Raw genomic sequence first — 72089 nt, 5'->3', positions numbered from 1 at the left:
AGCAATGTCGTAATCAACCGGCAATGAGGTATACTCTTCCTCTCCCCATTATTCTTGCTCAACCATATGTTATTCAATACTAGGAATCGAAATGGGACCTTAGGAGAACCACGCATCAACATATATAGGATCGGTACCTCTTGGTGCCGCACTTCCATCTTGTCACCCCGCCTTGGAACAACATTGTACATGCATAATGTCAACAATAACTTTGCTTCCATTCTCAAATAGCTTCTATATAACTTCCATGTGTTGTACCCGGAAGGAAAAGGTAATCAAGCATATTTTGCCATTGCGGATGCTGATTGGGCTCGTGATAGAGGTCTTTGAGACTCGGGTAAATGTACTCATTGGCTGGCCCGTCATCAAACTTTGCTATCCGGCGCAAGGAGTCATAAGACATTTCTACTTTCACTCCATTACACCGTCCAACAAGTCTCATCTTGCTTGGGGCCTTAAACGGGGAACATTCAAGTGATGCCACCCATTCTTGAATCTGCTTGTCATACATCTTCTTTACTTCACCATCATAACACTTCATAGCAGCCCCCCAACCCAATGCGTTAAACTTAGCCGTGATCCCGAATGGCCCGAAATCGACCTCCCGTATCTCCTTTTCACAAATAAATGCTTCACCTCTTTGTTTCAAGTTGTTCATTTGTTCATGAAATAGATCTTCTCTCCATTCTACGGGTTGGTCTAACAATGAACCGGATGTCCAATCCGGCTTCGGACCCCTTGGAGGTGCATCCTCCTCCGAGTCCGGGTCACCAACCCGGGTCAATCTCCTCCTCTTTTGTTGCGCATCATCCCCTTGAGGTGCATTAGAAGAACTTGCAATTCCTTTCCCCTTTTTCGTCACCATGCCTACACACATTCAAAACCACACAAACAATTCAAGTTAGTATTTTTACCCAATCTTCCCCACACTTGCTTCATGTTATGGACATAAATGTGCAAAAACCAAAAATTTCATTCTTTCAAACAAAATTTCGGCATGATGTCCCTATAAGTAAGAATTTTTCCAAAAAATTTTCACTAAACATCAACACATTTATATCCATACTTTCAAAGGTTTACAATTTTATATCATCTATTATGTACAAGCAAGTGTGTAAGCAAAAATGGTAATGGAAACTTACAACTCAAAATGTAATTCAAAGAATGAAAAGAAAACGTATACCTTAGGGTTGCAGAAGATGAGAATCACCAAAAACTTGAAGTTCACACAAAAACCCACAAAAAGCCCCAAATTTTCGGTCCTTAGGGTTCACGAATCGACCAAGAAAAAGTACTTTTCTTCCAAATCTTTACCCAAAATCAGGATGCTCGTGAGATTTTAGTCAAAATCAACCCAAGAACCACTTGATTTGGTTGAGAGATGAAAGAACAATGGAGGTTTTGTGGTTATGGATTTTAGGGTTCTTAATGTAGAAGAAGAAGAGAGAGAATTGTGGTTGGGGATAAAGGGTCGAAATATGTGGTTGGGGAGAAGAGTTATATTTTATTATTACTTTTTTTGTGATTTTCGGATTTTTTTTTTAAAAACGATGACATAAGGGCCCCTTTAATTTCAGCTCGATGCTGTAACCTACGGCCCCCAGCCGTAGGTTACGGTGATATCTGGGTGACAAAATGGAGCCGTAAAACAGGAGCCAAGAGCCGTAAGGCTCTTTTTTTACTCATGGAGCCGTAAGCTACGCCTCCCAGCCGTAGGTTACGGCTAGAGCTGAGCAATTTCAAAAAGTAATTATTATTTTTATTTTTTTTATTTTTATTTTTTATGTGTTTTTATAATTTATGAAAACATGAAAATTATTACCCTACCCCCCGTTAAAAACCCGTGTTGTCCTCAACACTATGTTCGGGAAATCCGTAAAAATTTCCGCACACTTGTTTCGAACACCGGTTTAAAGGGAACTTATTCAAAACGAAATAAACTAAACTAAATATTTACAAATACCAAACCTGGGCCTCTTTCACGTTTCTTCGTCATCCACCGGGCGTAAAATGTAACCCGCTTTGTCGAGCTCAAGATTGTTGATATCATTACCTTCCAAGTACGGTTTGAGCCGATGCCCGTTCACCGTTTGTTGCTTATTTGTTTGTTCATCTTGAATATCAATATCACCGAACCTTCCCACTCGTCGGACAACATAAGGGCCCATCCACTTGCTTTTGAGTTTCCCCGCGAACATCTTCAATCTTGAATTGTACAACCACACTTTTTGACCCACTTCAAAGTTCTTTTTCCTTATCTTCGCGTCATGAACTTTTTTCAGTTTGTCTTTATATCCGGATGCATAGTCATAAGCTTGATCTCTTATCTCCTCAATTTCATTCATTTGAAGCTTTCTTGCCCGACCCGCTTCGTTATAGTTTGTGTTCACCGTTTTAATTGCCCAATACGCCCGATGTGCTAACTCCATAGGCAAATGACATCCTTTCCCATACACCATTCGATAAGGAGTAGTGTCAAGTGGAGTTTTGTAAGCCGTGCGATAAGCCCACAATGCATCATCAAGCTTGCTTGACCAATCTTTCTGATCCGTTCTTACCGTCTTCATTAAAATTTCTTTAATTTGCCGGTTAGATACTTCCACTTGACCACTCGTTTGCGGGTGGTACGGTGTAGCAACGCGGTGGTTCACATTATATCTCTTTAGCAACTTCCCGAAATTGAAATTTTTGAAATGCGAACCACCATCGCTTATTATCACCCGAGGCACACTGAATCGAGCAAAAATATTGGATTGCATAAACTTACATACAACGGAGTGATCATTGGTCCTCGTAGCGATAGGTTCAATCCATTTCGAAACGTAGTCAACCGCAACCAATATGTACAAAAACCCATTTGAGTTCGGAAAAGGACCCATGAAGTCTATTCCCCAAACATCAAATACCTCCACTACCAAGATCGGTTGCAATGGCATTTCATCCCGTTTCGAAATGCTTCCCACTCTTTGACAATTGATGCAATTTCAGGCATATTCACAAGAATCCTTAAAAATAGTGGGCCAATAAAACCCACTAGATAACACCCGATAACCCGTTTTGTTCCCACTAAAATGCCCTCCACATGCCGATGAATGAGCATGGGTCAAAATCTCTAAAACTTAAGTTTCGGGAACACATCTTCGTATCACTTGATCGGGGCCGATTTTGAACAAGTCCGGTTCATCCTATATATATTGCTTCACTTGATTAAGAAACTGTTGTCGTCTCTTCTTAGTCCAATGATTTGGAATTGCACCCTTGGCCAAATAGTTCATATAATGGGCATACCAAGGTGCAACAAAAGTAGAGACGACCAACAAATGTTCATCGGGGAACCGTTCATTGATTTCACTTGGGTCATCAACACCTTCCAAAGGAATTCGGGACAAATGATCCGCAACAACATTTTCACATCCCTTTTTGTCCCGAATCTCAAGATCAAATTCTTGCAACAAAAGCACCTAACGAATCAACCGGGGCTTTGCATCCTTCTTTTCCATTAGATATCGAACCGCACTATGATCCGAATACACTATCACCTTGCTCCCCCAAAGATAAGATCTAAACTTGTCCAAGGCATACACCACCGCTAATAATTCTTTTTCGGTTGTGGTGTAATTGAGTTGCGCCTCGGACAAAGTTTTGCTTGCATAGTATATCACCACCGGTTTCTTGTCAACCCTTTGACCCAAAACCGCTCCAATGGTCGTGTCGCTAGCATCGCACATAATCTCAAACGGCTTTGACCAATCCGGTGGTTGCAAGATAGGAGCCTTCACCAACTGTTCCTTCAAAACATGAAACGCTTGCAAACATTTGTCAGTAAAATCAAATGGAACATCTTTTAATAACAAGTTACATAAAGGTTTTGTAATTACACTAAAACCTTTAATAAACCTTCGATATAACCCCGCATGTCCCAAAAAAGATCTCACCCCCTTAACATTCTTTGGTGGGGGTAGAGATGAAATTACCCGAATCTTTGCTTTGTCTACCTCCATTCCCCGGTCCGAAATCACATGCCCCAACACAATACCCTCTTGAACCATAAAATGGCTCTTTTCCCAACTTAGCACCAAGTTTGTCTCAACACACCTTTTTAAAACTTTCTCCAATTCATCAAGACAAGAGTCAAAACTTGGGCCAAAAATGGAAAAATCATCCATAAACACTTCAAGAGATTCCCCGACCATGTCCGAAAATATACTCATCATACATCTTTGGAACGTGGCAGGGGCGTTACATAGTCCAAATGGCACCCGCCGAAAAGCGAATGTACCATATGGACATGTAAACGTGGTTTTGTGTTGGTCGTCCGGGTGAATAGTAATTTGGTTATAACCCGAGTACCCATCCAAAAAACAATAATATTTTTGACCGGAAAGTTTTTCAATTATTTGGTCAATGAAGGGTAACGGGAAATGGTCTTTTGAGGTAGCGGCATTTAGTTTTCTATAATCAATACACACTCGTCACCCGGTTACCGGGCGGGTGGCGATTTGCTCACCTTGCTCATCTTTCACTACCTGGATGCCGGATTTTTTAGGCACTACCTGAGTCGGACTTACCCATGCACTATCCGAGATGGGATAAATGATCCCCGCATCCAACCACTTGATAACCTCTTTCTTTACTACCTCTCTCAAATTTGGGTTCAACCTTCTTTGGGTTTCACGGGTCGGCTTCGCATCCTCACTTGTGATAATTTTATGCATCACAATGGATGGACTAATACCTTTTAAATCGGCTATCGTCCACCCAATTGCTGCCTTGTGAGCCTTCAACACCCGTATCAACTCTTCCTCTTGAGCTACCTCCAAGTTGGAAGCAATGATCACCGGTAGAGTGTCATTCTCCCCCAAAAATGCATACTTAAGATGTTTTGGTAGCTCCTTCAATTCCACACTTGGTGGACTTTCCAAGGAAGGCTTTGTACCCGAATCGATTTCTACCGGTAAGGAGTCCGTTTGATGGGTCCATGGCGGTCTTCCTTCTTTCACCGCAAGAGCCTCTTGCTCTTTCTCTTCCATCTCCAACTCACATGCGTGCACCTGCAAAGACACATCACAAACACAAGAACCCAAAATTTCTTCTTTGAACTCCTTCGGCTCATAACCATCTATGAAATCTGCTAAGAAACACTCATCACCATACACATTAGTACCGTTAGTAAAAACATTTAATCTCATCTTTCTATTACCGAATGTCATGTCGACCGTACCATATCGACAATCAATAATAGAATGTGTGGTGTTCAAAAATGGCCGACCCAAAATAACATTTTGTTGTTGAATTGGGTCCGCGGATGAGTAATCTAGCACAAGGAAATCAACAGGATAATAAAATTCATCAACTTTAATTATCACATCCCGTACGATACCCCGGGGAAATTTATGAGACAAGTCGGCTAATACAACCGTTGTCTCAACTCGCTTCAATGGACCAAAATCGTATTGGTCGTATAACCCCCCCCCCCCCGGTAGGATACTTACTCCGGCTCCAAGATCCAATAACGCCCTTGTGGTTTGAAAATTTCCAACTTGGATGTTTATTAGGGGCGTTTTCGGATCTTGTAACTTAGGAGGAAGGTGTCCTTTCAATACCGCACTTACCCGCTCCGTTAAGTCTACCAATTTAGGCACTTTTTGTTGCCTCTTTTGAGTACACAATTCTTTTAGAAACTTAGCGTAAGCGGGTACCTGTTTGATAGCTTCAAGTAAAGGAAGATTAATTTTAACTTGTTTAAAAACCTCCCACATTTCCTCTTTTTGAGGACCCCGTTTTGGAATAAAATTTTTTCTACCCGGATCTAATAAAGCCGAGGGAAATGGTACTTCACTAGATCCCTCACGCTCATTTACTTTTTCTTTATCTTTATCTTTATTAACTTCGGGTTTTTCAAAATTGGGTTTTTTAGAAGAAACAATAGGTGGTTCATTTTCTTCCTCATTTTCTTGACACGTTATATCCTCGACCACCCCATCAACCAAATCCGGTGAAGGATTGGTTTTGTACTCTTTCCCACTTCTCAAAACACTTACATGGTGAATATTAACATTATTACCTCTTGACGTACCATGAGATGGGTTTACCTTAGAGTCGCTTGGTAATTGACCTTTGTTTTTCTTCAATTCGGACACTTCGGTTGCAAGTTGACCCATTTGGGTGGTCAAAGTTTGAATCGCTTTGTCTCGGGCCTCATCCTTTTGAATTCGAGCATCATCCATTTGGTTCCTCTTTTGCATTTCCGCTTGCATGCTCTTTAACATTTCCATCATTTCATTTCCACCCGAAGACCCCCCTTGTTCTTGACCCGTTTGGTATTGCCTTTGGTATCCTTGGTTATTCCCACCTCGATATCCACTTTGATTATTGTAAGGTTGGCGCGAACCATAGTTTCCTTGGCTACCTTGAAAATTCGGGTTTGATTGATTCGAAGGGTTCCCATAACGAAAATTCGGGTGGTTTCTCAACCCGGGGTGGTAAGTGTTAGAATTCATGTTGAAGTTTCTACCACCCCCTCCTTGACCTTGAACGGCATGAACTTCTTCATATTGCCCTTCCACCATTCCTTGGCAATTTTCAGCCGCATGACCTATTCCATTACACAATGCACAAGCATCATAAATTTGGTTAGAAGTTTGAACATTACCGTCATCTATTGCGTGCACTTGAGGTCGGGCAATGGCTGGTCGTGCTCTCCTTGGTGCTTGAGCTTTTCTCTTTGATGTATTTCCCATGCTCTCCAAAAACTCCCAATCATCGTTCTCGTAATTTGTACCAAAAGTCCCACCGGTGATGGACATTAAATCACGAGCATCTTCGGCACTCAACCCCTCGTGAAGGCCATTCATTAATTCCCACAATTCGATTCCATGGTGAGGGCAATTTTTGATCATCATATTGAAACGCTCAAAAGCCTCATGAAACATCTCACCATGTTGTTGTTGGAAGCTTCTCAACCCCTTTCTTGCATCGTTGGTCTTTTGGGCGGTGTAAAACTCATCCAAGAAGGTTTGTTGCATTTCTCCCCATGTATATATGGATGCTGAAGGTAATGTGTAGAACCATTTTTTCGCCTTATCTTCCAAAGAAAATTGGAATAATATCAATTTAATATCGTCGGCTGAGAACCCTTGACTCCCAAGAGTGTTACAAATCGAGTCATAAGCCTCCAAATGAAAGTAAGGCTCTTCCGTTGCTAACCCCTTATATTTTGGCAAACTTTGCAAAGAGTTGGTCCTCACTTCAAATGTCCTCCCTTGATCATTGTGAGGAATGACTACCGGTGAAGGGTTATGAGTGATTACCGGCCTAAAATGCGCTTCGATGCCCCTCACATTTTCTCTAAGGTGCCTCCTTGGTACACCCAACCTACCTCTTGGAGGAATAGGACCCATTGGCCTTGGTACTTGCCCTTGTGGTGCAATTGGTTGTTGAAACTGTTGTTGTGGCATCGGTGGGCGTTGAGGTGGTCTTTGGAATTGTGGTTGCACGTTTTGCGGCCGGACTTGTTGCAATGGTATAGGGCGTTGCATTTGTGGCCCTTGTGGTCTTGGCCGAATGTTTTGTGGTATGAGTTGTTGTTGTTGTGGCATTCCACCGACACTTGCCATCCCTTGAGATTGACTTTGCACATAACCGAATTCTCCTTGATCACCATAACCCCCATAAGCATACCCATCTTCATCATAACCCTCGAACTCCTCAAATCCTTCATCATACCCATCTCCTTGAATTCCCGATGATTGCCCAAATGGAAGAGTCGTGTATTTGAAACCCGACTGGTTTGATGGTCGAAACGGTGTAGCATGGACAATGGGCGAAATTGGTGCTATGGTATGGCTTGAATATGACGGACCGCACCTGGGAAGAAATGGGATAATGGTGGTATAGTAGTGGAAGGGTTAAATGTGATGGTTGGTTCTTCTTGGGTAGTAATGGGTTGTGTGGTGTTGGTTGGTGTGACATTTTGAATTATGGTGGGTTCGGTAGTATTTGGTGGAATGGTGGTATTTGGTGAAGGTTGAGTGGATGTCGGTATAAATGATGAGGTGGATTCACCCGTAGTGGGTAGTGGTGGTGGTGGATCCATGTATCGAAGTGGTGTAATCGGTGTAATTGGTGTTGTTGGTGAACCGCTGATTGTGATTTCCCTTAACAAAATTCTGTTTGCTCGCAAAGTTCGTTCAATTTCCGGATCAAATGCCAATGGTGAAAGCTTGTGAGAGCTTCTAGTACGCATGCACCTGTAAATACCTGCACACTTACACACCCAGCGTAAACTAGAAAAATAACAAACTTAAGAAAAGCAAAAATAACACATGTCGAACACAGGGAGTTTGTGGAAAATGTGCTATTTCAATTGTTTCTCTAAATTAACTAAGTTAACTAATTGTAATAAAAAAATAAATTTAAGAGTTGCTTTGATTGGATTGGTTTTTAAAACTAAGAATGCTAATTAAATTGCGAAATGAAAGTTTGAGTTTGTAAACAATTTGGGGACGAATGACCCTCCTAAGTTTCCGGTTTGCCTCAACGTTTGTGCTATCATCCACTAGAAAGAACCACATAGACATGATTCATGTGTAATTACTTATTGTGATAAAAGGGAAAGAAGTACTCAGATTCCTAGAACGTGAGGTTGTTACCCGATGACCAATCAACCCTTACCCAATCCTAATTCTACCCATGATATCTCGATTACCAACGGTGTAACAACTGTCACGAAAATCCATAATTAGGATGGGAATTAGTTATTAAGAAAACCCTAATTGAGAAGCGATTCCGCATAAACCCTAAAATTTTCGTAACAATCGGAATCAGGATCAGGGCCCCTAAAACTCAGGGGGGTTAAACCCTAGTAGATGTTTATCCTCTAAATTTGCTGTAGAAACAAAATTTGTTCGTTTAACTTACTCAGCAAGGCTATCTAGGACACGAAACAACCAAGGCTAAGAAATAGACCCGTCGCGCCACGCGACGGGTATGCATGTCTTCTTCGCGTGGCGCGAGGAAGCACATTTTTCAGATATAAATAGGGGACGTTGGCACTTGAATTTTGGTGTTCATTCGACGTCCAAATTCTCTGTAACCATCGAGTTATAGCGAATATCGTTCACAACACACACCGATCACGAAGTACTGCCGCAATCAGGGTAATAACTCGATCGCTATTACGATTCAACGTCCGATCGATTATAACTATCCAACGATAGTCCCGGTGCTGCTCAATTGAGCTTGTACTTTGATTATTCGTCGTGATTTCGACTTGAATATTAGAGGGCTGTTCGAATTCGGACTATGCTCTGTTATTCGTTGTGAATCCGATTGAATTATCGAGTATTGCACTGATTAATCGTTGTGAAGGTTTAATCTCGTGAATTGACGTAATTGCTGTATTAGTTACTAACCTGCCTGTGTGTGCATTGTGCTAAATTAGGTTTAATCAAGGCTAATAAGTAGGCTTATATCTATTGCTCGTTAATCTGCAATGTGAGTCATTCTTCTTTTTAAACTGTTTTCTCACAGTTTGTGAGTAAGTATTACAATACCTCAAATTATTTTCAAGGTTATAATTACAGGGATTAAGTCTTTGTAATCACCAAATTACAGCTGGTATGTGGGGTATTGTGCACATTACTATTTCTATCACTCTATGTGAGTGAGTATTACTCTATGTGAGTGATTATTACTCTGTGTGAGTAAACCGCCACTATTGGGGCGACGGGACCCAATAGTGGTATGACCACAGTCACAGATCCGGTCGAGTGACAAATAACCATTCTTGATAATTGGTTGATAGAAACATTGTAATCGCTCTTAATACTGTGAATTTATAACTAACGGGTCGTTTTAGAAAACAGAATGATTCACTCAGTATTTCCCCGCTGACAAAACCTTTTTCAAACATGTTTCAGGTGATCTGCGTGATCCAGGAAAAGTGCAGTAAAGCACTATCAAGCTCAAGAAGTGGCTCAGTGTAAATAAACCAATAAAACGTGTTTTGAAAAATAAAGATTTCTGTGTGAAATCAACTTATTCTAAATTATGGGATTTATCCCTTAAAACTTTGTGTAATATATTAAACGAGCATTTTTACGGTGAAAAGATCCTGTAATAAAAAGACTTCCACTGCCGCATAAATTAAATACCACGGGTACCACTGGGACTGCTCGCGGCTCCCGATTCCGTCCAGGGTGGGTCGGGGGCCGTGACAGAGAAGGTGGTATCAGAGCTAATAACTAATAATTAATAACTATTGAGCCACTGATCGAGCCACTGATTTAAGCCTATTTACGGAATTAAGTATTTGACAAAATACTTAATCCTACTAGTTATCATTCTGTGATTATTTGTTTTATTAACTGATTATTTGATAGTTACAGTATGGGTAAACAAAAGCTGTCTGCTATCTACCACAAACTAGATGTTGCATCTTCTTCTAAAAACCCAGTAAATTTAGAAGAATGAATCTTTGTCCGCAAGGCAAACTATGAGAATCCTCTTTCCCCAGAGAAAAGGGATTCGATACTTAAAAAGAGTCAGGAGAAAAAGAAAACCCGAACCAAGAGAGTTAGGTTTAACCCAGAAGTCCAAGAGTTGGGTAATAGTACACCTTGGGAAGATAAAATAGACAAGAAATGGGTAAATCTCTATATGCTTGCTACTGTAGCAGAAAATGCCAATCTCTAAATATCTGATAAGTTGGGTCTAGTAAGAGAAATCACAATCCAGTAAATAAATAAAGTCCTAGTATGTTTATTTCTGTTGTCCTTTGTATAAATTAGTATGTAATAAAACTTCAGTGTTTGTTTGTTAAACTTTGTTCCAAAGTTTTAACATTGCATTCTTGTATTTTGCATATACACTATGCAGCATGAATGAGATGTCGGAAGCATTCCAGAATCTCAACTTATATCCAGTGCCTATCGAAGTCTCTCACGACTTTACTGGATACATTGCTGACATAGAAGAACCTGTGGAATTCAAAGCTCCACCGTTGGAAAAAGCCAAACCTAAAAAGAAAAGAAGATACGTAGGGTGGAGGAAAGTACGCCGTAGGAAACCAACTACTAGGAGACTTCCTAAAATAGAAAATCCTGTGAGCATGAACAAGGGAAAGGAAATAGAAACCGTAGAAAGTTCGAAACCACCAGAAAAGGAAATAGGAATAGATTTTAAGCAAAAGGGAATAGAAATTGGTGAAAGCTCTAAACAGCCTGAGGAAATCACGTTCCAGGACGAAATAGATCGCCTACTGGATAATTGTGATGTTCTAGAGCCTATCAACAATAATCTTTTCTCTTATCCTGTTACAGCCCAATTTCCACTAAACCTAGGACCAACTATTCCAGACCCACTAGTTCACACTAGACCATTAGGCCAAATGGAGGAATGGTGGACTAATGACTGGCAATTCCAAAATATAGTTAATAATCCCTATAGTTTTCTCCCACAGTTTGATCCAGAACCTATCCCTAATCCGCCAATGAGCTATGAAAATTTAGCTGAGTTACGTCAGTTCGATGAAGAACTGATAGGCACCGGGAATAGGATCCGGGAAATGGGGGAGCAGATCTCTTGGAAGTATGACGAGAGGGAGCGTCGTTACTGAAACTGCCAGTGGACCAAAAGATAGGAAGGGCTGGAAAAAGTTTGTCTGTATTATAACTAATATAGTAAAACTGATTCTGTAAAATGGGCAATAAAACCATGTAAGATATGGTGTGTACGGAGGCATATACCATAACAAAATGAAAGTCGAGAAATCGACAATTTTGGTTATGTTTGTATGTTGTAGTAATTTATATGTTCATCTGTGCTAAATTTGTTATTAATAAGTTAGACACTAATAATTCCTACTAATTAGCAGATGGAAAACGCTAACAATGAACCAATTAATGAAGTAAATCAATCTGAGCAAGAACAGGAAGATCAATATATAACCCGACAAGATATTGAGCACTTTATCGCCCAAGGGATAGCCAATGCTATTCCAGAAATTGTGGCTGCTGTTCAGAAACCTGCCGAACCACAATTAATTCCTAGTAAACGTATTCCAGAAGATAACGGCAGTAACAGCATAAATGGAGGCGGCAATCATGATGATCATGATCCGCAACAGGCCCCACTCCCTAAGAGAATAAAAGTTGCAACGCCTGGTTGCACTTACAAAGAATTTCTTGCTTGCAAACCGCAGAATTTGCAGGTAATGAAGGGGAAACTGCAACACTGCGTTGGTTAGAGAAAACCGAGGCAGTAATTGCAATAAGCAAATGTGCCGAAGAGGATCAAGTGATGTATGCATCAAATCTGTTCAAAGAAGGAGCACTAGAATGGTGGAACACGGTCCTCCAGGCAAAAGGAAAAAGGATAGCCTACGCCATGGGTTGGGAAGAATTTAAGAATCTTGTAGAAAGAAAATTCTGTCCCGAATACGAGAAGGAACAAATGGCAAACAAGTTCCTGAGTCATCGTATGTTAGGTGTAGATTGCCGGGGCTATACTTTGACATTCTTTGAATACGCAAGGGTGGTGCCAACACTGGCTTCGCCAGAACCGGTACTCATTTCCCGTTACATCTGGGGGTTAATTAGTGAAATCCGAAACATCGTTAAAGCTGCGAGACCTCGTACTATTGACCATGCGGTAGAATTAGCTAATACCCTAACGGATGAGTTGGTACGCACAAGAGAGGAAGATCGCAAGAAGGAATTAGCTCAAAAGATTACCCAAGGATTTCGTGTGGGTAATACAAAGAAAAGAGGAACGGGGCAATCCTCATCACCTCCTTTCTGCAGAAATTGCAAAAAGAAGCATTATGGACAATGCAACATAGTTTGTAATTTTTGCAAGACCAAAGGACATCGGGAAGAAGACTGTAGGAAGAAAACAAGAATTTGCTATAATTGCAGAGAAAGAGGTCATTTCCAATTTGAATGTCCTAAATTAGCTAAACCTGTAGCCAACCAAACCAAACCAGCTGAAGGAGCAACCAAGAGAAATGCGCGGGCATTCCAGTTAACCACTCAAGAAGCCGAATTCATTCCAGATGTGATAGCCGGTACGTTCCTAGTACATGACGTATTTGCAAAAGTATTATTTGACTCTGGTGCGAACCAAAGTTTTATTAATACTTCATTTTGTCAAGCTCTTAAGTTACCATTAACCACTCTTAGGCAAATTTTCACAGTTGAAACCGCAGAAGGAAATTCTGTGAACATAGATAAAATCTGGCAAGAAGGAAAAATAGAATTATTAGGCCATAAGTTTTCTGCAAATCTGTTACCAATGAATTTAGCCGGATTCGATATAGTATTAGGAATGGATTGGTTAATAGCCAACCATGCACGAATCCTATGTGACAAAAATGCAGTAGAAATTCAAACCCCTACAGGAGAAGTAATTTTGATTACTGGAGATAAACCTCGAAAGCCATTGAAATTCATATCAGTAATGAAATTGGCTAGTTATTCGAGAAAACAGGAAATGGTGTATATGATTTCCGTAATCATTAACACTAAAGATAAGGAACTTCAGGACATCCCCGTAGTCTCAGAATGCCCATACGTTTTTCCAGAAGAATTACCTGGGTTACCACCTGATAGAGAAGTGGAATTTAGAATTCATTTAATTCCAGGTACTGCACCAATAGCCAAAGCACCATATAGATTAGCACCTACCGAAATGCTAGAATTGAAAAAGCAGTTAGATGAATTACTAAGCAAAGGATTCATAAAACCGAGTTCATCCCCTTGGGGAGCACCAGTAATGTTTGTGAAAAAGAAAGATGGATCGATGAGAATGTGTATCGATTATAGGGAATTGAATAAGGTTACGATTAAGAATCGATACCCACTACCTAGGATTGATGATCTTTTTGATCAATTGCAAGGAGCTAGGTATTTCTCTAAGATAGATTTAAGATCTGGATATCATCAGTTGAAGGTACAAGAAGAAGACATACCTAAAACTGCCTTCAGAACTAGGTATGGTCATTATGAGTTTACAGTCATGCCCTTTGGATTAACGAATGCCCCAGCAGCATTCATGGACATGATGAATCGAATCTGTAAACCATATTTGGATAAATTTGTGATCGTTTTCATCGACGATATACTTATTTATTCCAAAAGCCAAAAAAGAACATTGTGAACACTTACACGTTCTCTTAACCTTGTTAAGAAAAGAAAGGCTTTATGCCAAATTCTCGAAATGTGAATTTTGGCTGCAAGAAGTACAATTCTTAGGTCATGTGGTAAATCATGAAGGTATCCATGTAGATCCTGCTAAGATAGAAGCAATTACAAAGTGGAAAGTCCCACAAACAGCTATGGAGATAAGAAGTTTTCTAGGCTTAGCTGGATACTATAGACGATTTATCAAAAATTTTTCTAAGATAGTCGTACCATTAACTAAGTTAACCTGTAAAGCTGCTAAGTTTGAATGGGGACCTAGACAAGAAGAAGCCTTTAAGATTTTAAAGCATAGATTGACGAATGCACCAATCTTAGCTTTACCAGAAGGAACAGAAGATTTTGAAATATATTGTGATGCTTCAAAATTAGGCTATGGATGTGTGTTAATGCAACGCAAAAAGGTAATTGCGTATGCTTCTAGACAATTGAAAAAAGCACGAAGAAAATTATACTACTCATGATCTAGAATTAGGAGCCATAATTTTTGCCCTTAAGATATGGAGACATTATCTGTATGGAAGTAAGTTTACTGTTTATACAGATCATAAGAGTTTAAGATATATATTTGGGCAAAAAGAGTTAAACATGAGGCAAAGAAGATGGATGGAGATGCTAAGCGATTACGACTGTGATATCCAATATCATGAAGGAAAGGCAAATATAGTTGCAGATGCCTTAAGTCGTAAGTACCATGAGAAACAGAAACGAGTCCGTGCTCTGAGGTTAAATCTAGAAGTAGATTTAATAGCACAAATCAAAGAAGTTCAGAAAACAGCAATCAAAGATGATGCTGAAGGAATGAAAGGTTATCTAAAAGAACTAGAACAAGGAAATGATGGAATTTGGAAATTCCATAAGAAACGAATTTGGGTACCTAAGCAAGGAGAGTTAAGAAATAAGATTTTGGAAGAAGCTCATAAATCTAGGTATACCATGCACCCAGGAAATAATAAAATGTACCAAGATTTAAGGAATAATTTCTGGTGGATAGGAATGAAAAAGGATATAGCCGAATACGTATCCAAGTGCTTAACTTGTTCACAAGTTAAAGCTGAACATCAGAAACCTTCAGGACTACTACAACAGTTAGAAATGCCTGTATGGAAATGGGAACTCATAACAATGGACTTTGTTACAAAGTTACCCAAAACCAAAAGAGGTAATGATGCGATTTGGGTAATCGTAGACCGATTAACCAAGTCAACTCATTTCCTACCAATGAAAGAAACCTTTAGCATGGAAAGGTTAGCACAACTGTACGTGGACGAAGTAGTATCCCTACATGGAGTCCCGCTCTCCATTGTATCAGATAGAGATAGTCGTTTTACATCTCATTTCTGGACAAGTTTTCAGAAAGCAATGGGAACTCGACTAAATCTAAGTACTGCTTATCATCCACAAACAGACGGACAGAGTGAAAGGACAATACAAACTCTAGAAGACATGCTCCGAGCATGTGTAATTGACTTTGGTGGTAATTGGGATAGCCATTTGCCATTAATTGAATTCTCCTATAACAATAGTTATCATTCAAGCATCGAAGCTGCACCATTCGAAGCACTGTACGGACGTAAGTGCAGAACTCCAGTATGTTGGGCAGAAATCGGAGAAAGTCAATTATCAGGTCCTGAAATTGTACAAGAAACTACTGACAAGATAACTCAGATCAAGGAAAGACTGAAAACAGCTCGAGATCGTCAGAAAAGCTATGCAGACAATCGTCGCAAGCCTTTAGAATTTCAAGTCGGAGATAAAGTACTTTTAAAAGTTTCTCCTTGGAAAGGAGTAGTACGATTCAGTAAGAAAGGAAAGTTGAGTCCCAGATACGTAGGACCATTTTCAATAAGCCAACGAATAGGACCAGTTGCTTATCGTTTACAACTACCAGAAGAATTAGCTGGAGTACATGATGTATTTCATGTATCTAATCTCAAGAAATGTTTATCAGATGAGTCCCTGGTAGTACCTCTTCAAGATGTAGAGGTGAACGAAAAGTTGAAGTTTATAGAGAAACCACTACAGATCGAAGATAGAAAAGTCAAGTTTCTCAAACACAAAAGACTGGTGTTGGTCAAAGTCAAATGGAATTCAAGGAGAGGACCAGAATATACTTGGGAGCTAGAATCAGAAATGAAGCGCAAATATCCTCATTTATTCCAATAAATCTCGAGGACGAGATTTTTCTTAAGGTGGGGAGGATGTAAAAACTGTCACGAAAATCCATAATTAGGATGGTAATTAGTTATTAAGAAAACCCTAATTGAGAAACCCAAGCGATTCCGCATAAAACCTAAAATTTTCGTAACAATCGGAATCAGGATCAGGGCCCCTAAAACTCAGGGGGGTTAAACCCTAGTAGACGTTTATCCTCTAAATTTGCTGTAGAAACGAAATTTGTTCGTTTAACTTACTCAGCAAGGCTATCTAGGACACGAAACAACCTAGGCTAAGAAATAGACCCGTCGCGCCACGCGACGGGTACGCATGTCTTCTTCGCGTGGCGCGAGGAAGCACATTTTTCAGATATAAATAGGGGACGTTGGCACTTGAATTTTGGTGTTCATTCGACGTCCAAATTCTCTGTAACCATCGAGTTATAGCGAATATCATTCACAACACACACCGATCACGAAGTACTGCCGCAATCAGGGTAATAACTCGATCGCTATTACGATTCAACGTCCGATCGATTATAACTATCCAACGATAGTCCCGGTGCTGCTCAATTGAGCTTGTACTTTGATTATTCGTCGTGATTTCGACTTGAATATTAGAGTGCTGTTCGAATTCGGACTATGCTCTGTTATTCGTTGTGAATCCGATTGAATTATCGAGTATTGCACTGATTAATCGTTGTGAAGGTTTAATCTCGTGAATTGACGTAATTGCTGTATTAGTTACTAACCTGCCTGTGTGTGCATTGTGCTAAATTAGGTTTAATCAAGGCTAATCAGTAGGCTTATATCTATTGCTCGTTAATCTGCAATGTGAGTCATTCTTCTTTTTAAACTGTTTTCTCACAGTTTGTGAGTAAGTATTACAATACCTCAAATTATTTTCAAGGTTATAATTACAGGGATTAAGTCTTTGTAATCACCAAATTACAGCTGGTATGTGGGGTATTGTGCACATTACTATTTCTATCACTCTATGTGAGTGAGTATTACTCTATGTGAGTGATTATTACTCTGTGTGAGTAAACCGTCACTATTGGGGCGACGGGACCCAATAGTGGTATGACCACAGTCACAGATCCGGTCGAGTGACAAATACCCATTCTTGATAATTGGTTGATAGAAACATTGTAATCGCTCTTAATACTGTGAATTTATAACTAACGGGTCGTTTTAGAAAACAGAATGATTCACTCAGTATTTCCCCGCTGACAAAACCTTTTTCAAACATGCTTCAGGTGATCTGTGTGATCCAGGAAAAGTGCAGTAAAGCACTATCAAGCTCAAGAAGTGGCTCAGTGTAAATAAACCAATAAAACGTGTTTTGAAAAATAAAGATTTCTGTGTGAAATCAACTTATTGTAAATTATGGGATTTCTCCCTTAAAACTTTGTGTAATATATTAAACGAGCATTTTTACGGTGAAAAGATCCTGTAATAAAAAGACTTCCGCTGCCGCATAAATTAAATACCACGGGTACCACTGGGACTGCTCGCGGCTCCCGATTCCGTCCAGGGTGGGTCGGGGGCCGTGACAAACGGCACCAAGAACGTATGGTTTCAAATTAGAAAATCATAAGAATCAACAATTTACAACTAAGCAATCACACACTATGATAAACAAAACATAGATAAAGTTCATCATTCTAGAAATATGGAATCAAAACACAACCGTCTTAAACAAACCTTCAACCTAGGATGATCATAGAAAGTTTAGCCACGCATGGCTTGAAGCAACATCATACAAAAGTTTCCAATGTTCAAAAGAATCACCAACATAAAAACTAATGATTAACTAGTGTTCTTCCCTTTCAAAAGTCTCCTAGAAGCTCCCAATTTCGTTCACAAGTGAGTAGTAACCGATTGGCAATGATAGGTCTCCATAAAATATCTTCAAAACATCATTAAATGAGGAGGTACAAAAACAACATCAGGCAGAGCCGTAACCTACGGCTCCCAGCCGTAGGTTACGGCTGTCAGCGATGTCATGCATGTCGGCCCAGGGCCGTAACCTACGGCCACCTGCCGTAGGTTACGGCGATCAATATGTCTTACGGCGCCTAGCTCCTGTCTTACGTCATGCATTTTTGGACAAGTATGGGGGCCGTAACCTATGGCAGGTAGCCATAGGTTACGGTGCTGAGCATGGTGATTCTTCTTGTTTCTTTATCAACACTTGATTTCTTTAACACTTTGACTCCCCAACTTCTAGCATCCATTCGTGCCTCCTAAAACCCGTATTTTGAGCACTTTAACACCTGCATAATCAAACGTAGAGTGGTTACCAAGTTCGAGCAATTAACCGGGTAAAGTATGGAATTTTATTCTATTTAAAACACTTAAGGGTTGTCCTGTGGACCACCCGTCAGTTACCTCTATGGTGGCGTCACGCCACAACAAACACCCTCTGCCGTCGCGTGACGCGACGGCCTGATCTGGGCAGAAGCATGCACAGGTGCAGGTCACTGCACCTCTCTTCACCCTTGCATGGTTTAATTCGAATCTAGGGACTGTTTGATGGTTTTAAAAACCACTTTGGACACTTGTACTGATCAAGGAAGAGCCATAACACCTGTATTAATCTGGTGGTACCTTCACTTAGTATAAATTGGTGGGTTTTTGGTTGCCATTCTCACTTGCATGATCAAATTCACACTCTCAAACATTACTCCCAAGTTTTGAAGCTTTTAAATCACTCTCTGGAGCATCCTACTTTGGAAGGAAGCTCTATTAGTCTCAATCTTTGTCCTAAGGACTCTTGTAAGTGTACTTAGCCTCTGTAATTATGTTTTTGTTAGTGTAATGACCGAAAGTCAAAGTTGACATAATTCTGCTTTGACTTAGTGATTAATCACTAATGGTCCAGCCATTATTCAAATTGAAAGTGGCTATGAGTGGTTAATTATGTAGGTAATAAACCCTTAAGATTTCCACTCTAACTTGGTCAATTTTCGGGTCAAACTTATTATTAAAAAGTCAACAAAATCCATTTTTACAAATAAATCCATAACTAATAATGTAGAAGCTATGGAACATGTTTAAACACTAAAATAACTTGGTAAATAATATATGAACATGTTTAGGCATGTTCAACCCGACAATTCTGAGTTTAGGCTCGGTTCGCAACCGAAAGTCGCAAAAGTAGACTTTTGCTTTGACTTTCAGTTCTGACCCAATTAGCTTTGTTTTAGACATGCCTTAGGTTTCCTTTAGGACCATATTACATGTTAGTATAACCCTCTGAGATTATACAATATGGTTCCTTTGAAATCTGATTCATTTGCATATTTCCGTTAATTGCTTAAAAGTTGACCATTATGCCCTATCGATATAAAAACGAGATTTTTGCAAATATGAGAGGACAAAAACCTTTATTACTGATTTATAAACATGTCCTAAAAATTTGACATCACTTCTTGATCCAAAATAGGAGTTATGCAAGATATCGTAAATGAAAGCCTTTTTATTAATTAAATGGCATTTTCCACATAAATCATGTTTAAACCCAAATTTTTTCACCAAACTTTATACCTACTATAAGATATAATATTTAGGGATTTTTGGAAATTTTTATTGAATTCTAAACTAATCAAAGCATAGAGTTCTAGTGTAAATTCGGTATTGACGAAATTGCCCTTTTTATTGATTAAATGAGTTTTATGTACTATTTTCATACCAAACCTTTTCCTAGTAATTTCATAAAATAAATAAAATATATTAAGCTTTAGAAACTGATCAGGACTTCAAAATTTTAGAAACATTTCAAATAACGTCAAATACCGACTTTTACGCCTATTATGCGCATAGTATGTTTTAAAACCATATCTAATGTCAAAAACTTGTTACCTACTGATGTTATAAATAAGTTTTTACACTTTAACAGTAAGCTTAAGTTTTGAAGTCAGATTTCCAAATTTAACCCTCAAAGCTTATGTAAAATGACCAAAATGCCCCTACGGTGCATAGTTTGGCCATAAACGATCAAATACACATATATATGATATCTTGCTGTTGTAACCACTTAAAATAAATATTTTTACAGAAGGTTTTTGACCAGACCTTCAGTTTATATTTAAACCTCTTTTATAAACTATAAAATGACCAAAATACCCCTACGGGGCTTATATCACAGCATATTTAAAGCATATTAACTTGTGAAACCTGTACATGACTCAATTGGTTACCCGTTATGCATTTTTCGCATTCGGCACGGTTTATGTAACTAGTTTGCATAAATTAACCAAAACGGGTCAAACCTTATCATTTTTGCTTCAAAATCCAGAATGTGTTTAGTTTACCCATATTATACAAGTCTTCATACTTGTCGGGTCTAAATCACATTCTAATCCGGTCTTCGCTTAATCTTGCGTTTTCAACCGTAAGCCTTTCTTTAAAACTAACCGGTCTAAGTTTAAACTTAAGTAAGACCCGTTAGGAATCGAATAGGTTATTAAAACCTTCGTTCCAGATTTAGGAGCCTAGTAAAAGCTATTTGCACTTGCTAATTGTTATACGGCTAGGATAAAAATTATATTTTTGCTCAGGTAAATACTTTTAACTTAATTTCCGTTATACGGGCTTGGGATACGGTATTATAATATTACCACTTGGTCGGGTATGAAATCGTACAATCGGAATATGATTAAAAAGATGCATAACCCGTTTTATTCTGTTTTGTTTGATGCAATGCCTTTGGGGGGTTAATGGCCATGTCCCGGATATTCTTGGCTCATTATTAAATGGCCACGACTTAAGCACGGGGTGTAGGCATACACCTGAAAGTTGCGTATGTATAAACGGTATCTCACATCTCTTATGGGCATATACTTGTGGTGTGTCAATTAATCTTGTCTCAGCTCTTCTAACCGAGCCCTGAATGGACGACAAACATATAAATCTGTATACAAGATTATTTTTAAATAATGGTCCCAAGTTATAAAAGATTTTATGCCTCGTACATCCAAATCAATTTTATAAACACTTTTAAAAAGAGTCAGTTAATTGTATTTACCAGTGTAAATTTGCGTATTTTCCAAAAAGGTTAAGTGAAGGTACTAAGCGAAATGGGCTGGCTACTCCTAGTATCAAATAAAGAGTCTTGCAAGCTTTTGATGCTTAAATCTGTTGAACAATATTTCTTTTTATTTTGATCCGCCTGTGGATCCTTTTACAATGCGTTTGTGTAATATTTATGTTACTTTTAAATCAGTTTGTAACATTTTTACTTTAGACTTCCGTTGTGCATTGAACTGTGATTATTTGACAATGATGATATCAACTACGTCATGATACTCCTCACCGCGCTCACCGATAATACGTGGAAATATCGGGGTGTGACACTTCTGTCGCAACCCTCGTCCCCTAGTTACCCGGGAATGGGTGGTCGCGGCCAGTATCAGTGGTATCGATGGTTATCATTATTTGGCAGTGGAAATTTTATCAGGACCATAGTTAGGAAATATTTTATCAGAGTAAAATACCACATTTTATAATATTAAACGCTTGGGAAATTCCCAAGTTTCCGTTACAAACATTATATATGGTAAACCCTATTTTATTTAATAAAACATCTTCTTTACTTTAGGTAACTTTGTAACCACTTTTCCAAGCCTTCAGTGCTGTCCAGCTGGCTTCTATTTGGCTTTCACATTTTGTTACCTGAAATGCGTTTAAAAACATTTTGTCAGTGGGAAATACTGGTGAGTGAATCCCAATTTAATCAAGACAGGTTTTATCAGTTTACAGCATTGAGGGCGATCTCGCAATTACATTTGTTTATTTTTCTACTTTAATTACCATCCATGATACTGTCAACCCGACTTGTGGTCATGTTACTACTCACAGTGTAGTAACAAATTTTGTATACAAAACCCCAACATACCGACGATAATTATAGAATACAAATACTCAATCACTGTTTAATATAATGTAAAACATTTGAGGTTTTGTAAAAACAGTTTGCAAAAAGGAGATTACTGACATTGCTAACTTAGGGTTTTCCTTTGTGATTTCCTGGTGATTATCTATTAATTACACAATGACACGCGTTAGTTTGATAACCCAAATTTACATTAGTTATACTCTCCCCGAGACAGGACTCCAACGACTACGTCGGGCAGAGCCTCAACAGCCGTTACGGAGCACTAGATCAATCGGGCATCGTATCTAATACGTAAACGGGGGTTAAAATACTTACAACGAGGCAGGGATTCGCTATTTTAGTGGGTATAATGCCCGGGTATTACTTAGACTATAGAGAAATTGAGAGAGTTTTGAGAGTTTTGAGAATTTTGAACGATTTCGACTGACTGCCGATCCCATCTATTTACAGGGTCTGATCCAGACTTCCTCACAGTCCGCGTAAACCACACAAGGGGCCTTTGCGCCCCATGACATAGGGTACGTAGGGCCTAGCTTTGAGTTTCATAGACTAGCTTCGACAAGGATTGGGACATGTGGCAGCTCAGGGTGTCACCCTGGTGACCAGCCGTCGCGCCCCGCGTAGCCCGAAGACAAGGTCTTCGCGACCAGCGAGTGCAACCTGAACTTTGATTTTTATTTTATTTTTAATTATATAGAGGTATTTAGGGCCATTATACGTATTCGGGGTATATTTTAAGGTGTATAAGGATTTTATAAATATATTAGGGGTGTCGGAAATATTTTTAGGAGGGTTGTTATAAGTCCCAACAAGTACAACACAGCTCCAGAAGCCAGTCAAAGATTACACTCCTCCCGTTCCGTACCCAGGCAGGCTAAAGAAGCAGAAGAATGAAAAACAATATGGTAAGTCTCTTGAGTTGTTCAAATAGTTACATATAAACATACCATTCATAGAAGCCTTGGCCCAAATGCCTAAGTACATGAAGTTTTTGAAGGACATCCTCTCAAACAAGCAATAACTCGAGGATATGTCCTGCGTAGTGATGAATGAGAGTGATGTGTGTAAAATGCAACATATAAATTACATCAAATGTGGCATAAAACTAACCCTTTTTTAGTACTAATGTTTGAAAAAGTGTGCTTTTGTCTTCCTTTTTTATTTTCAGGATTAAATGAGCTTAAATGAACAAAAGAAGCAAAAATGCAGCCAAATCTAACAATAATACAAGAAAAGGAATAAACGTGGCATGCCCGACCCCTCGACAACATCTTCCCAAGCAAAAACAAGAGAACAGAAGGCTGAGTACGCCTCGTGCTCATTGAACACAGGGGTGTGCCCAAGTGTCTGCAGAAAAGACAAAGTTGTAGAAGCTTCTATTTCCCAACACGGGGTCATGCCCAGCGGACACGGGGCCGTGGTCAACGCTAAGATTCGCAGAATCCAAACAAATCTTGATAGTACAGATACGCTTCTGCACACGGGGCCGTGCCCAGCAGACACGGGGGCGTGGTCTACTAATGCAGACAAACTGCATTTAATGAAGAAAGAGAAGATGGATGGACACGGGGTCGTGCCCACTGGACACGGGGCCGTGTCCGGGCTTCTGTGCAGGCTATAAATAGAGGTGCTTGGTTCACTTCAAAGGCATCCCTTGGCAAACCACCTCTCTCACACTTCACCCACCCACCACCACCATCACAACCCACATCCACCACCATCATCCATCATCCATCATCCATCATCCATCATCCATCATAGAGTGTGTGTAGTAGTCTCGGGATCCAAGCTTGATAGTAAGAGTTCTTGACAATCAAAGGCCATGTTTGCCTAAGTCTCTTACATCACTTGGTGAAGACAAGCATTTAGTGTAATACTTTTTATTTTTAATCTTTTCGCACTTTTTATTTGATTATTTTATATTAATGACTTTAATAACTAGTTTCTTATGTTGAAGGTGAAACTTCCTTATTATTTGTCCGTGGTGTCTTGGCGTTATTTTACTGTCTATATAAAATAAAAGATTTACACCATTCATATCTCCACGGTCTATATGGAGATATGTTGGCTACCTGGTTGGGGGTTAAGGGAATGGTTTGGTAAGCATCTTGCCTTGTTCAGTGTATAGATCCTGCAAGGACCTGGGTCAAGCTTAGTAAGACCTCCTTCAATACCCACTGGTATTGGATGGCGGGGGTTTGAATTTCTTGATCTCCTCGTATGTAAACTACTATTAAAACATTAACCCGGCTACTTAGGATTGTATCCCTGTTGACTCAAACTACTTAGCCGAGGGTAACGTCACCTTCAAAAGAGGGGCCTACCACATTACGCATTAATAACTTAATTAATTATCTTTTAGTAATCCAACCCTTTAGCATTGTATCCTTGCTGACTCAAACTACTGGGTTGAGGGTAACGTCACCTTCAAAAGAGGGGTCTACTACTATAACTAAGACAATCTCTTAAAAAGTGCAAAAGTGTGGAAATAATCAAAGGTTACACTAAAGGCGAGTCGGATCCAAGTGATTCATCTTGTCTATCTGTTTTTATTTTTATTTTCAGCATTTTTAGTTTTTATTTTCATGTTTAAACCTTTTTCTAAAATTTTGATTTGATTAGACGTTGAGGATAAACCGGTACTAAAAGCTCTTGTGTCCTTGGATGACCTCGGTATCTTACCAACGCTATACTACGCTCACGATGGGTGCACTTGCCCATAAGTGTGTTTAGTGTTAGTAAAATATCGTGTTTTATAAATTTAAAACATGACTAAAGTGTAAGAAGGGCAAAAAATATACATAAAAATATATCACGCACTACGCACATCACGTTTTTAGCGCCGCTGCCGGGGACACAAGGATTTTAAGAAAGTTAGGAATCAACGGCCTAATCGTTTTTCTTATTTTTCTTTTTTTTAGGATTTTTCTTAAATTTTCAGTTTCTGCAGAGCTCAGCACGGGCCGTGCTTGGTCGGACACGAGCCGTGCCTAGCGTTGTTACCGACAGTTTTTACTTTCCGAGTTACAGAGAGTTGAGCACGAGGCCGTGTTGGTGCAGCACGGGGCCGTGTCGAGCTCCCCAGTAACAGGGATCCGAAAAACGATTACTGTATCTCCGACCACGGGCCGTGTTCATCTGAGCACGGGGCCGTGGTGAAACTTCTAACCAAGGTTCTTTTTTGTTTTTATTGCAGGACTTGGAACCTAGGCGCCACATCTGAACTTTCTACGCAGTGTATGAGCTCCAGTTCTAGTAGAGACATAAAAGAACCTCTAGACGAACCCGAACGCTTTCTAAGAAAAAGATTTAAAACTAAAAACCAAGAGAAAGTTTCGGGGGACACACTTCCAATGGCGGATCAACGTACCCTCATGGATTATCTACGACCTACCGTAGGTAATCTCGGCGCCGCTATCAATGCACCGAATGTCGAGGCCAACAACTTCGAACTTCGGCCGCATTTGATACAAATGCTCCAAAACTCCGCAACCTTCCATGGGCTTGCGGACGAAGATCCCCATTTACATATCACTAACTTCTTGGAAATATGTGATACTTTTCAGATCAACGGAGCATCAAATGACGCCATCCGCCTTCGAATGTTTCCATTTTCGCTAAATGACCGAGCTAAGGCTTGGCTTAATACCCTCCCAGTTGGCTCGGTAAACACCTGGGATGAACTAGCCCAAAAGTTTTTATATAAGTACTTCCCTCCTGCTAAAACGGCTAAATTATTGACTGAATTTAACACATATTCACAAGAGGATGGGGAATCCTTATATGAAACTTGGGAAAGGTTCAAGGAGCTGCTAAGAAAGTGTCCTCATCATGGTCTTGCGGTATGGCAAGAAGTATCCACTTTCTATAATGGGTTACTGCCACAGACAAGACAAACACTTGACTCCAGCTCCGGGGGACTTTTAGGTAATCGTCACCCAAATGAAATTTATAATCAAATTGAGGAAATTGCCCAAACCAATTTTCAGTGGCACACTTGTAGGATCGTTGTTGAACCCGAATGAGTCGATCAGAAGAGTTGTTAATCCGATTCAAAGGCGGAATCAATGAAACAGATGCTCAAAGTAATTATAATGTTTCTTGTATTGATTTAACACTGATTACAACCTGAGAACAGTTTGGCAGCACTTCGTTACAATTTCTGAATCCGTGCCAAATGAAACAAACAAGTGCACTATATATAGTAGAGCTAATTTCGCTCCTAATGACCAAATGCCTTTCGGGCGAAATCAGAAGTTTCTGATTTTGCTCCAAATGACCTTTGGTCATTTCAGGCGAAATCACATTCTTCTGATTTCGCTCCAAATGGTCTTGGACCATTATGAGCGAAATCACACTCTAGTTTTCTAACAACTGTTTCTCGAACCTCGTGCACTGATTATCCTAACCTATTCTATTACATGATACAAGACGAAGTCAATAGACGTGATGCACTAACAGACTCCCCCTCGGATATTGACGAAGTCTTCAGTGTCTAGACTCTGTCATGACACCTCTTCAGTCTTGATCATTCTCCATTCTTACTTAGATTGTAACATTATAACCATCCTTCAATCTCAATCTTTGATCAGCTTCACTCTTTGACTTTTAAACCAGAATCTCATCACTGGCTCTATCATCAACAGCTTCACCATAAGGCTCCCCTTTTCGTCAAGCTTCCGTGCTTTTTAGGGATCGACACCTAGCTTTCCAGCTACAAGCTCCTCCTAACTTCCAGCTTGTCTTCAGACTCTCCCTTAGACTCTGCTCTCGGGATCGTAGTCTGGACTATCTACAATCACTCATACAGTCATAAGTAACAACATTTTAAACATTCAGAAATCGTATTCTGGCAATATAAACCATTTAATCACTTCCCCTATCATCAAATTACAGATAATTTGCAATTACAACAAACAGGATTGTAAACTGACTCTTTAACAATATAAGCATCCAGAACCCCCACAGTTAATTATCCAAGTCCAACTTAATGACCTTGGAGATATCACAAACTGTTTTTGATTTTGTTTTTAATTCAAGTTTCAAATTAATGAACTTGTTTTATTTTCAGAAACACAATCAGCTTACTCAGATTTTGAAACTCAGCATCTCAGACATCAGTTGTCAAAAGTAAAGCAGAAATCAGAATCTTTTTGTATTTTCTGAAAATATAAAGCAGTAAAGAAATATGTACAAACATATTTACATACAATATTTTTATTTGAGTATGCATTAGAGGATCATATCAGTTTTTGACAAGTCACTAGTACTGTTGAGCTTAATTTCACATTAAGAATTAAACAATTCACTTAGATTATCGATATATTGGTCCACTTAAATTTTCATACAAATTTCAACTTATTCAGGATACGAATTAGATGTTTTAAGAACTTAAACTCATTCATGTGTCCCAACTCTTGAATATACTCCCGTATCCAGAATCCCAATTATTCAGTCTTACAGGTGAGTATACCACAAATGATATCTGTAAGGGGTTAAATGCGAGGGCCGTGAGAGCTCAGGTCGATACTTCCGTATACGCAGAGGGATGACGGCTTCGACTTTTCGGTGTGTCCCCTTTAGAGGATCTTTTGATTCAACAGCACACGATTAGCATTTTGCAATGTTTCATCGTTTTTTATGCTGAGGGTGGTGCTATATTTCAAGCAATGTGGAAAGTATTATTCTGGGACTAGGTCAGAATTTCCATTCAGCAGAAGTCCCTGAATAATACCCCAGATATCACTGAGTATAAAGACCTAGTATCTCAGAATAAGGGACCTTTCAAACGAGATTTCAGGGGTTACCTATATATCCAAGTAGTGTGCCCCACTAAATAAGCAAGTGTTTGAATTTAGTTTTATATCCCGAAAAAGTTTACTAAATGTATAAAAACCTATCGACACAACATCAGTGAGACTGTCTAACGCTATTTAATCATTACAATTCTTTAGCATACTGTAACTGTCTACCGATGTACTATCATTTCCACTTTTTACGCAAAACTCAATTTTCTAATTTTATCATGTTTTTTTATTTTTCAAATTTTCTAATGTTTTTGGATTTTCTGACAAATTTTTCTCCCCCCTAAAATGCAAAATCATTAAAAATTTGATAACCGATGTAGATAGCTTTGTCTCGCCATCCATTTTCTGCATCTTGTGTGCTGTTTTATAGTATCATGTTGTCAAATTTTGTACCCCCATGATTTACAACCCATTGATCTTTTACAGTTTGAAAACCGTTTTTCAATTTTGTGAAAGTAATCATGTTTGTTCAGCCGTGAGGGTTTCGGCGTATTCAATCAACAATTTTTTTTTATGTACAGAACAACAAATAAACTCCCTGTTCAACCAAACCAGGGTCCAGCAACCTCTTCCGTCTCTCCAAGTGCCATGCTGCTTCTGTTTTCATTCTCACAGTCTTTGGTTCCGATGAGCACCTGCACATGCAACAATTCGATCACTTGAACAACGCAACCCAAGCCTGTTTAGACTCAAATAGTTGAACATGAATCTTTCCAGGTAAAACTGGATAGTTTCTTTCATTTTTCTAAAAAACATTATCAATTTTAATCTCAACTTTTTCATCCTTTACCGAATTGACATGTTTCTTAACAGACCATGTTTGACCTGTCGGTGTTCCTCGTTTGTAAAAATGTGATTCTTTTTTAACACTTTGTTTCTGAACAACATTTGGTTTCCAAAACTGTTGAGGTTTTTTCATATCAACTGATGTTTTCCAACTCTGTGTGTTCTGAATCTGGGTGTGTGAGAATTCCAGGTATGTCTTGAATCGAACCTGTTCGGGTTTGATTTCCAATTTTGATTTGAAGCAAACTTGTTTGTATTATACCTCCAAGTTTGTTTCAAATCAAATATGGTTGACCTTTGTTTCACATCCTCAGATTTCTGTTTTTCAACATCAGCAGTCTTTGGATTTGGACACTTTCGTGCAACATGTCCAATTTGATCACATTTAAAACACACTTTCTTTGAAACATCCTTGGCCTGTTGTTGTTTCTTTTTCATAGCATCAAACTCCTCATTAGACTGTTGTCCAATTTTGAGTTTTTCCTCTTCTACTAAATTTTTTCCTTGAACAAAACTTGTTTTTGCCTGAACATTTTGTGTTTCATTTTTCTTCCAATTCTGTTTCTTTTTATAACCCAAACCAGCCTTCATGTTTTTCTTCTTTAAACCAGGTTTGTTATAAAAAGATTTATGACCTTTACCAGCAAACTTTGGAATCTTAGACTTCTCAATCTCAACCATTTTGAAAACTTTATCAACTTTTTCTGAAATCACATTCTGAATCGGGAATACAACATCTGAGAATAATTTGTCTGATCCAATCATGGTATAAACCAATCCCTTTGAATCATCATTCAAATTTTTCTCGGATTTTGTGTTTTTCAGATATCCATCATAAAGATTTCCTTCATCTTCATCCTGTGATTCAGACTTACCTTTTGTAGACGCATCTTTCAAAACGCTTTCAACAACCTTACTTACCACCTCTGAATCATTAGCATCATCAGATTTGGAGTAAGTCACATCGATACTTTCAGGTAACTAGTCAGCTATGTTCAAACCCTTTGCCACCTTTTCCTCATCATAAAAAGTATAATTGTTTCTCAATGGTGGTGGTACCTGATGAAACTCTGAACCAATACCCTTTTTGTTTTTGTCAGTATCTTTATCATCTGGTGTGATGTTGAAAATGCGTTCGAGAATGTACGAAGAGTTATGATAACTTTGAAGTTTGGTTACAACCTTTTCTTTTTCAGCCAAGACTTGTTTAAGATTAGCAATTTCATCAACACATTTGTTCAATTCAAGTTGCTTTTCTTTAAACTTTCTCTCATACATTTCTTTAGTGACTAAAGTGTCAGACAATCTTTGATCAAAACTTTTGACTTGGCTTTTCAAAGTATCATAAGCTTCTTGTACTCTCTGACTCGACCACTTTAAAGAATCATACTGTTTTTGAAAATCTTGAAATTTAGATTCTTTTTCAACAAAATCAACACATTTAGCATTACACTTATCTTTCAAAATCTTATTTTCTTCAAAACCATGACATTTCTGTGTCAGTTTTTCAACTTTTAATTTCAAAATTTCTTCTGTTTCAATCATTTCTTTACATTTCGTTTTGAAAACATTTTCAAATTTGTTTGCTTCAATTTCTTTTGTTTTTATAATGTCATCTTTTTCAGTACAGGCTTTGCACATTTCTATGCAATTCCTGCACTTGTTTTCATTTTCATCAACAATTTCAACATTCAACAAGTCAGAAGATTCATTTACCTCAATATTTTTCAGCACCGATTCTTCTGTCTCAGCTTTCTGATCTTCCTCTTTGTTATCCTCTTTTCCTTCTTTCTGTTCTTCTTCTATCTTCTGTTCTTCTTCAACTTTCTGTTCCTCTTCAGCAGCAATCTTTGCGACAATCTTCACTTCTTCAATCATCTTCTTCAATTCTTCGTCTTTTCTCTTCTTCATTTCTACCACCTTTGGTAAACTTGCTTCACAAACTTCTCTTATCTTGCTTTCCAAATCTGGCATATATTTTTTATCAGATAACCTTTTTGTGTTGAAAGTAGCCTGTCTTGGAAGCAAACTTCTTACGGCTTCGAAATCCACTTTTGATGGGTTAACAACTGGATTACCCCATGGATCCATGTAACATTCCAACTCATCATTCCATCTTTTTGCTCTTTGAGCTTCTTTGAATGGTTCGTTTAATTTTCCGATCTCCCATCTTGCATAATCTGCTTTCCACCATCTTCAGGATCAGCATCAGCGACAAATGCATATCCAACAACATCTTTTTCAGGGCAAACTTGACTCCAGTCGTAACCTTCATCGTCGTGTATAACTGCAAGAGCCCTTGATTTTTCTTCAGGCTGTTTCAACCTTGGAGGCTCAGACTTGTTTTGATGATAAATCGCTTTCTTGTAATAATCTTCTTTGAACAGGTTTTCAGAATCATTAGCATAATCATTTCTGCACTCGCGCTTAAAGTGACCTTTCTATTTACATTTGAAACATGTCACCTTTGATTTATCAAAGCCTAACTTGGTAGAGGGTCCACCAATAGACTTTCTTCCGGTTATCTCCATGAAACGCTGTGCCCTCCTCACTGCACTGGCCATGCACCATCTTATGTCGATCAATTCCATCTCCTCAGGATCGATTTGATCGTAATCTTCTTTCGTCAAGTTGGTGTTGCCAATCTTCCCTGCAACGAGACTTTCATACGATTCAAGTACAGATGCCAAGAAAACCATCTGTTGTTTTGCTGACTCTTCGCTGAAATTCTGCCCATTCTTCAAATCTACTGCGATATTACACTGAAATAAATTCTTGGAAGCAGATTGACTTGAAGTGTTTAAAGAAGATCCACTGTGAAAACCACTTTGAAGACTTTCATTGTTCACTGAATTTGAGCTTTCTGCAGAAAATGCTGTTCTTGGAGATCCAGCCTGCGTACATTTCCTCTGTAGTAAAGCTCTACATTCTGCTGATAACTGGATTGTTGACTTTAGATCTCTTTATCTCCAACTCACGGCTTTCAAGCCTTTCAATCAGCAAATCCACTTTTAAATCTTCAGGCTTGATTGTATTTTTCAACATTAGAGCAAAATATTGCCAATCTTGATCATTTGGCAATGAATCAAACAATTTATCCACCAGCTCCTCTTCAGTATATGTGATTTTGTGTCTGGCCAGCTCCATTTTCAGATGCCCAAATCTTTCGATCATTTTACAAACAGATTCATTTTCCATGCAATTGAATAGATCAAACTCTTTACGCAACAATTTCTTTTTGTTTTTAACAATTTCATTACTTCCTACACATTTTCTCTCTAACACTTCCCACAAACTCTTTGACATTTTATCTTGTTCAAGTAATGAAATAATATCCTCTCTCACTGACTGTTTGATCAATGTAATCATTTTATATTCAGCCACAACATTTTTTATATCTATGTCTGTGAAATCTTTTTCATTTATCAACTCTCCTCCCTCTTTTACTGGTGCAGTAATTTTAACCAACTTTCAGGAGCAAAAGCTTTTACCCAACCCTCAAATCGTTTTTTCCACCAGTTATAATCTTCAACTTTCATTAGCTTCAGTGGTTTCTGTTGACTTCCATACATGTTCTCAAACTTCAAATTCTCCGAAATTTCTTTTGAATATTCTCTCATCTCAGATCTTCTATCTGTCGATTCGGAAGTGAACGCTTTGTAAAATGTGTTGTAAAATTCTTCACCGTTGCTTGACATCTTCAATCACTTTCGAGCGAAATATGACTCTTGAGCGAAATCAGATTATAAACTAAACATCCACTTCGAGCGAAATCAAACAACAACACTTTGAGCGAAATCACTTGATCTTTAGAGCGAAATTAGACTGCAAGTTGGAGCGAAATAGCAGTCTTTGCTATTACGAGCGAAATCAGAATAACACTTGGAGCGAAATCAACTATTTGCTAAGCTTTGGAGCGAAATCAACAAAATTTGTGTCTCAGGAGCGAAATCAGACTGACACTGTCCGTTCGAGCGAAATCAATTCGAAGTCCATTTTTAGTACGAATTTAGGTGTGAAACTTTCAAGGGTTTATCTATGTCCAATTTTAAACAATCTGTGAAATTTTGATCTGGTTTTGACCGGTAAATTTTGTTCTGTTGAAGAAAGAAGGTGTAGAAGACAGAAAACTGATGTAAATGAGCTAAACTCTTCCTCCTGTGCTCTGATACCACTTGTAGGATCGTTGTTGAACCCGAATGAGTCGATCAGAAGAGTTGTTAATCCGATTCAAAGGCGGAATCAATGAAACGGACGCTCAAAGTAATTATAATGTCTCTTGTATTGATTTAACACTGATTACAACCTGAGAACAGTTTGGCAGCACTTCGTTACAATTTCTGAATCCGTGCCAAATGAAACAAACAAGTGCACTATATATAGTAGAGCTAATTTCATTCCTAATGACCAAATGCCTTTCAGGCGAAATCAGATTCTGATTTCGCTCCAAATGACCTTTGGTCATTTCAGGCGAAATCACATTCTTCTGATTTCGCTCCAAATGGTCTTGGACCATTATGAGCGAAATCACACTCAATTTTCTAACAACTGTTTCTCGAACCTCGTGCACTGATTATCCTAACTATTCTATTACATGATACAAGACGAAGTCAATAGACGTGATGTACTAACAACACTCCCCGAGGCACAAAATCTATTGCCCCGGGCGCCTATAAGGTTGATGAGAGCACCTCCTTGCAAGCCCAAATCGAGGCCCTTTCTTCAAAAATTAAAAAGTTAGAAATGGCAAAAACGGCCTCGGTTATGGCTTGTGAAGGGTGTGGTGGGCCACATGAAAATTGGAGTTGTATGAAAGAAATGGATAATCAAACAGAATTGGTAAACTACAATGATAATAGACCTAGGCCGTCGGGTCCTCCAACGGGTACCTACAACCAAGGATGGCGTAACCACCCTAACCTTGGTTGGAGAGAACCCGACAATAGTAGTAACCAAGAAAATCTAAACCAACAAACAAACATTCAACAACCAAGAAACAGTCACAAAATTTCTCTCAACAACAACAAGGGGGACGAGAGAGGCTTGAAGATACCGTATCTCGCCTCGTCTCCGACGCCGAAAAGAAAAACTCGGATCGATTTTAACAACTGGAATCGAACTTTAGAAATCAACAAGCTAGTATTCAAAACATTGAAAAACAAATAAATCAACTAGCTCAAAATTTCTCCGAGAGACCACAAGGCGCGTTACCAAGCAATACCGAAACCAACCCAGAGGCACAAGTGCATCTCATCACATTGAGAAACCGTACCGTGGGTCCCGAGGAGGCTCCGTTACCTCCAATTGAAAAGAGCCGATCTAGCCAAACCACAACTCCACCGACACCTCAATAAGAGACGACCCCTCCACCAAATCAAGAGCCCACCAAGAATCCTCCGGTACGTACCCCGGTCGGTTAATTCGCCAAAAGACCGATGAGCAATTCACGAAGTTCGTAAATTTACTAAAACAATTGCATGTTAATATTCCATTTGTTGAAGTCCTAACCCAAATGCCTAAATATTCAAAATTTATGAGGGACTTCCTCACTCACAAAAGGAAAATTGAATCATTGCAATTAGTTAATTTAAGCGAATAATGTCCGCCTTGCTACTCAACAAACTCCCGCAAAAGAAGATCGATCCCGGAAGCTTCACCATCCCTTGTTCAATTGGGGAATCACCCATTCGTAACGCACTAGCCGACCTCGGGGCTAGTATTAACCTCATGCCCACATTAATGTTCGACCGACTCGGCCTAGGGAAAACAAGCCCTACAAAAATGAGCATACAACTCGTTGATAGGTCAGTTAAATACCCACAAGGTGTCACTGAAAATATACTAGTTAAAGTTGGAGACTTTGTCTTCCCAGCCGACTTTTTCATACTAGATATGGAGGAAGATACCGAAGTACCACTCATCTTAGGGAGGCCATTCCTAGCTACGACCCACGCAGTGGCAGACATGAATGGTGGGACACTAACATTGAAGGTTGGGGACAAGGAAATGAAGTTCGGAGTTGGTAAGAGAGTAGAAGACGATGACCCGGTCAATTACATGAAAGTCATAGACTCAAGTTTGGATGATGCTCTCCAACGGTACAACATGGGATGCAAAAACATCCCACTTGGGTAACATATGACTAGCTTTAGGTCTAGCCAAGGACCCTTATAAACGTGGCGCACCGCGGAGGCATTCCCGTCGACTTTGTTATCCTTGACATGGATGAGGATTCTAGGGTGCCTTTGATACTCGGACGTCCATTCTTGAATACTACCCGGACCATTGTAGATGTAGTCGCGGGCCAGATTACGCTCCGAGTGAATGACGAGCATGTGACCTTTGACATCAAGTGATCAATGCAACACCCATAGAGTCAGGATGACGCGCTCTACTATGTTGACATTGTCGACACTTATGGCACCCATTTCCAGGGCACGATTGAGGAGATCGATTCAGACACACATCTTTTGTGTGGGGACCTATATGACATTACGCAGGAGGGCCACGACTTTGAGCAGCCAGTCTATCAGATTGGTGATAATGGTTCCCAGAGTCCGGATCGATTTACAGAGATTGATCGTGGGGATGAAGAGAAGTCGAAGCCTTTAGTTGAAGATCCTCCATCCTTAGAGCTTAATGAGCTTTCGCCACATCTAGAGTATGCATTTTTAGACGAGGAGCACCGTCTTCCAGTTATCATTTCATCATCTTTGTCACACGAGGAAAAGAGCAAACTTCTCGGTGTTTTACGACTTCATAAGAAAGTCATGGCGTGGAAGATAATGGATATCAAAGGAATCAATCCCTCCTTCTGTACTCATAAAATTCTCATGGAGGACCACTACAAGCCGTGTGCGCAGCCACAGAGATGATTAAACCCGAACATGCAAGATGTTGTCAAAAAGGAGGTCATAAAGTTGCTAGATGTAGGTTTGATCTACCCTATCTTCGACTCAGTTTGGGTTAGTCCTGTACAGGTAGTGCCAAAAAAGGGTGGCATGACGGTAGTTACGAATGATAGGAACGAGCTTATTCCTACTCGGACAGTCACGGGATGGTGTGTTTGCATCGATTATCGCAAACTCAATGATGCCACCTGCAAGGACCACTACCCGCTTTCATTCATCGACCATATGTTGGAACATCTGTCGGGGAATCTTATTACTGTTTTCTGGATGGGTTTTTCGGCTATTTCTAGATTCCTACTGCTCCCGAGGATCAGGAGAAGACTACTTTTACATGCCCCTTTGGCACATTCTCCTACTGGTGTATGCCTTTCGGGTTGTGTAATGCACCGGCTACCTTCTAGCGTTGCATGGTAGCAATTTTCCATACATGATCGAGGATTCCATGGAAGTGTTCATGGATGATTTTTCAGTATTCGGGGATTCATTCGATAAGTGTCTGGAGAATTTGAAAAAGATGTTAAAGAGGTTTGAGGAAACAAATCTTGCCCTGAACTAGGAGAAATGCCACTTTATGGTGAGAGAGGGCATAGTTCTAGGACACAAGATTTCACAAGCAGGGATGGAAGTCGATCCGACGAAAGTTGACATCATTTCTCGACTTCTGCGTCCTACCTCGGTTAGAGCGATACGGAGCTTCCTTGGTCATGCTAGTTTCTACAGGCGATTCATTAAAGACTTCTCAAAAATCTCTAGACCTATAACCCGTTTGTTATAGAAGGATGCTCCGTTTATCTTCTGTGATGATTGCTTGAAGGCCTTTGACCTTCTTAAGCAAAAGCTTGTTGAGGCCCCTATCTTAGTCGCACCAGACTGGACTTTTCCATTTCAGATTATGTGTGATGCGATTGATTTCGCGATAGGGGTTGTTTTGGGATAGCAAAAGGACAAGCACTTCCATCCGATCTACTACACTATCAAGACACTTCATGATGCGTAGGAGAACTACACTACTAAGGAAAAAGAGCTTTTGGCGGTAGTTTATGCATTTGACAAATTTAGATCGTATTTGGTGTTGTCGAAGACGATTGTATACACTGATCACGCGACCATCTGATACCTGTTTAGCAAACAAGACACTAAACCGCGTCTTATCAGGTGGATTCTATTGCTGCATGAGTTCGACATTGAGATTTAGGATAAGAAGGGTTCATTGAATGTTGTGGCCGATCATCTTTTCAGACTGGAGCACGGAGACGATAAGGACGTGCATTAGGAGCCAATAAATGACAATTTCCCGCATCAGTCTTTGATGAGTGTCGAAGTATGTGATGAGTCGCCCTGGTTCGCTGATTTCGCGAACAATCTAGCTTGTGGGATCCTTATCAAAGTATTGACGCATCATCATCAGAAGAAGTTCTTTGCGGACCTTAAGCATTACATATGGGACGACCTTTTCCTGTTTCGAGTCGGAGCAAACCAAGTGATCCGTAGGTGTGTGTTTGGGAAGGAGGCGACTGACATATTGCGCCATTGTCACGAGGGACCCACCGGAGGTCATCTTAGAGCTAATTTCACCACATAGAAGGAGTTAGACTCTGGGTTTTATTGGCCCAGAATATTCTGTGACGCGCACAGATGGGTCAATGCGTGCGATGCTTGCCAGAGGGCAACCAATATATCTGCACGCGATGAAATGCCTCAGAATTGGATCCAGGTCTGTGAGGTTTACGATATTTGGGATATTGACATCATGGGCATGTTTCCTCCCTCACGTGGGAACAAATACATCCTGGTTGCGGTAGATTACATGTCAAAGTGGGCAGAGGCTCAAGCCTTACCCACCAACGATGCCAGGGTTGTTGTGAGGTTTTTGAAGAGCTTATTTGCCCGGTTTGGTGCGCCGAAAGCACAAATTATTGACCGAGGGACGCATTTCTGCAATACTCAGCTTGAGAAAGCTTTGTTCCGATATGGTTTTCACTATAGGTTATCTACGCCCTACCATCCTCAAACAAGTGGGCAAGTGGAGGTCACGAACCGGGGGTTAAAGAGAATCCTTCAGCGGTCGATTGGTCAAAACCGCAAGGATTGCTCGGAGAAGTTAGATAAGGCGCTATGGGCTTTTCGGACAGCCTACAAGACACCTATTGGGACTACTCCCTTTAGGCTGGTTTATGGAAAAGCGTGCCATCTACCGGTTGAGTTGGAGCATAAGGTAATGTGGGCTCTAAAGACTGCAAATTTGGATCTTAAAAGCGGAGGTGAAGCTTGGTTCTTGCAGATTCATGAACTTGAAGAGTTGTGACATCATGCCTATGAGAGGTCCGTGTTGTACAAGGAACGGACCAAGAAGTTACATGACAAGCGCTTGAAGGACCACAAATAATTCCAAGCGGGAGATCTTCTCTTGCTTTACAACTCTCAGTTGCGTTTATTTCCGGGAAAGTTACACTCAAGATGGATGGGACCTTATACGATGAAAGAGGTGATTCCGTATGGGACCGTCGTGATTGAGAATGCCGGTGGTGTAACTTTCAAGGTGAATGGCCAAAGATTGAAACTTTATGTGGCCGGGCCAATTGATTCGGCGGTTGAGGTCATCAAACTCCACACCCCACACGCATAACAAGTGTGGGGAGGAGAGTATATGCTATCGACTCGACGAATAAAAATGTAGCATGCGTGTGTTGCACGCTTACATAATATTATCTTATTTTTAGATTTGTCGTTTTTTCGTGTTTTTGGTTTGTTTTGTCGGTTTCTAATGTTTTTGTATAGTTTTTAATCATACCGAGCAAAGAATTTGAGTTAGAACAATGATATATCAGGTTGTATCTTGAAAAAGTGGTGGAAATTGGTCAAAACAGCCTCCGAAAATGGCTTCTGTGAAGATTCTGCTGATCTGCAGTGTTGGCACAGTCGTGCGCCCCAAAATCAGCACTTGCATTCGCACCCGGTGCCTTCCGAGAACCAGGGTGCCCCATCAGCCAACCTTGGAGCAGCACGGACGTGCTATCATCGGCACGACCGTGCCAAAGTGCGGAGACAGTTAGGTCAGAGGGGTATTTAAGGAACCTTTCTGCAATTTACTTTTCATAGTTTATAACCCTAGCCGCACACCCGTCCCAAACCAGTTTCCCCTCAAAAACTACCCCACTTTTTACTAGATGTCTTCAATTCTTTGAACAAGGTATGCGTTTTACATAAACTTTTCGTTTTAATCCTGTTCTAGACTTAGGGTTCTTGATTTTCTTCAAGAAATTTGGGGTTCTCTTCATAAATACAAACGAAACCCTAATTCTTGGAAGAATGGTGTACTTCATGAACAACTAGTCGGATTTTTACTACCCAATCACCAAAAAAATTTGTTGCATTTGAGAAAATTTTGATTATCTAAGTGATTAGGGCTGATTCTGCAAGTTACAGGGCACACACGGTAGTGCCACCATTGGCACGGTAGTGCCGGCTAGGCTGTTCATGATTTCCTGCTAATTGTCGGAGTTGCACGGTAGTGCCACCATTGGCATGGTAATGCCGATCCGATGTGTTACGCTGATCAGGGCTGCACTACCCATGGCACTGCCTGTACGATCCATCTGCACGACCGTGCCACACTTGGAACAACTGTGCCAAATGCGTAGATAAGAACAGAATACTCGTAACACTGTGCTCGGCTATTCGGTTTGCAATTTTTTCTTTCGTTTCTAACCTGATTTCCTCATGCAGATGAACCACCCATTCCTCCGTTTCAATCAGAATAACCAAAGAGACCACCCGTGTCTCACCGCCCTTAATGAGCTATGGCAACATGGAGATCAATTCGGTGTGCCACAGAGACTGAGCTGGACTGTAATGGAAGAGCTAAATCAATCTGAGTGACTACAAAGGATGTTGCCGCTCCCGTTCGCCCGATTACTAAATATCAACCAATCTATCTACCGCGAGCTCACCTTAGAGTTTTTCGCCACATACTCATATGAGAAACCTAAGGTGTCGCAACCCCCGTCCCCTAACAAACCAAGGAACGGGCGGCCGCGGCCAGTTTTGGTGGTATCTGGGTTTGTCAATTTGACAGCGGAAATTACATCAGGACCGTAGTTAGGAAATAATTTGTCAGAGTAAAATACCACGCTTTTAATATATTAAACACATGGGAAAAACCCAAGTTTCAAGTACACACATTTTCATAGGGATAAACCCTATTTTATTTAGTAAAACATCTCTTTATTTTTAGGTAACTTTATTGCCACTTTTCCAAGCATTCAGTGTTGTCCAGCTGGCTTCTATTTGGCTTTCACATTTTGTTACCTGAAACGCGTTTAAAAACATTTTGTCAGTGGGAAATACTGGTGAGTGAATCCCAATTTAATCAAGTTTAATAAAGACCAATGTACAGTATTGAGGGCGGTCGCGCAATTACATTTGTTTCCATCTATTCAATTACCACCCACGGTACTGTCAACCCGACTTGTGGTCATGTTACTCCTCGCAAGGTAGTAACAAATTTTGTATACAAAACCCCAACATACTGACGATAATTGTAGAATACAAATACTCAATCACTCTTTAATATATTATTAATTAAGTGAGGCTTTGTAAAACAATTTGCAAAAAGGAGATTACTCACATTGCTGTCCTAGGTTTTCTTTAAGGATTTCCTGGTGATTATCTATAATTTACACAAATGCACACGCGTTAGTATAATAACCCAATATTTATATTAATGATACCCTCCCAGAGACGGCATTCCAACGACTACATCAGACAGAACCACGACAGACGTTACGGAACCCTGGATCAATCGGGCAGCGTATCTAATATGTAACCGGGGTTATGATACTTACAACGGAGCAAAACTTCGTTATTTAGGGGGGTATTATGCCCGGAAATTACTTTAACTCTATAGAAATTCGAGAGAGAAAGAAAGGAATAAGCGAGTTCGACTGAAGACTGAAGGCCTCTATTTATAGGTGACCTTTCGCATTCCCTCGCGGTCCGCGTAAGGCGTAGCCAAAGGCTACGCGGCCCGCGTAGTAGGGTGGTAGGGCCTAGCTTGTCTTGGTCAGCATTATAGGGTCGACATGAATGGTGACACGTGGCAGCTCAGGGTGTCGCCCTGGTGACCAATTGTCGCGCCCCGCGTAGGATGTAGACGTAGGCTACGCGCCCCACGAGTGACGCCAGAATTTTGTTTTTAATTTATTTTTAATTATGTATAGTATTTTGGGCCCGATTTTCCTATATGGGCACATTTTAGGACATATATTAGAGGTGTCAAAAAATATTTAGGAGGGTTGTTATATCCTCCCCACCTTGTTTTAGAGCTCGTCCTCGAGATCTACTGGAATAAGTGTGGATAGTTCCTTTGCATTTCCGATTCAAGCTCCCATGTATACCTTGGTCCTTTTTTGGAGTCCCATTTCACTTTGACCAGAACTAATCTCTTGTGCTTGAGATTTTTAACTTTCCTGTCTTCAATCTGTAGAGGTCTCTCTACAAACTTAAGCTTTTCATTTACCTCTGTATCCTAAAGAGGTACTACCAGTGATTTATCAGCTAAGCATTTCTTGAGATTAGATACATGAAATACATCTTGTATTCCTGCCATTTCTCTGGCAGTTGTAGCTGATAGGCTACAGGTCCTATTCTTCTAATAATTTCAAAAGGTCCAACATACCTGGGACTTAGCTTTCCCCTCTTGATGAATCTTACCACTCCTTTCCAAGGAGAGACTTTCAATAACACTTTGTCTCCTACCTGAAACTCCAATGGCTTGCGTCTGTTATCTGCATAACTCTTTTGTTGATCACGTGCTGCTTTCAGTCGTTCCTTGACTTGAATGATCTTGTCAGTTGTTTCTTACACTATTTCTGGTCCAGATAGTTGCTTTTTCCCAATTTCTGCCCAACAGACTAGGGTTCGGCACTTTCGTCCATAAAGTGCTTCGAATGGTGCAGCATTGATATTTGTGTGATAACTGTTATTATAAGAAAATTCTATTAATGGTAAGCGATCATCCCAATTACCTCCGAAATCAATTACACAAGCTCTAAGCATGTCCTCCATTGTTTGAATTGTCCTTTCACTTTGTCCGTCTGTTTGAGGATGATAAGCTGTGCTTAGATTCAACTTGGTTCCCATTGCTTTTTGGAAACTTGTCCAAAAATGAGACGTAAAACGGCTATCTCTGTCAGAAACAATTGATAAAGGTATTCCATGTAATGAAACTATTTCATTTACATACAATTTAGCTAATTGTTCCATACTAAAAGTTTCCTTTATTGGTAGGAAATGAGCTGACTTAGTTAGCCTGTCTACAATCACCCAGATTGTATCATTACCTTTCCTTGTTTTGGGTAATTCGGTAACAAAATTCATTGTTATCACTTCCCATTTCCAAACTGGCATTTCTAACTGTTGCAATAAACCTGAAGGTTTCTGATGTTCAGCTTTGACTTGTGAAAAAGTTAAACACTTAGAAACATAAGCTGTTATATCCTTTTTCATCCCTATCCACCAGAAATTCTTTCTTAAACCCGATACACTTTATCACTTCCAGGATGCATCGTATACTTAGATTTATGGGCTTCTTCTAATATTCGGTGACGTAGGTTTCCTAATTTAGGTATCCACATTCTTTTCTTATGGAATCTCCAAATTCCATCTGTTCCTTGTTCTAATTCCTTAATCATTCTTTTTAACTTTTCAATATTATCCTTGATTACTGATTCTTGTGCTTCTTTAATTTGATCATTTAAATCTACCTGTAGGTTTAACTTAAGAGAACACACTCTTTTTGGCTTTTTCATGATACTTTCGACTTAAAGCATCACCTACCACATTGCTTTTCCTGCATGATATTGAATGTTGCAATCATAATCACTAAGTATCTCCATCCAACGTCTTTGCCTCATATTCCATTCCTTTTGTCCGAAAACATATCTTAAACTCTTATGATCTGTGAAAATGGTAAACTTACTACCGTAAAGGTAATGTCTCCAAATTTTCAGGGCAAAAATTATTGCTCCTAATTCTAGATCATGGATTGAATAATTCTCTTCATGATTCTTAATTGTCTAGATGCATAAGCTATAACCTTTTGGCGTTGCATCAACACACATCCATAACCTAATTTAGAAGCATCACAATAGATTACAAAGTCTTCAGTTCCTTCTGGTAATGCTAGTATGGGTGCGTTGGTTAATCTTTGCTTAAGAATTCTAAAGGCTTCTTCTTGTTTTGGTCCCCATTCAAACTTAACGGATTTACAGGTTAGCTTAGTTAAAGGAATGGCTATTCTAGAAAAATCTCGAATAAACCTTCTATAGTAACCGGCCAATCCTAAGAAACTTCTAACCTCGGTTGGCGACTCAGGGGTTTTCCATTTAGTAATCGCCTCGGTCTTGGTAGGATCTACATGAATTCCTTCATGAATAACTAAATGTCCAAGAAACTGTACCTGTTCTAACCAAAACTCGCACTTCGAAAACTTTGCATAACACTTTTCTTTCCTTAATAAACTTAGAAGTGAGTGCAAATGCTTTACGTGTTCCTCATTACTCTTGGAGTAATACGATGAATGACACGCATCCTTTCGGTCATTCACGCAACTCGAGTCATTGGAATCCATCGAGACTTTGGTGAGAGTTTTGTAAAACCAAAATGGAGGGTGGCACAAGTCATCAAGGTTTGGGTTTCACCCCTAACTTAGCGACTACGTTCCTGTTTGTGTAATAGAATCACGAGATAGAAAGAGGAACTGCGTTGAAGTATGGATTTCACTCCTGGTTCAATGTAAATTCTCGTGTTTATAGTAAAAATTACGCGTCGAACAAGTGATCCAATCGAGAGTTTGCGGTTTTCACACCTAGTCTCGATCTAATCACTCGTTCATTTTCGAAAATAGCGTGCGGTGTGCCTGCCTTAGGAAATGCAGAGTGATAGTATTCCAGCCTTAGGAAAGGCGGATAGATTATAGTACAGTTGCGAGTCAATCGAATAACAAGAATAGGCTCGTGCGGAACCCCTACCGGGTTCGCACAAGGCGGTCTGTTGGTGCTTAAACTGTAGACTAGGTCGTTTCTAAGACATCGACCCGGACTAGGTCAAGTCTTGCCTAATTCCCTATAGTTATGGCTCTTATCCCAATCTGTCACACCCCAACCAATGGCGGAATCATCGGGGCGTGGCACTGAGCGAAACAGATTGTCCAAGAGATTCCATAACAACTATGATTACCAATTATTTTAGCATCACGTCCCATACCGTAACATAAAAAGTAACACAGTTATTACAGACAAATAGTTCTCAAAGACAAATAAAATACTGTTCCGACAACTCATAAATAAATTGCTTGTTTCTAGACTCTCCTACTTGATTCTTGAACAGCGAACATAGCACAAACATCCTAAACACCTGTCACATACATTAAAATAGAGGTCAATACACATAGTGTAAAGGTGAGCATACAAGTTTAATAGTATAATAGATAGCGAAATCGTTTACGCATAACCAGCGTGTTACATGTAGCAAAGTGAAGCTAGTAGGTTATCGACAATGAAATATGCACAAACGTGACTGCGAGTTGTAGAATGCACAACACATATCACCACTGTGACACGTGAAATAAAGCCCTTAATAACCCCTATCCACGACAGGTGCTGAGTCCAAACTATAGTACTATCGTTGCTAAAGTGTCAAGAAACAATCACTGTGTAAACATAACATATAAGCATTCATCGAGTAACACGTATAACATGCAATAACAGTCATCGTATAAAAGTGTTTGTGTCGTGTGTTGATTGTGATTTGAATAAGTAACGTATGTAACACCCAAAAGTGCGTAAAGCAAAAAGGGTTCGAGTATACTCACAGATCGTGTTAAATAAATAACACAGTCTTGGATTGGATTAAAGGGAGCGCTGGAAATTTAGCCTGATTACAGAAGGATAGCATAAGCGATGAACAGTGCGTAAAACGGTGCGAGTGAAACAAGTGATGAAGGGTCATGCGATCGGATGACAATCCAGACGGATGGTCATCCGGTCGCATGGCCATTCGGTCGGATTGTCATTCGTTTGGGATGGATGTGTTTGTGTATGATGTGACTTTGAAGTTTTCGTTGTTGCATTTTAAAATGAAAGAAGTATCTCTACCTTTTAGGTCGTCCGGTCGAACGGTCGTCCGGTCGGATGGTCGTTCGCTCAGATGGCGATCCATTCCAAGTGAGACATTTCCCAAAACAAGTTCACAATAGGATGGTCATTCGATCGGATGGTCGTCCGATCGGATGACCATTCGTTGGATACTAGCATGTATTGAAAATCCATAAAATGAGTATTTGAGACCACAAGTCATCCGATTGGATGGTCGTTCGAACGGATGGCAATCCGATCGGACGGAAATCCCTTCAGTGACTTGATCATTTGAAACTTGCAATATTTTGTTAAGTCTGAAAATTTTGCGGTTTGACCGAGACGGTATGACTACGTGTTAAACAACGGGAATCTCCACCAAGCCCAAGTCGTCCGAACGGATGGGAGTTACCTCGTTCAATCAGTTAACTGTTCTTGGCAGTTATTCATGTTCATCCCTACTAACTCGGTTATCTCGTCGATAGGAATCAGTTCTCAGACCGACACTTGACTAGAGAATAAGTGGAAGGCCAGTATGAGCTCCGATTCTATCGGTTTTGAGTACAAGAGTGTAAAAGAATGTTGGGAAAAAGTTATGGAATCATCTTTCAACTCTTTTAATTTTGAAAATGTTTAGATTTAGGTGGAATCAATGTTTAAACATGTTGAAATCTCTTAAATCTGAGTTGTTCATGGTAGAATGAGGTCACACTATGAAGTTCATGAGAACCCATGATGACATCACCGTAGAACAGCCCAAATCGATAGATTTCATGGTGAAAAGTTAAGATTTGATGGTGAAAATGAAGAAGAAGTGTGTGTAGATCCAAAATGTACAAGATTTGAGTCAAGAACTTACAAGAATCGCGAGGAATCGAGAGAAAATAGCCCAAAAGCGTGCTGGTCGAACGAGAGCTGTCACATCACTTGAACAGTGATGTGACAGGTGTTATTTATAGATGAAAGAGTGAGAGAGGCGGTGTGTAAATGATTCTATCGGAGGGCCCTTCGATCGAATGGCCATACGATCGGATGGTCATCCGGTCGGATGACCATTCGATCGAACGGTCATTCGATCGGATGGCGCGATGAGTTGGTTTCTCGATGTTTCGTTTCATACGTTGAGCATTGCGATGAGTTTAAGCGAGTGTCGATTAAGCGATGCGATAAATTTAGATAATAGTCACACAAATATCATAACTAACATTTAACAACATAAATAAACTTGCGTTCCCATTTCGCGATAAGATTGCGTTGCGATAGCGTTACGATTGCGTTTTCGATTAATCACCACAAACATATAATAAACATGCACAAGTAACACATAAATAGCACACACACGTAAAACAGTATCCAGAACCTGCGATTCAAGTTGCAATGTGATTGGCGATAGATAGATCAACGACTAATAGCGATTAAACTGTGATTATTAGCATTACTCCACATAATACAACTAAGGTACACAAATTAAAGAAATCGATTACAAGTCAAGGAGTACAATCAATAATTAAGCAAGGAGTGACAGATCGCATTTAGCAATCTTTTCTTCCTTTGACTTTGACTTGTACTTTGACTTCAAAACGCGGGATGTTACATGGTTATTATGGTATCTCAATGTACAGTGTACAATCATGATACAATATGGATTTTTCAAACAAAGCAAATGTTCAAGACATCCTTGCATATGATATAAAATAAATAGGAGGTTTGTGTAACAAAACTCCTAAAAAGTGTATGCACATTTAATCGCTATTAATCGTTGATCTATCTATCGCCACTACAGTTAGACAGGCGAAAAACATAGGTGTCACGGGATCATCCCCCACATTTCTTGCCATTTGATCAACATTTCGTAACTTCACTTATGACGACATTTATACACATATGATCGAACAACATCAACCTCATTGTATCATTGAATTCAAGTCATATTGCATTAGCTTACATAAGCTTCCGAGCTGACCAAAGCAACACATGGCATTGTCAGAAGTTTGTCACCAACTTAGAATAATTCTAGTTTAACATCTAGAATAAGCCTAGACGATGAGTTCTCCTCATTAGCTTTTCGAACAAACTCTTCAAAAGTTACATGTCTTTTCCTTATAGTGAATGAAAATTCTCCCTCAACTTTGTCTATACACAAATTCTTTTTTGTGTTCATACACATTTGAATGTTTAGAGTTAATTAGTCTCCGTTAAGACCCATAATTAACCAAGTACTAGTCTAACATACTTTGGACTATAATACTTTAGCATGTGAATAGAAGATGCATCATTCTGATTCTTCACAGCCCTAAGGATATCATAATATCACTTTGCAACATTCATTTCTTGTTAAGACAAAATAATGAGACTTATTCATAATCTAAAAACATCAATATTTAGGAAGGTCCCACAAATTATTGTATATAGCACATAGCTAAATTTTATCATTCAATTAAGTAACATAATTTGTTTACCTTTGATCTCCCACGCTTTACCATTGACTCATAAGGACTTAAACATAAGTCATAACCCAAGTCACTTGGTAAACACATTCATCACCAACAAGATGAATGTTCCTCGTCTACGATCACTATTATATGTGAGATTGAGTCTGTTAGTGCATACATCTGTCGACTTAGTCTTGTATCGAGTCTTAGACTACATTGTATAGATCAGGGCGCGTTGTTTGAGAAAATAGGAAAGTTTAGGTTGTAAATAGCTGATTTCGCTCCTAGCTTAACATGTTAATTTCGCTCAAAATGTCAAGAGAATACTTTCAAGCGGAATCAGTAGTTGCTGATTTCGCTCCAACTGACATAGTGTTGTTTCGGGCGAAAACAGAGCACTATATATTGTCTCAGGAGCGAAATCAAGTAATCGAGTCCTTACATTCCATGCCGAAGTGCTGCCGGTGTGAGGTTTGAATGTAATCACTGTCAGATCAATACAATCAGTGATTTAAGTGAATTGCAAGCTGTTTCTACCTTTGTTTCTTGTTTTCCGCACCTGAAACGAAGTAAAACTCCTCTGAACGACTCATTCGGGTCAGTCGCACGATCCTACAGAGTCAACTAGATCGACACTCAACAACATGGCATTCAAAAACATTAATTTGGTTTTTCAAAAACACCATTTTTGTAAATGTTTTTTTGCACCAACTCTATTTTGAAAAAAGAAAAACCCCTTTTTTGTGTCGGTTAAAATAAAGCATGTTGCTTTACCTTTTTTAAGGTCAAGGAACGATGTGCCAATTATCCTAACATAGGGCACTGTGGTCAAGGTCGATTACTCGACCGCCGTCAGCCCTTGGCTCTCTCAGATGCGCAGAAACCCGACCTCGACCCACCCGAAGGCACGTCATTGGAATATACAAGACCTATAGTAAACCTATACGAGACTTATACTACACTATATGATACGATACGATACTATATTATACGATACGATATAACATCCGTATAGGCCTATATGTGTGGTTTAGGTTCCGTATAGGCCTACAGGCATATACAAGACCTACAGGGAACCTATACGAGACTTACACTATACACTATACGATACGATGCAATACGATACGATACTATAGGATACCATACAACACTTGTATAAGCCTATAGATGTAGTATTTAAAAATAATAAACGGTGTGATATTTAAATGTTTATAGCATTCGAAGCGCACTAGACATGGTATAATAATTTAGTTTAAACGATAACAATATAATATATTCGAACCGTATATACGTTTTCCAAAACAAGTTAACGATATATAATATTATTGGTATAACATTAACGGTTATATATTTTAAGCGATTTAACGTTGGAACCGGGTAAGAATTTATACCACAAATACATCAAAATAGAAAGACAAAAAAAATCTGATGGGTTATAGACGCTGCGTATAGCTCTTTGCGCAGCGTATATAAACCCTTGTTTTCTGTGCAATGATTGCTGATAAGGCTCTGAAATCCATGGTTTATATACGCTGAGTATAGCTCTATATGCAGCGTATAGAGGTAACCCTATACGCTGCGTATAGATCTATACGCAGCGCAGGTAAACTCTAAGTGTGCAGATAGCCAACCAATGTGTGCAAATAGTGTTAGCCTTTATTAAACCTTTCTAAATTTGAAAAGCATAAATTTAATGTTTATTTTGAGAATATAGTTGGCTATACTTGCAACCAATTACCAACTCCTACCATGAAGGATTCTCTGAATGTAGCTGTGATCGGAGCAGGCATCTCCGGCCTACTCACCGCCCGCGAGCTGCTCCGAGAGAACCTTCGAGTCACCGTCTTCGAAAAATCAGACCAGATTGGTGGAACCTGGGTTTACGATGATCGAGTCGAAGTTGATGGCTGCCATCACCTCGACCCCAACAGATCCATTGTTCACAGCAGCATCTACAAATCTCTCCGAACAAATCTTCCTCGGCCACTGATGAGCTTCTCAGACTTCTCATTTGAAGACAAATCCTACGGTGATCCGAGGTTGTTCCCCGGTCATGAAGAGGTTCTAAAGTTCGTTCAGGATTTTGCTAACGAGTTTGGAGTTAGTGAGGTCATTCGGTTTAACTCGGAGGTGGTGCGAGTTGAGTCACAGGGTTGTGGGTTTGTGGTGGAGTGGCGGACGACGGAGGGTGGTTTGGTAGAGGAGCGTTTTGATGCGGTGGTGGTTTGTAACGGCCACCATACCGAACCCCAAGTTGCTAGTGATGTCCCTGGTACGTTCTTATTCCGACTCGGTTCTGTGTTTTTAATGTAGTATAAAAAACACATGCATTTTGTTCGGTCTTGTGTTTTTAATGTAGTATAAAAAACATGCATTTTGTTATTTCTATCATATGAGTTCATGTTAAATCAAATTACATGTATCACCATATTTATGTTAACTAGAATGAAGCATTCGCGTTGTGGCGGAGTCAGTGGCGAATTTAACTAATTTAACTAAACAAAACGATAAACTGTGTATATTAACACTGATTGTTTATAAAATTATTACAAAATTTACAATCAATATGTTCTAAGAATAATCTATGTAAGACTATTTTTTTCTAATAACATTAGGCCTAATATAACGTAAGTTAAACACGTCGGTAGCGAGTTGTAATTCCGCTGGTTTATGTTATTACATATTTTGCTAACCCTTTCGATTTTGATAATATCAAAATCATAATTGGTTGGTGATTGATATAGATATAGTCGTCTATAATATCTAAACAAAATTCAAATAACATTAGTTTAATAATCAGTTGCCATTTTAAAATGAAAGCTAAATATTAAAAAAAAAATGTTGAATTATTGATTTATTAATAATCAGTTGCCATTTTAAAATGAATGCTAAATATTAAAACAATGTTGAATGCTTGATTTATTAATAATCAGTTGCCATTTTAAAATGAATGCTAAATATTAAAAAAAATGTTGAATTCTTGATTTATTATCAATCATGTCTATAAAATATAAACAAAATCAAATAAAATCAGTTTAAAAATCATTTGTCATTATACACGAATGCTAAATAGTTTAATTATTTTAACTCATCTAACCTTATTTTTTAGTGGTTTTAATAACAAAAGAAATAAAATTAATCTAATCTCTTAACATGTTGTTAACATATTAACAAATAACTCCTTTAGGGGTTGTTTGGTAGCCTCTTAATGACCATTAAGATGCTACCTCTTAATGGTTTAAAACCTCTGAATGAATAAGAGGTAACCTCAAGTCTGAATGGTTAAGAGGTAACCTCTGAATGGTAAATCATCACATATCACATTCTTCTACCTTCTCATTGGTAAAATTCTTAATGGTTCCATTAAGAGGTAGCCTCTTAATGACCATTCAGAGGCTACCAAACAGCCTCTTAATGTCACTTAACATAAGGAATGATTGATGTGTAAATGCAACACTGGTTAACTTGCTATGTCAACGTTAACACCTCAGGTATTAAGATATAACCCAAGGCCTTAGATGATGGCTAATATATTAGGATATAATTTAGCCGCCGGCTAAATTTAGCTCACACTTTATACATGCAATACGTCTTGTAAGGTAGTACAACCTCTAAACATCATGTTAGTGAGCTATTATCCTATTAGGATGTTAGTGAAAACATTTGTACGATTTAGTTTATCCTCAAAACTGATAGAACAAAATGATGATTGGTTGGTGTTTATTTCATGTAGAGTTAGACATCTACAAAATCTAAAGAAAATTCAAATATTATTTGTTTAATAAGCGTTTATCCTTTAATATAAAATAAATGCTAAATATTAACAAAACAAAACATGTGAATTCTGGGTTGATAAATTATCCTTATATTAAAAACCAAACTCAATGAATAGTGATTTTACTAAAATTAAAATAACATTATCATCTTAAAAACCAAACTCAATGAACTGTGATTTTATTAAAATTAAAATTGTCCTTATATTAAAAATCAAACTCAATGAACAGTGATTTTATTAAAATTAATTTGTTTTAACTATAAAAAAGCATCGACCAACGACAAAACTTACGGCCAACTCCCAACATTTCCAGCCATATTATGTTAGCTCAACTAAATTCTAGCTTTTAAGGATCTTTAATGAGTTTCATGATAAGTTAGCTTAGCTCAATTCTAGTTTTTTGAGGTTTGATCTTGACTAGCTCACATACGTTATTTGCATCCCAAACTGACCTACTAAAATTAAAATAACATCATCATCTTAAAAACCAAACTCAATGAACCGTGATTTTATTAAAATTAAAATTATCCTTATATTAAAAATCAAACTCAATGAACAGTGATTTTATTAAAATTAATTTGTTTTAACTATAAAAAAGTATCGTCCAACGACAAAACTTACGGCCAACTCCCAACATTTGCAACCATATTATGTTAGCTCAACTAAATTGTAGCTTTTAAGGATCTTTAATGAGTTTCATGATAAGTTAGCTTAGCTCAATTCTAGTTTTTAGAGGTTTGATCTTGACTAGCTCACATACGTTATTTGCATCCCAAACTGACCTAACCACATAACGCAAAACAATTGGTTTGCATGTACACAAGACCAGTCATACACCCTCTATTTATATATATACTAGTATTAAGCCCCTGCGTTGCAGCGGTTGTCATAAAATTGTGTTAAGTATTAGCATTACGATACCATTGTCAACGACCACCAACACCGGAAAAGCTCGTAAAAACAAAATAAATAAAAATGGGAAAAAATAACGCCGAGCGAAAAGCAGACGTAAAATGTTTGAATCACGCACGCTCATTGCTGAGAAATTAAACCGAAACGTAAAACATAGAAAAAATAACTAAGTTCATCCAGGACCCGCGTGTTGGACTAACTTGTCAAATGTAGAAAAATAGATGTGACATGACGGGCCCGTCACACGGGAAAAAAATATACGAAAAAATGTTGAACCCCACACGCACGTTGCGGTGCGTTAACTCACAAAATTTAGAATGAAACGAAAAACTTGGGAAAGATGAAAAGTATGGTGGACCAAAATTGAAAATAAAAAAGAATTGGAATTAAATTGCTAAAAATGAAAAACTTTGGGTTAAAAGTAAAAGAACAATGGGCCTAAATTGCAAATTGAAGTTGTTAGGATCTGAGTTTCTTTTTTATTGAGTTTTTGTTTAAGAATTAATGAAGATGAACAAGTAATGCAACGGAATTAAAATGGAAATAAACTTTGCACACAATCAAACAGCAGAAATGCTTTCAACACACATTTTAACATAGAACCGAATGATTGAATTTATTTCAAACACCAATTACAATGCACGCATGTATAACAAACTCCCCCTCAGCCTGAGCTCACAGTATTTGCTCGTACAGGAAGACAAGTGGTGAAAGATATTTATAGGCACGAGCAAACAACTGAAGCATCTTGGCTGACATCACCATGAAAGTGACATCTAACCTCCTAACAACCTGAAACTACTGATCTAATACAAGCACTGTTTAGCTAACTACTGAATACATTACAAAAGGAAAGACTAAACTACTGCTTTATCCTTCCACTGTTGTGACTCCAGCAGTACTTTGTTTCTTCAGCAGTGCTTGACCCATAACAGTAGATTGATCATCAGGGCTTTAGTCTTCATCAGTCTTTATACATGATCAGTTGTTTGTAGAACAGCAGTTGTATATGGACAGTGGATATAGACCATCAGTTGTTAGAACCACTTCCAAGGGGAGAGAATGAAATACAAACATCTGCTTATTTTGGATCCACTGCTCTGATCTAGTTTTGGCTTTAATCATCTGTTCCTTTGATAGGGTTCAATCCCAACAATCTCCCCCTGGAACAGATGCCAAAACCCTTCATTATTGTGAATCTTTATTGCCTCATCAACAGTTCCCTTATTTTTCCTTTAAGTTGTAACTCAAAGTCCAGGGCATCTGTATCATCCTCATCCCTGCACAGTGTAAGATCAAGGAGATCTTGCAGATCTTCAACACTCAGGCCTAGTGCTTGTTCCCTTGATATTTTCTTCACTTCACCACAGGATTTGATCAGAGTCAATACGCGGGACTGTTTGTCAGTTTTCCACTTTAGTATTTTTGAATTCAGTGGGTTTCTTGGGAGAGTTTTTATTGCAGATGAGTTGGGAGATGGTGGCCTGGTGATAACTGGCTGAGTAGTGCTTTGAGCTTGAGCAAGTTCAAGGTTGTCAGCTATCATTTGTTTGAGGACCATTTTTATAACTTCATCACCTGCTGCTATATCCTTTGATGTTTCTGCATCCATCTGTTTTTGTCTCCTTATTTGATAAAGGATGGCACCAGGTGCAATGGCTTTCCTGACTTGCAGTTTTTGTGGTCTTGTTGGAACCACTGTTTCAGGATAGTCAGGCTTTTGTGGAATTTTTGGATTTTTCTTTCTTAATTCTTCTAACCTTTTGTAACTTGCCCTGACTTTGTCTTCTTTCCACCTTGTCACCTGATTTCTTGACCCAAAATCTGCATTATTAAGTTCCTCTTTCATTCTCTTTAGCTCTAACACTTTATCTGGTACATTCTTCTTGTATTTTGCCCAATCTGGAGGAGTATATTTAACCTTGTTTTTAATCATGTCTTGAATTCTGGCTGTTTCACTTTCAACCTCTTGAATGGTCCATTCTTTGTACATATACCTTTCTCCTTTGTATTTCTTGTAAGCCATGATGTTATCAAGATAGTCTTTTCTCAAGGTTTCATCTGCTCTTTCAGATAGTTGCTGACAAAGGTTTTTTGCAAACTACTCCAAAGTTCTAACTTGGGTTAATAGATATTGATAGTATCTTTGGATTTCCTTGTTAGATTTACCATGTGAATTTCTTTTAGAGATATCCTCTGCTTCTTGAGCCTTTAACCTCATATACTCTTCAATGTTATTTGGCCTAGGATATCCTTCAAGAGATGGCAAACTCCTTTTAGCAAGGTCATCTTCAGTGTAGAAGGATTTGATTTCCTCTCTAACTGCTATAAGCTCTAAAGGGTACTGAGTACCTGCAGGAGTGATGGCAGTGTTTGGTTTTTGAACTTAGGCTGAAGAGAGAGGAACAGGGTTTGGAATAGCAACAAGTGACAAAGGTTGTGAAGTTGTTGGTGGTGGTGAAGAATCATCATCTTTTAAAATTATCCTTCTCCTTTTTGGTTTAGGAGAGATTGGTGGTGTTGTGGATGGTTGTGAAGTGGTGATTTTAGTGGAGGTGATTGAAGTGGAAGTTGGCTGACTAACAACTGTTGAAACAACTAGTGTTTCAACCACTGTTGTCATTACAACTGATGATGTGTCATCCACTGTCTTCTGCTTTTTAGCAGGTGGTGAAGGTGGTAATGATGATGTTTTTGGTGGTGAGGTAATTTTTGGTGGTGCAGTGGTTGAAATGGGAGCAGTGGTTGTAATGTGTGTTGAAGTGGTGGCAGTTGTTTGGGTAACAGCTGTTGAAACCACTGAAGTACTAACAATTGTTGATACAATAGGAGTTTTAACATATGTTGGTTTGGGAGATTGATGTGTGGAGTTTTTAGGAGGTTTGGGAGTATGTTTTGTGGATATGGATGGTGTGTGTTTGGGTTGCCTCACTTGTCTAGTGGGCTGCATTCTTTTGACCTTAGAATTTTCTTCATCCTTTGGTTCTGAACTACCCTGCTCATTCATTTCCATAAAAACTATCTTCTCCTGATCAAACCTTACTTTATCCTTTGCCTCCATATCCCTCTTATTCTTGCTTTTGCATCAGCAATGGCATTTGTGGTTACATCAATCTTTTTAGTACCATCTGGCAAGGGGATGTCTGCAAGCATACTTGACTTGTCTGGTTCAATATACAGACCATCTTCATATCCCTTCTTTTTCAACTGCTTCAATTTCTCCCCCTTTTTGGCATTATCTGGTGGGGGTTATCCACAAAGATGATAGAGGGAGGAGCAGTGCCAGTGGTGTTTATTATATGGGCCTTGATTGCCTTGATATCTGCCTGGGTGTCTTTAAACCTTGCTTCCATGAGATTTCTAATCTTTTGAACATGTATCTCATGTTTCTAATCAGCCAATTCTCTTTGATGGTGTAGCAGAGGTTGAAACAAAGTCCACAGCTAATTTGGAGTAGGAACAGATGTTGGAACAGATGTTTAAGCTGGAGCAGCAGTGGGTGGTACCTTTTATACTTTCAACAACTGTTGCAGCATTTCTTTGATTTCTGCAACAGATGTATCCAGTTTGTCAACTCTAGCCGTCAATTCTTGGTACATTAAACCATCACCCAACTTAATGGGATCATCTGATTTCCCACTAACAGTGGTTGTATTAGTGGTTGCCTTAGGGAAATTTTCCCAAAAGTCATCCAATGATGCCCCTTGTTCTCGGTACTGGGGACTTCTTTCCTCGGCACTTGATATCCTTTTGAGTGAACCAGTGGTTGGAACAAACACACCAGCGGATATCAGAGTTGCTGGAGAGGAAATTGCCTTCAAGGAAGTCTGAATGATGAAACAACTGGCCAAGTGTAGATCAGTGGATCCAACACCTGTAGTTGCTGCTTCACTTGAACTACTGACAAGAAGTACTTGTACATCCTGCAGTGTAACCTCCTCAAGTGATGTTGGTGGGTTAGCAATGATTGAAACATCAGAACCAGTCATTTGTTGAGGTATATTCTCATTTACAGGTGAGTGAGAAAGACTGGTTTGTGTCTGGTTTAAATCAAGAGCATCCAACAAAAGTTTTGTTTGTGGAGGAATTGTGGCAGTGAGTATGGGTGTAGAAAGCGAATTTGCCCTGGGCAGTGGGCTGTGGATGATGGAAGCAAGTGATTCCAGAGCATCATATTGTGGTGTCCCTATTCTTACAACCTGTTCTTTTTTAGAAGAAGCAGGAGGAGTTTGAGGCATGGGTTGAGATCTTTCTACCATCTGCTGTGAGGAAATAGCAGCAGTGGTTTCTAGTGACTTTTGTGTTGTGATGTAGAGTGTATTACGGAAAAATGAAGATCAAAACGTTGATTCTACGAATACCCGTGTAGCTCTTCCCCAACCCCCAAATTGCAACCCAAAGGCCACGGAATTTGAAGTGAAAATTCAGTTTTCTCAAAATTCAAGTCTGAACTTTTCATTAGCTTTAGCAACATATAAATAGTGACCGAAATTCAAAAACGGGCCTAAAACACACTTGGGCCAAAAACTAGAACAAAATAAAAGTCCAAAAAACCCACTAAAAAACATAAAACATAAAATAACTCATGGAAATAAGCGTTTTTTGGCTCGGACGATGACCCAAGGCGGTTTGCAGCAAGATGGAGCTCGTTTTCATGTTTGTTTCGTCTGGTCACACGTCCAAAACGGACCCCCATAGCCCAAGTTAGAGCCATTTTAGTGAAGCCCCTTTTGTCACACGATCTTGGGCCTCCAAATACAAAATAGCCCGCTCCTCCATACTTGGACCCGCAACATGTTGTCACTGCAGTTGCTCCGGGATCTCATCTTCCAGAGTTGCCTTTTTTGTAGGTTTGGGGGGCTTTTGTGTTTTCTTTTGTTTTGGTCTTTTGGTGGATTTAGGTGGGGGTTTCACAGCAGTTGTTTTGCTGATGTGATCACCTTGAGCAGCGGGCTCAGCAGCAGGTGCCTGAGGAGCAGTGGTAGCTGCTAAAGTCTGCTCAGGAGCCTCTGCTTGTGTTTTGGACACTTTTTATAGCCTTGTAAATGTTTCAGGTGTAAGGCCATTTATTTTAAAAGGTTCACCCTGGATGAGCACATGAGCATCATCCTTTCCAAATTTCTTTTCAAAATAAAAGCTTAGGAACCTTGGAAATAGTAAAAATGGTTTGTTAGTAACATTTTTGACCAAGTCATCAAATATCTCATGGGAGTAGTTAAAGTTTTCCCCATTCAAGATAGCATAACCCAGGTATTGGATCTTTAATGGAATTTCATTAAAAGCAGTGGTCTTATTAGAAACACACATTAAGAGGGTATGGAACAAAAACCTTGTGGCAGGAGGAAAACTGCCTTTTTGCAAAGTGTCTTTTTTCATTTCCTTTGCATACCCTCTTTCTAAAAAACTTGTTTGATACTCTATTTTAGGGAAAGAAGTTTTACCTTTAAGATCATTGAGTTCAAACACTTCAGAGATGGTTTGTGGTGTGATTTTAACTTTAACACCCTTTATCGAGGAATTGATGGCTATGGGTGTTTCATCTTGAGATTCAAGTGTCGCATTTTTTCAAAATTCCCTCTGGGTTGCCAAGTAAATTAGAGCATCAAAAGTCAACAAAGTTTTGTACTTTGAAGACGAAAGAGCATCTATGACGAAATTGAAGGTTTCAGTTTGACTTGGTTTTGTCAAGTGACCCAATTAGTTATGTGGAGCTTTGTATGGAATTTCTATAGCCTTTTGAGTGGATTTCTTAGATGATGAAGACGGTGATTTTGCCATTTGAGGAAGAAGAATGATGAGGAATTTTGAGAGAAATGGAGGATAACTGTTTTGAGAAAGGAATTTTGAATTCGATTCGACAGTAAAAACCCTGTTTGGGGGTTTTGCTCAGGGTTTTATAAAGGAAAAAGTGAATGCTGATGTGGCAGCGGTTACAAAAGATCTGACCACTATGTACTGTCCACGTGCCAACTCCTGATGAGTAATGGAAGACAGTTGGTTTATGAAACCACTGATGGAACAATATCAGTGGTTGTAACGGTTACAACGAAAAAAGTGGGTGACTTTAAGCTATCAGTGGATAGCCAATCAGTGGTTGAAAGCACTGATTTTGAACAACAGTGATTACCAAGGAAATGAGAAAACAGGGGTTGACTTTCACCAGTGGACAGCTTTCACAGAACAGATGTTTTAACAAAAACAGTGGTTATAGCAGACTTTTAAGGATTTAATGAAAAAATCATTTTTAGCTATTTTTAAGGATGGATTTTTGATTTTCTGAAAACATTTTAATGTTTTTATTCATAGAAAAACAGGATTTTGCCTGTTATTTCAAGCTTTCAAAGGTGGATGTGTCTAATGCTTTGGTTAGCACATCTGCCAGCTGATCTTTAGTTGGAACATGATGCAGAGAAATCAAACCTTTTTTATAGAAATCCCTCACAAAGTGATGTCTGATATCAATGTGCTTGGTGGTTGAATGAGATACTGGATTTTTGATGATATTTTCTGCTGCCTGACTGTCCAACATGAGAGGTGTGTTTAGGGCAGTGATACCAAAATCCAACAATTGATTTTGAAGCCACAGCAGTTGGGCTGTACAGCTTGCAGCAGCTATATACTCTGCCTCAGCAGTGGATTTGGAAACAACTGCTTGCTTTTTGCTTTGCCAAGACACTAAGCAATTTCCTAGGAATTGGCACCCTCCTGAAGTGGACTTCCTTGTCTTGTCACATCCAGCAAAGTTACTATCTGAGAAACCTGAAAGCTTGATATTACCATCAGCTGGATACCAGATACCAAGTGTGGGAGCACCTTTTAGATATCTGAATATCCTTTTTACAGCAATAAGGTTTGACTTTCTAGGGGCTGATTGGGATCTTGCACAAACACATGTTGCAAACATGATGTCTGGCCTAGATGCAGTTAGGTACAATAAAGACCCAATCATGCTTCTATATAAAGTTTGCTCAACCAAATCATCCTTTTCATCAGACATGACTATTTTATTTGTTGCAATAGGTGTACTGCATGGTTTACAATCATCCATCTCAAATTTCTTTAAAAGTTCTTTGGCATATTTGTCTTGATGGATGAAAGTGCCATTTTGCAGTTGCCTTACTTGGAGACCAAGAAAGCACTGGAGTTCACCCATTGCACTCATCTCAAACTTAGCTGTCATGAGTTGCCTAAATTCTTCAGACATTTTATTACATGTGCTTCCAAAAATGATGTCATCCACATAAATCTGGATAATCATCAAGTCTTTCCCTCTCCATTTAAAAAACAGTGTTTTATCTATTTTACCTTTTGCGAAACCAATGGAAAGTAGAAAGGTGGAAAGAGTTTCATACCAGGCTCTTGGTGCTTGTTTCAGGCCATACAAAGCTTTATTTAGCTTGTAGACATGATTTGGATTAAATGGATCCTCAAAGCCTGGAGGTTGACAAACATAAACCTCTTCCTGAATCTTACCATAGAGGAATGCACATTTGATATCCATTTGATACACCTTCATTTTGTGGTTGACAGCAAAGGCCAAGAACAGTCTGATAGCTTCCAATCTTGCTACAGGTGCAAAAGTTTCATCATAATCAATGCCCTCTTCCTGTCTGTAACCTTGAACCACTAGCCTAGCTTTATTCTTGACAACAGTGCCCCTTTCATCAGTTTTATTTTTGAAGACCCACTTTGTGCCAATAGGATTCACATCCTCTGGCAGTGGTACAAGCTCCCAAACTTGTTGTCTTTTAAACTGTTGGAGCTCCTCTTGCATAGCTTCTACCCAGCTGTTGTCTTTTAGTGCCTCTTGGTAGTTGACTGGATGATGGAGAGATAGGAAACCAGCAAAAAGACAGTTGTTTTGGGATTGGCTTCTTGTGAGCACCCCTTCACTGATGTTGCCAATGATTTGGTCAGGTGGATGAGATTTCAAGAAGATAAGATCTCCTTTGTATGGAACAATGGCATTGAATGGTGAAGGCTGCAGATGTGAATCATCTGAGCTAACCACTTCTGGTGACTTTGATGATCCAGCAGTGGCTTTGATGATCCAGCAGTGGCTTTGATGATCCAGCAGTGGCTTCAAATGGAGGTGGAATAGGAGGAAGTGGTGTGGACACATGCTGACTTTTATCCACTGTTTGGGGACTTTATCAACAGTGTTTGATGATGAGGAAGCAGGGGTTGATGGGCTACTTTGGTTAACAATTGTTGAGGTAGCAGTGGTTGAGCTTTGACAGCTGTTTTGAACATCTGCTGCTCTTCCATTTGATGCAAACTTTTGTTGTGGAATGATGACTTCATATCCAAAGTCTGATGGAGAATCTTGTGATGGACCTGCTCTGTTAGTCTTGACAGCAGTATTTTCAAAAGTAAATTTATCAAGATCAAACAATTCTGTAGGGTTTGCTGGGATTTTCGTTGATGAAAGTTCATTGAACTTTACATTCAAAGTCTCTTCCACTGTCTTAGTCCTTGTGTTAAACACTTTGTAGGCCTTAGCAGTGGTTGAGTATCCCAGATGATAACCACAATCAATTTTGGCTGCAAACTTTGAGATAGAATCTTTTAAGTTTAAAATGAAACATGGACAGCCAAAAACTTTGAAATATGAAATCAATGGCTTTATTTTATACAGCAATTCATAAGCAGTCTTTTGATGTCCAGGGTTGATTAAAACTCTGTTCTGGACATAGCAAGCAGTGTTTACCGCCTCTGCCTAGAAAGTTAATGGCAAACTTGAATCAGCAAGCATGGTTCTGGCAGCCTCAATCAAAGTCCTATTCTTTCTCTCAATAACCCCATTTTTCTCTGGTGTTCTTGGAATGCTGTACTGCCTTACAATTCCTTTTGACACACAGAAATCATCTAACTCCTTATTTCTGAATTTTGTGCCATTGTCACTCCTAAAGATTTTTACTGGAAGATCAAACTGCTTTTCAACCTGTGTAACAAAGTCTTGCAGAATGCCTGCAATCTCATCTTTGGAATGTAAAAAGTAAGTCCATGTAAACCTAGAAAAGTCATCAACAATAACCAAACAATATCTTTTCTTCCTAAGACTCATGACTTTAACTGGGCTAAACAAATCCATGTGAAGCATTTGCAAGCACTTGGTTGTTTTGGACTCTTCAATGGATTTATATGAGCTTTTATGTTGTTTTCCTTTTAGGCAGGAGACACAATGCTCAGGACAGGTGAACAGTCTTTGAGGTAAGCCTCTTACTAACCCCTGTTTGGATATAGCAGTGATTGTCTTGAGATTTGTGTGCCCCAATCTCCTGTGCCATAATTCTATCTCTTTGTTAGAGGCAACTGAGAACAGACAGGCATCAGTCCTGGGGCTCTCTTTTGACATATCAACTACATAAACATTGCCACTCCTTTGAGCAACAGTTTGGGTTTTTCCATTTTTTTATTATTTCTTAAATCTTTTTAACCATTTCTGGTCCAACAATCCTTTGTGAAGAATGAGCCATAGCCCTTATCACTCATTTGAGAGACACTCAGGAGGTTGAATTTTAGATTGTCTATTAGATTGACATTTTCAAACTTAACTTTACCAGATTGAACTATACCAGACCCCAAAACCTTCCTTTTACTATTATTGCCAAAGGATATATCACCCCCTCCATGGATTTTGAAATCTTTGAGTAGGGCTTTACATCCTGTCATTTGCCTGGAGCCTCCACTATCTACATACCAAAGACTATCTAAGCATGCAGAAGCTCCCTGCACATGAAGTAAAAGGATTACTTCATTATGGTCTCCAAAGCCAATAAGGCTTTGGATGGGGTCTCAATAGTATATGTGTTAAGTTCAGGTGGATGGACAGTGGTTAGCTCAGGGGTTTGAACATTTTTGGGAATGTTTTTCTTTAACCACTGTTGGGGGTCTTGCCCAATGATCTGCTGTACCCAAAAGGATGCCTGATCACTCTTGGTTTAGAAGGCTTTTTGTAAACCTCATAAACGTGTGGAATCCTTTGGTATGATGGTTGACCTTTACCTCTTCGGTATTGGTTAGTAGGGGGTGCATCAGTCACCTGAACATCTCTTTTAACAGAGGTTTGTTTCAGTTGTTTTGTAACAGCTGTTTGAACTGGCACAAATAGTGGTTGATTCTTGGTGAATTTGACAGATGAATTTGATGAACTCAAGGATGTTTTTGCAGTGTACTCATTATTTTTTACATCAAAGGATTTGAGATACACACATTCGTGAGTTTTGTGGTTTGATTTACCACAGATGGTGCAGCTCTCAGCAGGTACAATAACACTTGTTTTGTTGATAGCATATGCTTTTAGATGAAAACAGTCTTTTGTTAGATGATTCTTCTTTTTACAGAAATCACAAAACATGTTTTTAACTTTTTCTCTTCTTTTCTTCTTCTCAAACTCCTTAGCAACAGAGTTTTGAACCACTGTTGGGATGTCTTTGAGAGGAATAACCTTTGCTTTAGGAGCTTTTACACCATCAGTGGTTATGAAGTCCATTGGTTTGAAGTTTTCAAGGATGTCACACTCGTCAGACCATGTGGGTTTAAATTGGTATTTCTCAATTTCCTCAAAAGTTGAGGACCCCACAGATCTTTCCAGAGTGATCTTGTTACCAAGTTTGTCAGTGATTTTAACTTCTTGCCCATCCTTGTTTGTGGGAATGATTTCAACAGTGGTTTGAACATAATCTTTTAAAGCATTGTTTTCAATTTCATCATGTTTTCTAAAACCAACACCAAATTTCACATTGCTTTTGATCTGTTTTTCAAGCATTACCTCATAACCTTTGCAAGATTCCACCCATTTTTCACAAGTGATTTGGGTGGATTCCAACTCCTTTTTGCAAACTTGATATTTTTCTATCATTGTTTGGAGTTGGTTCTTGGTTATGCTTTGCTCCTCTTTTAAACTGTAGATTTCTTTATTTTTTTCAGCAAATTTGTTTTTAAGTTCTTTTAAAGACTTCTAAAATTTGACTTCATCATTTAACACTCTATCCCTAAGGTTTTCATTCACCTCTTTAATGTTAGCAAATGCTATGATGCATTTGTATGAACACAGATTTTCAAGAACCTGAGATGATACCTTAGATGCAGCCATCATGGCACAGTCACAAGTATGCTCTTTCTCATCAGTCACCTTCTCTTCCTTCTCACCATGTTTCTTCTCTTCTTATTCAAAACAGGGGTCAGACAGTGGTTCTATCAGGGGTTCTGAATTTTCTCCCACCAGTATTTCACCAGCAACAGCAGTAACCACTGCTTTAGCAACTTTGTCCACTGTTTCATCACTTGACTGTCCTTCTTCAGCTTCCAGCCCTTCTGGTATTGACTCTAATTCCATAAAACAAAATTCATTATTAGAAGCATCATTAGTAGCATAGAGTGCAAAATTTTCATCACCAAGTTCATCAGGCATACTGTTCCAGTCAACAAAGCCTTGGGTGAAAAAGCTTTGCAGATCTGGTTGAACCACTGTTGGAGCAGCTTGTTGAGGTGCAACTGGTTGCACTTGAACCTGAGGGACAGGGGCTTGGATATACTGAATTTGTGGGACAGTGGTTTGAATATAATGCAGAGGAACAGGGGTTGCAGCATAGTGAGCAGTGTTAGCATGGACTGCAGGAGTATATTGGGCATAGTGCACAGTGCTTTGGTTTTGTGGTCTAGGGTTTGAGCTGGGATGAGTGATAATTGGACCAGTGGTTTGACTCAAACATTCCCTAGCAAAATGACCTAGCCTATTGCACTTATAGCACTTGATCTTTGACTTATCCAACCCCACTTTTAAATTCCCATGTAACCCTGGGAATTTTCTCCTAGTCCTTTTATAGAATTTGCTTGTTCTTACACTAAGCAAAGCCAATTGATGCAAAATGTCCCTTTCTTCAAGATCAGTTGGATCAAAGTTTTGTAAGTCATTGAGTTCAAAGCACAAATTATCAGAGTTCTGGCTTTCTCCATTTGCTGTGAAAGCGAAGTTGGATGAGTGAGCATCAGAGCTGAAATTACCACTAGCAGTTATGTGAATAAAATGATCATAACTCTGATCCTTACTACTGCCAGACTCTTCTTGACCCAGAAGAGCTGTGTTACCAAATGAATAGTCGTCTGCAACTTTGCCAGACTCTTGTAACTTTTTCTTCTGGTTTAACTCCCTTTCATAGGTCAGGAGTCTACCATGAAGTTGGGTCAGTGTCAGATCTTTGAACTCAACAGAATTTCTGGTCACAAATGCAATTGTATCCCATTTTTCAGACAGTGATCTAAGAAACCTGCTATTTTGTGTAGATTTAGCAAATTCAACTTTAACAAGTCTTAGCTTACTAATGAGACAACTGAATCACTCAAACTGCTGAGTTAATGATTCACCCATAATGTGACAAAAGGTTTCATACTGCTGATTCAGAATTTCCCTGTTATTTTCAATTACTTCTTCAGTTCCCCCAAATTGTTCCTTAAGTGCATCCCATAATTCCTTGGCATTGTTGCAGTGTAAAAGCCCAGCATAAATTTCATTGGGTAGTGCAGATGCAATGATGCTAAATGCTTTGGCATCCAGTTCGAATTTTTGAAAATCAGTTTCAGTATAGTTTTCAGGTTTCTTAGGTACGAACTTCTTTGAATCCTCAGCACTCGGCACCATTCGAACATGTGGTCCAAAGACAACCGATCTCCAACATCCGGTATTCTGTTGAGCAAGGATGTGACCCGTCCTTCTCTCCCAGATGTTGTATTCATTTCGTTTCAACATGGGTGGTTTGAAAAGTGAACCTATGTTATTTTTATCATCTTGTGATTGTGACGTCATCCTGGTTGTTTTACAGGCACTGATTAATGAACTTTGATCATGATTAAACCTTACTCTGTTTTTCAACAAAACAAACAACTATCAGTATCAACGATTATGAGCTGAACTATTTATGTCAAAATGATTGTTAGATCAAATTTCACTGTCCGAGCTCTGATAGCAATTGTTAGGATCTGAGTTTCTTTTTTATTGTGTTTTTGTTTAAGAATTAATGAAGATGAACAAGTAATGCAGCGGAATTAAAATGGAAATAAACTTTGCACACAATCAACTAGGAGAAATTCTTTCAACACACATTTTAACATAGAACCGAATGATTGAATTTATTTCAAACACCAATTACAATGCACGCATGTATAACAAACTCCCCCTCAGCCTGACCTCATAGTATTTGCTCGTATAGGAAGACAAGTGGTGAAAGAGCTGATAGAACAGTACAGGGTACTTTTCTATTTATAGGCACGAGCAAACTACTGAAGCATCTTGGCTGACGTCACCATGAAAGTGACATCTAACCTCCTAACAACCAAAAACTACTGATCTAATACAAGCAATGTTTAGCTAACTACTGAATACATTACAAAAGGAAAGACTAAACTACTGCTTTATCCTTCCATTGTTGTGACTCCAGCAGTACTTTGTTTTTTTCAGCAGTGCTTGACCCATAACAGTAGAATGATTATCAGGGCTTTAGTCTTTATCAGTCTTTATACATGATCGGTTGTTTATAGAACAGCAGTTGTATATGGACAGTGGATACAAGCCATCAATTGTTAAAACCACTTCCAAGGGGGGAGAATGAAATAAAAACATCTGCTTATTTTGGATCCACTACTCTGATCCAGTTTTGGTTTTAATCATCTGTTCCTTTGATAGGGTTCAATCCCAACAGAAGTTATTTATTAATTTTATATAAAGATAAGGAGAAAAATAAGTGATATCTATATACCGGTTATTAATAAATTAATATGAATATTAAGAGAAATTTATTAATATATAAAGATAAGGAGAAAAATAAGTGATATCTACATATGTTATTAATAAATTAATATTAATATTACACATGTGTGATACATAATATATTACATATGTGTAATAGCACATTTTTTTCCATAATTTTTTTATCTTTTGTATGGGCTTTTATAAAGTATATCCAAAAAAATATTGGAAAGAGTAAAATGCCAAAATCATCCCTAAGGTTTGGACACTTTTGCTTGGCACATCCAACACAAGAATTTTTTTTTTTTTTTTTGTAACCGTACCCCTAAGGTTTCACTTTGTTTTGATTTCTATCAAAGTTTCTAAAACATTAATATCGTATCTTGAATCGATTGAAATTTGTGTGAAAATTTAAAGTGGATCAATATACTGACAATCTAGGTAAATTGTTTACAACTGAGAATGTTTAAAGCTTAACGGTGTTAGTGATTTGTCACAAAACTGATATGATCCTCTTGCACAAACTCACAAAAATACTGTTTGTAAATATTTCATTTCTGCATTATTTTGTTTTCCAAGTAGTGTCAGTTTTATCTTTCAGAAAATCCAAAAAGATTTTAGTGTGTTTTACATAAATTTTGAAAAAGTCAAAAAGATTTTCGACAACTGATATTGAAGAACAGATTTTCAAAATTCTAAGTGCTAAATATGATGAACAGATGGTTTGGGATAAGTTTTCAAATGTTGTCTAAATACTCAAATGTTTGTTATAAAACTTATGTATGTGGTAGAGTTTTGTGCAGAAAGATTCAACATTTGAGGGGGAGCACATGTTGAAAATGAAGAATCTTTAAAGATGTCATTATTCAAGAGAAGAAGTTTGTTGGTGATAAACGAGAAAGAGATGAAGATAGAGAGAGAAGCCCAGAGACTGATCAAGACTGAAGATGTGAAGACACAGCATTGTTAAAGACTCGATGGAGGACTCCGTCAACATCTGAGGGGGAGTCTGTTGGTGCACTACATCTGTTGACTTCGTCTTGGATCGAGTCTTAGTCTTAGAGTGTTAGATTAGGGCGCGTTTTACGAGAAAACAGGATATTGTATGTGTGTTTAGATATAGGTTCGCTTATAGTGACATAGGAATAGGTCCGCTTGTATGTCACCTGATAGATCCGCTTATACGTACAATGGAGGTCCACTTATTCGGACATGTCCATTGAACCGGATCTCCTAGCACTATATATAGGTCATTTAAGTGAACCAAATAAGAGGAGTCTTGAAAACTGTACCGAAGTGCTGCCGGTCCAGGATTTGAATGTACATTGTCAGAAATCAATGCAAATTGAAGTTTAAAGTGATTTACTAGCTGTTCCTAAGTCAAATACTTATTTTTCGCATCTGTATTTGATAGAATTTCCTCTGAACGACTCGTTCGGGTCGAAACACGATCCTACAAGTTCTGAACATCTGTTATTGCTCAACTGTTGATTTACCACTGTTTACAACATTTGGGTCCAATGAAGTGGTAGTAGCCTTTGTTTGCCATGTAGATTATTGTTGGTCTTTAAATGAAGAGGTTTTTTTTTAATTTTTTTTACGGCAGAGGTTTAAAATTTGTCCTTTCAGTTTCTTGATATTTAATTTTATAGTTTTCCCATGAAAATTTATTTTTTAATTTTTTTGCATTAAATGGCTGCTGATATTTAATATCAATTTATTCGTTTATATTAAAAGTCTGTTGAAAGGATTGCTGACTTACTATTGTTGTATAAGATATGTTATTGCCCAACAATGGTTTCCAAATATTGCTGAAGGGTATTATCTGTTCTCATAGGTTCTGTTTAATTTGAGGACTGCTGAGTTACTAATGTTGCCTAACATCTGTTGTTGGCCAACAGTGGTTTTCGCAACAAGTGTCATCCATTATCAGAGCAGAGGTTGTGACGTGGACAGTTGTTAGCCATCAGATCTTTCTAACTTCTAACACGTCAGCATTAACCATTTCACTTTATAAACCCCTGTTTCATCCCCAAACAGAGGTTTTACTTTCGTCTCGAGTTTAAAATTCAGCAGAGCGGTTTCCACCTTCTTCTTCAACACTTCTTCATCAACCTCTCGCAACTTTCAATTCCGATCATGACTTTGGTAATGAAAAATTCGCATAACTACCTTGCTATTTTTGAGAAAACCGAGAACAATACTCTCTATCATTCAATGATTGATGTTCTTACATCACCAAAATATAAGGTCATTCTTACCGCCGACGCACCCATTTTCCAAGAGACGTGTCGTGATTTTTTGGCTAATGCAAATATTGAAGAACAAAACGATGTGGCCGTAAGTATAACTTCAAAAGTCGGAGGTGAATCGGTTGCTATTACCCCTAGTACCATATCAACAACATTTGAGGTAAACTGTCATACCCCAACAGATGGCGGAATCATCGGGACGCGACACTAGGCGATTCAGATTGCTCAAGAGAATCCATAACAACTAGATTGCGACAGTATTTATTACACTTGTTATCCCATACTAACAAATAATACAATCACATAAGTCATCACAGATTTCTTGTCCTCTCGAACAATACAAATCCGACAACATAGATTTTAGGTGAGTTTCTAGACTTCCTAGCTTGATTTGATGTAGACTGCGACTAAACCTGCAACTTACGTTAAAATAATGTCAATACAAAAGTATTGGCGAGCACACAGGTTTGATATGTAATAGTGTAATAGATAAAAGCTGCGAATTTCCACATACATAAACGTAATACACGACATATATACTCACAAAATTGATACTACCAGCTAAGTCCTCGAGCTGCGATTGCGATTCCTAAACTAGACCCCGTTGGGCGCAATAGTACTATACTAGTAATGGTGGGACATCGCGAGTATAAGTCCTAGCACATATGTAACTAGCATCACGTATAACTATGCACGTAAGTCATTCGCAAGTGATAAGTAGTTTAAGCATTTGATGTAATTCAATTTTATAGCAACGTATGTTACACCCAAAAGTGCAAAAGCAAAAAGGGTTCAGTATACTCACAGTCGGTGTTCGGCAAGCAAACACAACCTGGTTGGATTGAAGGGAGCGCGTCTGAGATTACCCTGATTACAGATCGATAGCGTGAGCATTGAATAGTGCGTTAAATGGCAGTGAGTGAACCAAGTGTTGTATGGTAATCCGATCGGATGGCTATTCGATTGGATTGTCACCTTTCTTGGTAAGGATGTGGTTGTGTATGAAGGTTTGCCTTTTGAAGTTTTCGTTGTAGCATTTTGAAAACAGAGAAGTATCTCTACCTTTCAGGTCGATCGATCGATCGGAGTGTAGTCCGATCGGGTGACACCTCGATTGCTGGACACTTTAGTGAGAACAAGTTCACAGCAGTTGGTCACTCGATCGGAGTGTAGTCCGATCGGGTGACAATCCGCTTGTATTAAATACGTTGAAAATTGTTTAAGTGTTGAAGTCTAAACACCACATGGTCGGGTGGTAGTCCGTTCAATGTTCAAACTCCAAATTGTTGAAATCAAAGTCAAGTGTGGGACCCAAGGTGCAATCCGGTCAGATGGCAGTCCGATCGGATGACTGTCCTGTCCGCTCGGATGACTGTCCGATCGGACGGCAATCCATCCAAACGATCTAGTCGTCCTTGGCACTTGACTAATTTTGAAGGTTTTTGGCGGTTTTGATCGAGACGGTGTTGTGACGTGCTACACAAAAGAAACCCCATCTCGAACCAAGGGACCCGATCGGACATGAATCACCCATATCTGATCGGTTTACTGATTCATGATGGTCTTTCTTGGTTAACCCGAAATCGGTCGTCTCTTTGTTAGAATCCAGATCTTGAACCAACACGACACTAAGAATGAGTAGAAGGTCAGTACAAGCTCCGATTATATCGGTCTTGAGTGCATTGAGTGTAAAAGAGTTGAAAGAAAGTTGGAAAACCATCTTTCAATCCTTTTATTCATGATTATGTGTAAATATGTGTGAAAATGTTGTTTATTCTTGTGGAAATCCTTCAGATCTGAGTTGTTCTTGGTGGAATGAGGCCAACACTTAAAGTTCATAAGAACTTATGAACTTCATGATGACATCACCCTAGAACTCCTCAAATACATTGATTTCACGGTTAAAATTAAGATTCAAAAGAGAAAATGATGAAGAAGTGCGTGTAGATCATAGAAATACAAGATTTGAGTTGTAAACTTACAAGAATCGCGAGAAATCGAGAGAAAATAGCCCAAAAGCGTGCTGGTCGAATGGAAGTTGTCACATCAAGGCAATTGATGTGAGAGTGAGGGTATTTATAGGCAAGAGAGGAGAGGAGGTGGTGCAGTGAGTCGGATCGGATGGCCGTCCGATCGGATGGCTGTCCGATCAGATGGCTGTCCGATCGGATGGCTGTCCGATCGGATGGCTGTCCGATCGGATGGCAGTCCGATCGGATGGCCATTCGATCGAAGTGCCATTCGATCAAACGCCTCCAGCGAGCTAAGTTTTGGCGTTCCGTTTCGATCGTTAAGCGTTGCGATAGTTTGGGTGCGCATTTTCATCCACATTTTTGTATATTTAGTATAATTAGTCACATTGGGTCGTATATACATATCTGTATTCTACACCTTGCGATAATCGAGTTACGCGTTCCTGCGAGTGCGTTTTTTAGTGTTGTTACCTTGCGACACATCACGGCTATCAAGGAGGGTAGAATTGGTCCTCACTCGACATCATCGTGGTTGTCAGCAAGTGCAATGTGACGTGATAGCGATAAAGCATGCGATAATATGCGAAAATACTGCGATATAGCAATATATGAGATATAGTTACATTATGATCCGAATCTCTGGTGCTAGGCGTAACGAGTATAACGAGTAGTAACAACGCACGAACATGCGGGTTGTTACAGTCTCCCCTACTTTAGGAAATTTCGCCCCGAAATTAATCCATAAGAAGGGTCGTGAGAGTTGATGCGAAGGAGAGTAGCGATTAAGGGCGTCAAAAATAACCGTGCGGTCGATTGAAATTCGACGAGCGAGAGTGTTGCGATGACTGGCGATGGCAGCGAGCGAGAAGATTCGTACATAAAAGATGGCAACACACAAAAGTGATCCCAAAAGTGTTTTAAATTTTCGAAAAGTTGATTAATTCGAAAAGGTTTGAAGAAACTTGTCTTAGAAAAATCTTCCCATAGTGCGGCGTTAAACTGTTTCGATGTCCACACCAGCGCTATGAGTGGGGTTTTATTAGGTTACTAAAAATTTTAGGATGTTGAAACTTGTTTTACAAAATGTTCTCATCACGCTGCAGTAACTTGATTCGATTGTCACATCATCGTTACAAGAAAATATCGTTTTGTACAAAGGTTTTGATCAAATTTTAGAAAAAGGTTTTGTAAGAAAAGGCCGGTTTAAACTTTGGGTAAACAGAGCTTTCTAATAATATTAAAACTTTAATTTTTAAGGTCGGCCCCGCATGGCACTTTTCCACGAAAGTTCGACAATATGGCTAAAACGCTTATATATAGGAAGTACCAGCGGCGTATCCACCACGTTTTAACCATATGGCTTCCGTCTCGTGAGGCGGTGTCATACGTGTCAGCATAGTACAGATAGTTTTGCGATGACTCGATCCAAACGAGGTAAGGTGGGATCAAGTCTCGAAAGGCGAACCGAGTGATGAAGTCATTTTCGAGTTCAGTTTAGTGATACGAGCGAGTGCGATAATTGATAAGCGATACACGGTAACTGATAGCACAAAACAATCACAATAAGCGAAGGCGACGGCGACAAGCGAAAAGCGATAGCGACAACCGTCGAACGATAGGCAACGATCGATGCGTTGCAAGTGATGGGAATAGGTGATTTGATTAGATTAACGACACCACAAAATTTAACTAACATTAGACCCCACATGGCCTGTTTCCACGAAAGTCTGCTGATATGGCTAAAACACTTATATATAGGAAGTACCAGCGGCGTATCCACCATGCTTTAACCATATGAGTTTCGTCCCGTGAAACGAGGTCATGTGTGCTAACTTAACACAGACAGCACGGATATTGGTAAGCGATAGTGATTGCAAGGTAGATTCTAGCAATAATGCGATTGCGAGCGTGTTGACTTACGAAAAGTCTGGCGATTACACGCTTTGAGTTGCGATTGAGATTGTTACGCCTTGCGATGTAGTGTAGTGTGTCGAAAATAGATTCAATAGTATACTTGGTCTAATAACGTTCAACTTGTATGGCACTTTCTTCACAAGACATTGGTTGGCATGGCGAAGCACTTATATATAGGATGTACCAGCGG

The 72089-nt window shown here is 39.0% G+C and overlaps 1 protein-coding gene and 2 non-coding genes across 4 annotated transcripts; 2 read left to right on the top strand and 1 right to left on the bottom strand.

Annotated features, from left to right (window-relative positions):
- The first annotated feature begins 6870 nt into the window (after positions 1 to 6870).
- On the top strand, positions 6871 to 6976 carry LOC118489409. The gene has a single exon (XR_004887428.1). It is a non-coding gene; the product is annotated as a small nucleolar RNA R71 (small nucleolar RNA).
- A 19011-nt stretch (positions 6977 to 25987) lies between these two features.
- LOC118489502 lies at positions 25988 to 26094 on the bottom strand. Its single transcript, XR_004887522.1, has one exon. It is a non-coding gene; the product is annotated as a small nucleolar RNA R71 (small nucleolar RNA).
- Positions 26095 to 49032: 22938 nt separating this feature from the next.
- On the top strand, positions 49033 to 66716 carry LOC110922004 (flavin-containing monooxygenase FMO GS-OX5). 2 transcript variants are annotated; one of them, XM_035986534.1, is made up of 2 exons: positions 49033 to 49598; positions 66552 to 66716. In XM_035986534.1, exons 1-2 carry the CDS (start codon positions 49076 to 49078, stop codon positions 66578 to 66580), a joined length of 552 nt encoding a protein of 183 aa, XP_035842427.1. In that variant the 5' UTR covers positions 49033 to 49075; the 3' UTR covers positions 66581 to 66716. The 2 variants fall into 2 exon arrangements, with proteins under 2 accessions (XP_035842427.1, XP_022022028.1); XM_022166336.2 differs by having other exon boundaries at positions 49037 to 49598; positions 66564 to 66716.
- Positions 66717 to 72089: the final 5373 nt, after the last annotated feature.

Source organism: Helianthus annuus, chromosome 17 (genome assembly GCF_002127325.2).
Source record: "Helianthus annuus cultivar XRQ/B chromosome 17, HanXRQr2.0-SUNRISE, whole genome shotgun sequence".
In the NCBI taxonomy this organism is placed as follows: domain Eukaryota; kingdom Viridiplantae; phylum Streptophyta; class Magnoliopsida; order Asterales; family Asteraceae; genus Helianthus; species Helianthus annuus.
This window is presented reverse-complemented; position numbering and strand designations above follow the sequence as displayed.

Bases quoted from the DNA above. Each gene is read 5' to 3' on its own strand.
- LOC110922004 (XM_035986534.1), top strand. From the start codon at position 49,076: ATGAAGGATTCTCTGAATGTAGCTGTGATCGGAGCAGGCATCTCCGGC. The intron at 49,599-66,551 runs GTACGTTCTTAT...TGTATGTGGTAG, and splicing joins AGTTGCTAGTGATGTCCCTG to AGTTTTGTGCAGAAAGATTC.